This window comes from Hordeum vulgare, chromosome 7H, assembly GCF_904849725.1.
Source record: "Hordeum vulgare subsp. vulgare chromosome 7H, MorexV3_pseudomolecules_assembly, whole genome shotgun sequence".
Classification (NCBI taxonomy): domain Eukaryota; kingdom Viridiplantae; phylum Streptophyta; class Magnoliopsida; order Poales; family Poaceae; genus Hordeum; species Hordeum vulgare.
This window is the reverse complement of record NC_058524.1, coordinates 397,181,863-397,253,951: the sequence shown is the minus strand read 5'-3', so window position 1 is coordinate 397,253,951 and position 72,089 is coordinate 397,181,863.

Here is a 72,089-nt window from a genome sequence, read left to right as displayed (position 1 = left end):
GATCACTTAGTTCTCTAGACCTTGCAGTTTTGCGCGAAGGCCTTTATAACGATAAGACTTATAGCTTGGGCGCTATAGTCGCTCAACCATTGAACCTGAACCATTCCAAGGGTGTTGTCTATGGAGTTATCTATGCTACCCGTCTTGCCAGACACTTTGAGATACCGATTAGACTCGGAGAGGAAGGAGAGATGCTTCTCCCTGAGAGATATCTGGATTATGACAGCATGGTTCGCCATGATTTTCTGGATAGAGATGCTAGTAGATGGATGATTTATATCCTGGTGCTTAGTTAGGGTACTCGAGAGACTATTACTTTGCCTGCTCCTTCTTTGTTTGATCTTCATGCAGGCAGGTACACTATTATGCCCACGGACATCTACGCATATTGGGGCTTGGCCCAACCACAGGCGCCCGTGCCCGAGCCGCCAGTCGAGTACCAGACGCCAGTTTATCAGTGGGAGCCGGAGGAGCTCACACAACAGTGGCATCCACAGTCTGCTCCGGAGTACCCTGGAGCTGGTTATTTCCCACCTTGGGAGCAGACCAAGCTAGGCCAAAAGCCTAAGCTTGGGGGAGTACGTGTTCTCACCGACTTTACATTCATGCTTATGCTTTCACTTTGTTAGCCGGTGTTTACACTTTGCCACTGTATTATCCATGCTAGTTTCTTTTCGTTTTCTTGTTTTCTTGTTTTGTGTCCTTTTGAGTAAACCCAAAAATATTTTTCTTTCTTCTTTTGCTTGTTGGGAGCTTTCCCGTGTAAATAGTTTTCTTTTTCTTTGGGTCAAGGTAGAAGATATTGGTTACAATGTTTAGTGGTTCTTGCATGCTTACCTGTTTAGCTTTCAAAGAGCCATATTATTTTGTCTTCTCCTTTGTCTTTGCCTACATATTCAGCTTAGTCCAATGCGCTTATTATCATTTTCATCGTTCGATCGTGCAAATGAAAGGCAACAATGATGATATATGATGAAGTGACTGAGACTGAAAAGCTGGTATGAACTCTATCTATTTTGTTTTTGTAAACATGACTAGCTTGTCGACCCAGATTTAGCTTTGTTGTGAGAGAACCATGTTTACAATGACAACTTAGAGATCATAGTTTCTGATGCCATGCTTATTTAGCTGAGAGCTTATAATGGTTTGTCTTGATTGCCAACATAGATTTTGAGATGACTATGATGTAGTATGATAGGATGGTATTCTCCTTTGAATGTTTCAAGTGGCTTGACTTGGCGCATGTTCATGCATGTAGTTGAAACAAAATCAACATAGCCTCTATGATGTTCGTGTTCATGGTGATTTATATCCTGTTCATGCTTGCATTTAATGTTAGTCAAACTCATTGCATCTTGATGACTGCTGTCGCTCTCTAGTTGGTCTCTTCCCAGTCTTTTGCTAGCCTTCACTTGTACTAAGCGGGAATGCTGCTTGTGCATCCACTTCCATAAACCCAAAAGTTTTTCCATGAGATTCCACCATACCTACCTATTTGCGGTATCTACCTGCCGTTCCAAGTAAATTTGCATGTGCCATTCTCTAAACCTTCAAGAAATAATCTGTTTTGCATGCCCGAACCGCTCATGTGGTGACAGGGGGCTATTGGTATCTTCCATGCTAGGAGTGTTATCCTCGACACGTGTTTATTCACAGTCATTCACGAGAAAGGGGCTGGTATTTGGAAAGCCCAGTTCCACGCTTAAATCGAAAACATAACTGTAAAACAAGACTCCCCCCAGATTGATGTTAGTATGGACGGTACTCGAGGATTCCGCTAGTCGTGGAGTGTGATTTATTGGTGGTGGGGGAGTTAAAACTTTACTTTTCTGTTTGGGAACCGCCTATAGCATGTGTAGCGTGGAAGATGGTGAGAACTCTTAGTCATTGCGTTGACAATGAAAGCATGCCACTCAAAATTATTATCTCTTTTTTAAAAGCTTGAGCTCTGGCACCTCTGCAAATCAATGCTTCCCTCTGCGAAGGGCATGTCTATTTATGTTCCTGTTGAGTCATCCTCCTCTTATAAAAGCACAAATTAGAGAGCACCTCTGTCATTTTTATGCTTTGCTTTTAACTGTGATTGAGTATGACTGTGACTAGATCTTCTTGGCCATGAATTACAATGTTTAGTCAGCCCTTGGTCTTTCAAGGTGCTCTGCATTTATGTTTGGCGGTCTTAGAAAGAGCTAGCGAGATACTGAGTAGCATGGAATATATTGAGAACTCTTGGTCATTGCGTTGACAATGAAAGCATGCCACCCAAAATTATTATCTCTGTTTTCAAAGCTTGAGCTCTGATACCTCTGCAAATCAATGCTTCCCTCTGCGAAGGGCCTGTCTATTTATTTTCCTGTCGAGTCATCTCCTCTTATATAAGCACCAATTAGAGAGCACCTCTGTCATTTTTATGCTTTGCTTTTGATTGATATTGAGTATGACTATGACTGGATCTTCGTTGCTATGAATTACAATGTTTAGTCAGCCCTTGATCTTTGAAAGTGCTCTGCATTTATGTTTTGCGGTCTCAGAAAGAGCTAGCGAGATACCACCTATTCATATTGCTTCATGCTTGCTTTGGTCGAAGTGTTGGTATTTGAAACTCATTATTATTTGCTCGTTAGCTGATTATGCCATTGATATTAGTTTACCGTGAGACCTTTGTGTCATTTGCTTTTGTAGTTAACTTGTGATCTTGCTGAAATTCTGGTTATGAGTTAGACATAGTTGCAACAACAAGATCAAAGAGAGTTTGTCAAAGTTTTTCTTTCTCTCTCAGTTTGTCAACTGAGTTGCTTGAGGACAAGCAAGGTTTTAAGCTTGGGGGAGTTGATACGTCTCCAACGTATCTACTTTTCCAAACTCTTTTGCCCTTGTTTTGGACTATAATTTACATGATTTGAATGGAACTAACCTGGACTGACGCTGTTTTCAGCAGAATTGCCTTGGTGTTATTTTTTGTGCAGAAATCAAAGTTCTCCAAACGTCCTAAAAATTTACGGGGAGCAGTTTTGGAAAATATCAAAAATATCTACGCCAAGTTCCACCTCAGGGGGTGGGCCAGTGGGCCACAAGCCCCTGCTCCGCCACTACCCCCTGATGGCGGTGGGCAGGCTTGTGGGGCCCACAGGCACCTGCCGCCCCCAACTCCGGCTCTATAAGTTGTCTTTCATCCGAGAAAAAATAAAAAGAGAAGTTTTCGTCGCGTTTTCGATACGGAGGCGCCGCCACCACCTGTTCTTCATCTGGAGGGCAGATCTGGAGTCCGTCTTGAGCTCCGGAGAGGGGAAATCATCGCCATCGTCATCATCAACCTTTTTCCCTCTCCAATTCCATGAAGCTCTTCGTCGTTCGTGAGTAATCTATTCGTAGGCTCGCTGGGCGGTGATGAGTAGCATGAGATCTATCATGTAATCGAGTTAGTTTTGATGGGGATTGATCCCTAGTATCCACTATGTTATGAGATTTGATGTTGCTACTACTTTGCCATGCTTAATGCTTGTCACTAGGGCCCGAGTGCCATGATTTCAGATCTGTAATTATTATGTTGTCACCGATATATGTGTGTTTTAGATCCGATCTTGCAAGTTGTAGTTACGTACTATGTGTTATGATCCGGCAACCCCGGAGTGACAATAACCAGAACCACTCCCAGTGATGATCATAGTTTGAGGAGTTCATGTGTTCACCAAGTGCTAATGCGTTGGTCCGGTTCTTTATTAAAAGGAGAACCTTAATATCCCGTAGTTTCCTTTTGGACCCCGCTGTCACGGGAGGGATGGACAATAGATGTCATGCAAGTTCTTTTCCCTAAGCACGTATGACGACACACGGAATGCACGCCTACATCACATTGACGAACAGGAGCTAGCCACATATCTCTCCGTGTTATGGCTGTTGCATGATGAATATCATCCAAACAAATCACCGATCCATTGCCTACGAGTTTGTCCTACTACTGCTATTACTTGTCTTGCTCTGCTGCTACTACTGTTGCTACTGCTGTTACTTGTCTTGCTCTGCTACTACTACTGTTGCTACTGTTGTCACTTGTTTTTCTCTGCTGCTGCTGCTACTACTGTTGCTACTACTGCCGCTTGCTACTGTTGCTACTTGCTACTGCTGTCACTACTGTTGTTCCTTGCCGCTGCTATTGCTCGTTACACTGCCGTTACTCGTTACTTTGCTGTTACTACTGTGCCCGCAGATACTAATCTTTCAGGTGTGGTTGAATCTGACAAATTCAGCTGCTAATACTTGAGAGTATACTCTCACCTCCCATCGTGCAAACCAACAAATTGGGTCGAATACTCTACCCTCGAAAACTGCTGCGAACCCATGCGCTGGTGGGCCATCAACAACATTCTTCGAGTTTCATTGCCGAGGAGTGCTATCAGCATTCTTCTGGTGACGTTGCAGGAGAAGGTTAGTTGTTATAAGCATTCGTCTAGCTAACACTAGAGATTGCATGATCAACCCTTTTCTGGAGCCATTGCCAGGGAAGCACAACTGATGTCAGGAGCCCAGAGACCGCACGAGGCGGTGCTAAGTCAAGAGGGCGCGCCTAGGGGGTAAGCGCCCCCTTGCCTTGGGACCACCCCGCGGCTCCGTTTGACCTTATTCCGTCTCTATAAATTCTCTAAAATCGGGAAACCAATTAAGAGCCACCCCAAATACTCCCCCCCCGCCGCAAGTCTGTGTTCCGTCGTGTGCCCATCTAGAGCCCTATTCCAGTGCCCAGTCGAAGGGGGAATCGATTATGGAAGTCCTCTACATCAATCTTGCTGCTCCCATGATGATGTGTGAGTAGTTCACGACAGAGCTATGGGTCCATAGCTAGTATCTAGACAACTTTCTCTCTCTCTCTTTGATCTTCAATACAAAGTTCACCATGATTTCCGTGGTGATCTATTCGATGTAATCTTCTTTGTGGTGTGTTTGTTGGGATTCGATGAATTGTGGGTTTATCATCAGATTATTCATGAATATTAATTGGGCCATATCTCAACACTTTTATGCATGATTTTTATTGCTTCGTATTTCTCTCTATTCTATCGGTTTGATTAGGCCAACTAGATTAATTTATCTTCAGTGGGAGTGCTTCGTTGTGATTGGTTCAATCTTGTGGTGTTCAATCCTAGTGACACAAGGGGACATGACATGTGTTGTATTGCTGCCATTAAGGATAAAACATTGGGATTTATTTGTATTAGTTGAGTTTACTTTGTCTACATCATGTCATGTTGCTCAAAGCATTACTTTGTTTCATACTTAATACTCTAGATGAATGAAGTAATAGCAGTAGATGCAGGCAGGAGTTGGTCTACTTGCTTATGGACGTGATGCTTATATACATCATCATCGTCATGAATAAATATTTCATAACTATGTGCTTTTCTATCAATTGCCCAATAGTAATTTGTCTACCCATCGTGTGCTATCTTCGAGAGAGAAGCCTCTAGCGAAAACTATGGCCCCCGGGTCTACACAAATATTATTACTAAAACCCTAAAAATATTGTTGTTTATCATTGTTGTCATTTTATTTTCTATTGATATCTATCTATCGGTATTTAATCCTTGGAAGTAATGAGTTCAAGGGGCTTGACAACGCTCTTGCCCACATTAGATGCAAGTGTTTGATTCTGCGTGTAGGTGCTCACGACGGGAACTTGTGTGATTCCCCTATTGGTTTGATAACCTTGGTTCTCATAGAGAGAAATACTTATATCTACTATGTTACATCTCCTCTCTCTTCGGGGAAAACCCAACATAGTTTACAAATAGCAATAACCATGAAAATGCGCTAAACGGTAAATGGACACAGGTCCTTGCGGCCGAAGAAGAGCTCGAAACTTGGGGTACAACAACCAAATTATACCCACGTCGGAAGCTGCTGCCGACTTCGACGACGTGGTGGCAGATAACGAGACCCTCGCGTATGACCATGCAGGCCATGCTGGTCATCCCCTTAGAGGACGAGATCGGACAACAAGGCCATATAAGGAGCCCTGTGTGGAAAATCGCCCTCGCGAAAAGAGCCCAGTCGATTAGCACGAGCCCTTTGATCTGTGCACTAAGATAAACGTAGATAGAGCCCCTCCCCGATCCATCTGCAGCGCAAGGGAGCATGCCCCTGCTAGCCTAGAAGGGTATGACGCCTGGTTAGACAACAAGGGCGAGCTCGTGAAGAACAACGAGCACGAGCGATCTCCTACACCCGCCAAGATATGCCTCACCATAGAGCTCCGGCACATCTGATCTGTTTCACAACCGAAGTCATGGAACATTAGTTCTTGAAAGGATTTAAACCCATGAACATAGATCAATATGACGGAACAACCGATGCTGCCATTTGGATAGAAGATTTCCTTCAACACATACACATGGCCCGACGTGATGACCTCCACGCCATAAAGTACGTGCCGCTCAAACTTAAGGGACCGACAAGGCATTGGCTCCACATCCTCCCTAGAAATTCTATGGGTGTGTTTGGTCGCATTCCCAAGCTAGCATGTTTTTTCTCCTCTGATACAAGCTGAGTGTAGATATGCTGAGTAAATGCATTTGATGTTGTTTGGTAGCGATGTATGTGCTAAGACATGCTAAGTTGAGACTCTTTTTGGTAACTTGCATCTGTTTAGATATGTGAGTCGGTGCTGTAGCAAGCAGTATTTTGAAATAAGTGCATAAAATATTTCAAAAATGTGAACAATTTTTGAAACATGAAATAATAGCAATTTTTGAAAAAATAAACATTTTTTGAAATTCTGAAGTTTTTTTTGAAAATTTAAACATTTTTTTGAAAAATCAAAATTTTAGAAAAATGCAAACATATTTAGAATAAATAAATAAATTTGAATTTATGTACATTTTTGGAAAAAATATTATATTTTGAAAATTTGAACAAATTTTGAAAATATGTTTTTTGGTATTTTGAACGTTTTCTGAAAATTAAATTATTTTTAGAAATCATGAACATTATTTGAAACACATTGTCGCTCGCTTCGCTCATGCATGCTAACTAGTGAACGACTGTTGGGGTATTCTCTCTTCGTGTATGCTAAGAGGGTATTTGGGATAAGGTCATGCATGCTAAGGAGGCCCCGTGCAGACTACCAAACACACAAAAGCGGGTCGAGGAGGAAACTTTTGAGCTCAAGACAATTTTCTAGGGTACCTATGTTCCCCCGGATGCCGATGACCTCAGCGACATCGTCCAGAAATAAGGTGAGTCTGGAACCCGTTCTTTACTAAAAAGAACTAGATCATCGACTATCCGGACACCGAGGCAAGTGCGGCTTCTAAGCATAGCATCCGGGATGAATGGCAGTCCGATAGCTCGGGCAGCATAAGCCCAGGACCATGTCAACCCTCACCTGACTAATGACCCGCTTTTGCGTGGGCGGTGATAGTTGGCTAGCTCGAAGTTCTCACAAAAGTGGTCCCGGCACCTCGGAAGCACGAGACAGGAATGGCCAACCGAGGCACAAAATAAACAAGCATCGGAATAGGAACAATGGCAGTGATGCCAAGGACCCCACAATCAATGTAGGGTTCAATAGTTCACGGGCCGGACCAAAGAAGAGACCCTTTAAGGGGAGAAGGGACAACTCAAGTGCTCTGTGCAAGATATTGGACAAGCTCTGCCAGATCCAAGGGATCCCGCATAAGACTCCCACCCACACCAATTGAAATTTTTGGGTGTTCAAGTAGACCGGAAAGGTGCTAGTCGAGGAGTCAAGCAAGGGCCAGTCCCGGAGTGACGACGATGACTATGAACCTCGATGGTCGAACAATGGCGGCCAAAAATAGTTTCCCTCCAAAGTAAAGGAAGTGAAGATGATTTACGTCACACACATCCCTAATAAGGAGAGGAAGTGTGCACTTCGGGGCCTTAGAGCCTGTAACCCGAGGCGTATGCCATGGATGGCCCGCCCGATCACTTTTGGTAAAAAGACGACCGACTAGCATTCGCCATGGCAGGTCAGTGGCACTGGCCCTAGATCCCATTGTCGATGGGTTTCACCTAACCCACGTTCTTATGGATGGCAAAAGTAGTCTGAACTTGCTATACAGTGACACAGTGAGAAAATGGGCATTGATTCTTCATGAATTAGACCCAACACCACCACCTTTTAAGGGATCATACTTGGTGTAGTGGCCAATTGCACGGGCACCATTACACTTCAAGTTCTTTTCGGTTCTCCCGACAACTTCTGATGTGAGAACTTGATATTTTATATAGTTCCCTTCTGAAGTGGTTACAACGCGCTCCTCGGTCACACAACGTTCACCCGCTTTCATGCGGTTCCGCACTATGCCTATTTAAAACTTAAGATGCCAGGCCCCAATGGTGGCATCACCATTAGTGGCAATACGAAGCACTCCCTCTGTATGGAGGAGGAAACAATGGAATTTGCACCTGATTGCTAGATGGTCGAGGAAGCGGCTAATACATCTGCATCGTATCTATATATTTTTTATTGTTTCATGCCAATACTCTACAACTTCCGTATACTTTTGGCAACATTATATAATTTTTTCGGACTAACTTACTAATCCAGTGCCCAGTGACAGTTCTTATTTTTTTTGCATGCTTTGTAGAAAATCCAATGGAGTCAAAGCGCGATAAACATTTACGAAGATTTTTCCTGGAATATATCTGAATTTTGGGAAGAAGAATCAACACCACATGGTACCCGAGGTGCTCCCAAGCCAATAGTGCGCAACTAGGGCGGGTGGCCACACCCTGAGGGCTTGGGACCACCCTGTAAGTCGGTGATGCCCTTCTTTCATGGAAAAAAGATATTTTCCCGAGAAAAATCCCCTCAAAATTTTGGCCCACTCGGAGTTACAGATCTCCGGATATTTAAGAAATAGTGAATGGGTCAGAAAATAGTCACGAAAACAGGAGAGAAAGTACATGAGGGATATTGGAAATATGCCCTAGAAGCAATAATAAATTGGTTATTTCCTTGTTGATGATAATCGTTTATTACCCATGCTAGAATTGTATTGACTGGAAACTCAGATACATAAGTGGATACGTAAATAACGCCGCGTCCCTAGTGAGCCTCTACTAGACTAGCTCGTTGATCAAAGATGGTTAATGTTTCCTAACCATAGACAATAGTTGTCATTTGATAATGAGATCACATCATTAGGATAATGATGTGATGGACAGGACCCAACCATAAGCATAACATAAGATTGTATCACATAGTATATTGCTATTGCTTTATTTATGTCAAGTATCTGTTTCTAGGACCATGCGATCATGCAACTCCCTGACACCGGAGGAATACCTTGTGTGTACCAAACGTCACTTCATAACAGGGTGATCATAAAGGTGCTCTACATGTATCTCCGAAGGTGTCTGTTGGGTTGGCAGGGATTGAGACTCGGATTTGTCACTCTGTTTGACATAGAGGTATCTCTCGTCGCTCTCAATAATACAACATCACAAGAAGCTTGCAAGCAGTGTGACTAAGGAGTTAGTCACGTGATTTTGTATTACAGAACGAGTAAAGAGAATTGTCGGTAACGAGATTGAACTAGGTATGGAGATACCTACGATTGAATCTTGGGCAAGTAACATACCGATTGACAAAGGGAATTGCATACGTGAATGATTGAATCCTTGACATCGTGGTTCGGCCAATAAAGATCTTCATGGAATATGTAGGAACCAATATGGGCATCCGGGTCCCGCTATCGATTATTGTTTGAAGAGTTATCTCAATCATGTCTACATGATTATTGAACCCGTAGGGTCCGCACGCTTAACATTCGATGACGATATAATATTATTGGGTCATGTATGTTGGTGACTCTCGGTGTCAAAACCGGCAGATCTCGGGTAGGGGTCCCGAACTATAGAGCTTAGATCGCAGGAAAGAGAGGGAGACGATGTTTACCCAGGTCCGGGCCCTCTTGAGGAGGTAAAACCCTATGTCCTGCTTGATTATATTGATGGGGAAAAATGGTTACAGAGTTGATCTACCACGAGATCGTACGAGCTAAACCCTAGATGAGATAACCTGCTTCTACACATAAGAACCTCTGGTTTATATGGACACCAAGGCCCATAGGGTTACATGTTACCGACTTAGATTGGGGGTTGATGGGCCAAACTGGTCCTCCTGCCTTGGAGTGCACGCCTAGTCTCCGGAGCCTTCCATGTTGATTACGCAGTTGTCAGATAATTCGGTCTTCAATGATGCAACCCATATGATCGGCCCATCATGGACAGGCCGACTACTCGAGGACCCCTTAATCCGGAACTCCTTCAGCATCCCCTAAACTGGCCTTCAACACTGATGTGTATGGTCTTCGGCTGCCGAGCATATAGACAAATCGGCTTGCACATCGAGTTCCCCTCATATGCGGCTGATATCGGTTTAATCGCTCCAATGACGTAGTACTCTCGAAAATGGGAGCCATTAAATTTAAATGCTTTTAAAGTCTCGAAGGTGAATAGTAACACATCTGACAACTCTTCTCACGAAAAGTCACGATAACAAATAAGTAGAAAAACTCGAGTCGCGGCTCGAGGCCACTTTCCCCGGGGCCTGTTCTATCAACAACATAGATCGTGTCCCGTGTTTAAGGGGATTCGAATTAATGACCCGACCAACCTACGCAGCTTCCAACCGTGCACTTGTTTCGGGAAGTGGCGGAGCTGGTAGCGCAGTAAGCGGAAACCCTTGGTGTCGTGACCTACCTTTAAAAGGGGAAGAAAGATTCAAAGCCCACCACATGCATTCCAAACCCTTGCTCCTTCTCCATCCAAGCTCAAGCGCCCAGATCCATTCCATCTCCCACCCCTTCCAGTCGCCCTCCATCTCAAGCTCTGCAATGGCTGGCTCAGGCTCTCAGGGCAAATGGGAGGTCTCCTGTGTCTCTGAAGGATACATCCAGGAGATGAAGCGCTACAGCTACATTGCAACCAACATCGCCCACCGAGCACCGGAAAAGGGGAGCGGGTGGTGTTCGTCCCCCACTTCCTCCAGGGATTGGGCTTCCCTCTTCACCCTTTCGTCACGGGTATGATGTTTTACTATGGGTTAGATTTCCTTGACCTCCCCCCAAATTCCATTATGCACATCTCCATCTTCATCACCGTCTGCGAGGCTTTCTTGCAGGTTCATCCGCATTTGGTCTTTGGCTGAAGGTCTTCAATGTCAAGCCAAAGTTGGTCAGCAGCCAGCATGCCGACTGCAGTGGGGCCGTGATAAGCAAGATCTGCCGCATGCCATGGCCGGAGGGCACACTGATCGACACGAGCAAGAACTTGCAGAAGGAGTGGTTCTATATCACAGAACCTCCAGAAGCAGACTGGGTGATGCCCGCCGAGTTCACATGTGGTCCCCTAGTGAGGCTGACCTAATGGGTCAGGAAAGATTTGGACTGGGGCTCGACTTAGGACGTGAAGCAGCTACAAAAACACATCAAGCAAATGGTGGCTTCCAACAACGGCTGGAAAATGTAGTCTAGGTCACACTTCATCGCCACATCCTCTCTAGTCAGCATCAGGACAACCCGATGTGGTCTCACAAGGCCGACGAGCCCTGCATGGTTCTCGAGTTCTACCACACCACTCATGAAGACCTGTGGCGGATACTGCTCAAACTGCAGCAGGAGTTGTCGGCCGAGGACGAAGACACCGGCTTGGACGACAATACTCCCCGTGTGGAGGTACGTCCGAGCTCTTATACTTACTCGTAGTCTTCATTTTATCAAAGGTCTTACTATCCCTACTTCTTTGTAGGATTGGTTGGAACTCGACAAGAACATAGACGACCCAGCTCCCGTGCCAGAGGAGCCCCAGACTCCTCTGCTCGAGTTGATGCTAGTAGAGGCGCCGTACGTGGCACTGGACAATAAGAATATGGAAGAGTCCATCGGATACAAAGTCCGAGGACACTCATGCCTCCTCTACCCACGAGGGGGGGGGGAGTTAGACGAGGAGGAACATAAATATTCTCTTCAGGCAAGGAAGAGGGAGGCACCGAAGGGGGCCGAGGAGGGACTACCTCTCCGGGCTCCGAAGAAACCTTGCAAGAGCAAGGTCGCCCTTCTCGATTCTAGACCAGACTCTGATGACGAGGTCGGAGCCTTAGGGTCAAGCCCTCGTCCTGAAGGTACGGAATTCATTCCTTAATTTAATAGAGTTATACCAATTTATTATAAATAATGAGGACTGAGTTGTTTCTTATCACAGGCCGGTCCGAGATCTTTCGACGGATCAGGTGTCAGAGGAGGGTTCGCTGCCCGTCGAGCTGGAGGAGAGTGGGAACGCGTCCCACAACACCCCTCCGTGGTCCTCGGATGAGCTGGCCGAGGTGATGTCCCATCAGGCCCCGACGACCACTATCGAGGTGGTGCTGGTCGAGGCGGATACTACGAACACAAAGGATCGGGAGGTCCCAGCTGAAGTCGATATACCAGCCTCTGAGGACCGAGAGGTTCCGGCTGGTGTTGATACCCCGATTGCCGAAGACCAGGAGATTTTGGCTGAGGTCCTTACCTCGGTCATTAGGATCCAGGGGGCTGGTTCCTTCTCCACAAGTGGAGAAAAGAACCAAATTTCCTCTGGACATTGCCCGAAGAGAGCTTCCAGGGGACCTGATGCTCCTGTGTCTTCACTGCCGCCCCCAACACCGCCCACAACCGAACAAGCTATGGCTTCCTTGGTGGCACACCATAATGAAGGATGCCTTGGCCAACTCCTCTATTCCCGAAGAACATCACACCCTTATGGGTGTGGTCTTAAAAAGTATTTAGTCCGTTAATAGCGGACTGAACGAACCCTTCAACGGCTTGTTGACGGGTTTTAAGGTAAGCCATGCAATCTTTTAGATTTTATTTGCAAAGTTATATATGCCTTTATGGGTATAACAGCCCCCGAGCCAGGGGTAAGTTTGACAAGCTTACCCATGGCTGTGAATAATTCCTAGGCAGGAAGAGTAATGCTGATATTTTCTAATTATAACAGCGTTCAGAAGTAGTTCCAGCCAAATGCCTTGTATGCCAATAACTCATAGTTATTGAAATTCATAATTCTACCGTGCAGGCTTCATGCTCCACTGCGAATGCCAACGCGGTGGAGATAGCTGAGCTAAACCGGACACTAAAGGCTTCCGATGATGAGCTTAGCCACGTGAATGTTCGGCTTGATGAAAAGCAGGGTAAGTTGCAAGTACTGCTGTAAATAGTGTTGCTCCCTTTAAACACAGAAGGCCTCTCCTAATTTTTAATGTTTGACCTCGTTATGCCAATTTGGTCAGCAACAGAGGACGAAGAGTTCGAGAAACTCAAGGCTGAACTAGAGCAGGCCAAGAAGGAGGCCGCTGCTCACAAGGTGGCGGCCGAACAAGCAGGGTTGCCGAGCTGAGCTCCATTAAGGTGGAAAGTGGCAAGCATGAGGCCAGGGTGGCTGAGGTTCAACAGGAGCTGCAAGAAGTCAACTCTAAATGTGAGGCTTTAGAGCAAAAGTCTCAGGAGCAGGTGACCGAGCTCTCCAAGTTGTCCGCCGAGCTTAAATCAGAGCGGGTGGAACCGAGGTTCTATGAAGAAGAAGCGCTCCATGCAAAGCAGATGACAACTGGTAAGAAATACATATTGCAATGTTCCTTTGGTGGAAAAATGAGTGCATTTCTTACGCGGATATGGCGTTCCTCAGGCGCCTACACGGACCTCCCAAGGAGTGTGGTGGAAGCAAACAAGAACTACTCGACCCATGACCGGGATGCTGAGCGGAGGCTCTTTTGGGCTCAGTTTTAGACTCGTGAGCTCAACCCCAGTCTGAGTTATCAGATGAAACAACTCATGGAGCTACATAGGATGGCGGAGCCGGTCATGAACGATCTCTGCATCCAGCTATGGCCTACCGAGCCGTTGCCGAGCAGTTACTTCGACTTAGTGCAGAGGTTGGTCGATGCCATGCCCCGGATTGAGGTCCTGAAGCGTTCCGTCTGCATAGGAGGTCAGATGGCCTTTGCGAGGACATTGGTGCTCTATCCGGGGATGAAGCCCCTGACGATGGCGACCACACCTCCACCAGCCGGGAAGGAGCACAGACGCCCCGAGCTGTATTTTCCCTCCTCGACGGAGGGTGCTCGACTTACAGAGACCCAGTGCTTGAAAGATGTAATCTTCGAGTAATTGTATTGTCGTGTGCCTCCAAAACAACTTATATTTATAATGTTTAGTATTTGTGTTTTGTGTATTATTCTGACTCCTAACAGTTGGTCAGTTTAATCTGAAAGTTACCAGTCGTCGGCTTCAGCCCCCAGGTAGATACTACTCGGGGTGTTTCATCGTCCATACTATTACCCTTAGCCGATGAGTCGATGCCCGAAGGTGGTAGTGTGCGGAGGAAACGAGGAAATCAGACATGTGGTTTTATTGCTTTCACTTAGCTTTAGGAGTTGAAATTAGCGGGCTGATCGGAAGCCCCCATGTTTTTTGATGGTAGTCGGGTAAGCCGTATTTAGAAATGGATACCATAGGGTCTGTAAAGGCGTAAACCCTGTGTGTAACATGGAATAGACTCCAACGGCCTTTTGTTGTTGAGCCTGGGTTGCAGAACAATTCTCGCTTATTATGACAGTCAGTTTTTGGCTTTCTCCATTGAGGTATTTTTAGCCAGACTAGCCGACAATACAATCGCAGTGGTTCTCCCTTTACCCCTTAGCTGAACTAGCAAGACGTAAGGAGGTAAGCATGGGAGCAGGGCAACCCAACTGTAGACCCAAGACATAATTTAGAACCGATGCATAATACACAAGACCTGAGATACCGGACACTTAAGGAGTAGCGACAGCATAGTAATCGGGGTGGTTTTACCATCCAAGCCCATGGTCTATGATCGATAGCACTTTAGTGTGTGTAAAAAGTAATTTTGGCATGTCAGCACCGATAAGCATAAAATGTGTGTATTCAAAAGTACTTGGAATAATGTGTGTGATGAATTTTTATAACTCGTAGCACCAAGGCAGCTATTACAGGGAACAATTCATACAAGTTTTTGAAGCAACTTTTCCAGCGACCTTACATGGGCAATTTGACATTCGCCCTGTTTTTGGCCCCACTATATCTATTACCCCCGCTAGGGGTGGAAGTACTATCCTTTGCAGGAAGTTGCCGTCAGCAGGAGGACCTTGAGTGGAGGGTCTTGAGAAGCTGCTGATGAAATGGAGTAGCTTGACGCTTGGGGTTCTTCATGATACCCTGTCGTTGGTCCATAGGAGTGTGTTGGACCATAACTCGGTTGACCCGATCACATAATCCCTGGTGGGTTGCTCCCACGGCTGCCCATGGAATTTTAAGGATGAAATTGTGTTTACGAGGGACATACCTTGACGGTGCTCGAGCTGTGTCGTGGGAGTCGCATCCCTATGTACTCTGAACCAAAGAAGTATCCGGCTGGTCGGATTGAGCTCGGACTCGTTTGTCTTCTCTCCACGCCTTTGTTGCCAGCCTGTGGCTTGAAGTGTCGCTGTCGTGTTGGCACTCAGCCGTCAGTGCGGACGTGTGATCCTCGGTCCAGAGAGAATGCTCTGTATTTCCATTAACCGTGATGACTCCCTTGGGTCCGGGCATTTTGAGCTTCATGTAGGCGTAGTGGGGTACGACGTTAAAGCGGGCAAAAGCTGTGCTACCGAGGAGGGCATGGTATCCGCTGCGAAGGGGACGATATCGAAGATCAAGTCCTCACCACGTAATTTTTCGGGAGAACCAAACACAACTTCCAGTGTTATCGTGCCCGAGCAGCGGGCTTCGACGCCTGGAATCACTTCTTTAAAGGTAGCGCGACTTGGTTTGATTCGTAATGGGTCTATGCCCATCTTTTTCATTGTATCCGAATAAATCAGATTAAGGCTACTTCCTCCGTCCATGAGGACTCGAGTGAGGTGGAAACCATCGATGATGGGGTCAAGGACCAGGGCGGCCGACCCTCCATGACAGATATTGGTTGAATGATCCCTATGGTCGAAAGTGATTGGGCAAGCTGACCATGGATTGTATTTCGGTGCTAAGGGCTCTACGCCATATACCTCCCAAAATGCCCGTTTCCTTTCCCTAAAAAAATCAGGAGATCCACGAAAATACTTTTCCGCCGCCGCAAGCTTCTGTCTCCGCAAGATCCCATCTGGGGCACGTTCTGGTGCCCTGCCAGAGGGGAGATTCGGATACGAAGGGCTTCTTCATCAACACCATGACCTCTACGATGATGCGTGAGTAGTTCAACATAGACCTATGGGTCCATAGCTAGTAGCTAGATTGCTTCTTCTCTCTCTTGGATCTTCAATACAAATTTCTCCATGATCTTCATGGAGATCTATCCGATGTAATCTTCTTTGCGGTGTGTTTGTCGAGATCCGATGAATTGTGGATTTATGATCAGATTATCTATGAATCTTATTTGAGTTTCTTCTGATCTCTCTTATGCATGATTTCATATCCTTGTAATTCTCTTTGAGTTGTGGGTTTTGTTTGGCCAACTTGATCTATGATTCTTGCAATGGGAGAAGTGCTTGGTTTTGGGTTCATACCGTGCGGTGACCTCACCCAACGACAGAAGGGGTAGCGAGGCACGCATCATGTTGTTTCCATCAAGGGTAAAAAGATGGGATTTTCATCATTGGTTTGAGTTTATCCCTCTACATCATGCCATCTTGCTTAAGGCGTTACTCTGTTCGTCATGAACTGAATACACTAGATGCATGCTGGATAGCGGTCGATGTGTGGAGTAATAGTAGTAGATGCAGAAAGTATCGATCTACTTGTCTCGGACGTGATGCCTATATGTATGATCATTGCCTTAGATATCATCATGACTTTGCGCGGTTCTATCAATTGCTCGACAGTAATTTGTTCATCCACCGTAATATTTGCTATTTTGAGAGAAGCCTCTAGTGAACACTATGGCCCCCGGGTCTACTTCACACCATATTTTCAGCCTTACTCTTTTACTTCGTTGCACTTTCCGCCTTCAGATCTCACTTTGCAATCAATCTTGAAGGGATTGACAACCCCTTTATAGCGTTGGGTGCAATCTCTTTTGTGTTTGCGCACGTACTCTGGACTTGACGAGATTCTCCTACTGGATTGATACCTTGGTTCTAAAACTGAGGGAAATACTTACTGCTCCTGTCCTGCATCACCCTTTCCTCTTCAAGGGAAAAACCAACGCAAGCCAAGTCTCAGTCAACGTGCCAACTTCTGGCGCTGTTGTTTGAGAAGTAGCAGAAGGATTTCTGGTGCTGTTGCCGGGGAGGATCAAGTCAATAACTCATCCAAGTAAGTGTCGCAAACTCATCTCTTGCATTTACTTTATTTGCCTCTCGTTTTCCTCTCCCCCACTTCTGAAAAACAAAAATTTACATTTTTTTGCCTTTTCCGTTTGCCCTTTTCTCTCGCTTGCTTTCTGTTCGCTTGTGTGCTTGCTTGCTTGCTGAAGTCACCATGACTGAAAACACCAAACTTTGCGACTTCTCGAATACTAATAATAATGACTTTATTAGTACTCCGATTGCTCCCGCCACTAGTGCGGAATCATACGAAATCAATGCTGCTTCGCTGAATCTTGTTATGAAAGAGCAATTCTCCGGCCTTCCTAGTGAAGATGCGCATCCCATCTTAATACCTTCATTGAGCTTTGCGATATGAAAAAGAAGAAAGATGTGGATAAAGATGTGATTAAATTGAAGCTTTTTCCTTTCTCGTTGCGAGATCGAGCAAAAATTTGGTTTTCGTCTTTGCCCAAAAATAGTATTGATTCTTGGAACAAGTGCAAATATGCTTACATATCCAAGTATTTTCCACCGGCTAAGATTATCTCTCTCCGTAATGATATTATGAATTTTAAGCAACTTGATCATGAACATGTTGCACAATATTGGGAGAGAATGAAATTGATGATTAGAAATTGTCCCGCTCGTGTCTTGAGTCTTTGGATGATTATAGAAATCTTTTACGCTGGCTTGAATTTTGCTTCTAGAAATATCTTGGACTCCGCCTCAGGTGGAACGTTCATGGAAATCACGTTAGGAGAAGCTACAAAACTCCTAGACAATATCATGACGAACTACTCTCAGTGGCACACTGAAAGGTCACCTACTAGTAAGAAGGTACATGCTATAGAAGAAATTAACTCGTTAAGTGCTAAGATGGATGAGTTAATGAATTTGATTGCTAGTAGAAGTGCTCCTTTAGGTCCTACTGATATGCCCTTGTCTTCCTTGATTGAGAGTAGCAACGCTAGCTTGGACGTTAATTTTGTTGGTAGGAATAATTTTGGCAACAACAATGCTTTTAGAGGAAACTATGTTCCTAGGCCTTTTCCTAGTAACCCCTCTAATAACTTTGGCAACTCCTACAACAATACTCATGGAAATTACAATAGATTACCCTCTGATCTAGAGAGTAATATCAAAGAGTTTATCAACTCACAAAAGATTTTCAATGCGTCCATAGAGGAAAAACTACTCAAAATTGACGATTTGGCTAGGAGCATCAATAGAATGTCTAGTGACATTGATGCTTTGAAAGTTAGATGTGCTCCTCCCAAGATCAATATGGATGAAACTTTGAAAGCTATGCATGTTTCCATGAGTGAGAGCAAAGGAAGAACCACCCAAATTCGTGCTACACATGAATGGCTTAAAAGGGCGTGTTCTCGTGATAAGAATCACGAAGATCTTAAAGTGCTTGGTGTGACTCCCATTGAATCTTTGTTTTCTTGTGTCAAACCTAATGATGATGGGGCTGGATACGAATCCACTTTGGTTGAAAAACGCCCCAATGATTCGGAGTCCATCTATCTTGATGCTAAAAGCATTGAAAGTGGAGTAGAAGATATTAAAACTTTGAGTAGTAATGACATTACTACTTCGGATTTCAAGGAATTCAATTATGATAGTTTCTCCTTGATTGAATGCATTTCCTTGATGCAATCCATGCTAAACTCTCCACACGCTTATAGCCAAAACAAGGCCTTTACCGATCATATCGTCGAAGCTATGATAAAATCTCTTTATGAGAAATTTGAGTTGGAAGTTTCTATCCCTAGAAAGCTTCATGATGAGTGGGAACCTACTATCAAAATCAAAATCAAAAACTATGAATGAAATGCTTTGTGTGATTTGGGTGCTAGTGTTTTCGCGATTCCAAAGTTTTTATGTGATGTTCTGGGTTTTAATGAGATTGATGAGTGTTCTCTTAATTTGCATCTTGCGGATTCTACTTTCAAGAAACCCATGGGAAGGATCAATGATGTTCTTATTATTGCAAATAGGAACTATGTACCTATGGATTTAATTGTGCTTGAGATTGATTGCAATCCTACATGCCCTATCATTCTTGGTAGACCTTTCCTAAGGACTATCGGTGCTATAATCGATATGAAAGAAGGGAATATTAGATTTCAGTTTCCTTTAAAGAAGGGCATGGAGAATTTTTCTAGAATAAGATTGCCTTATGAATCCATGATGAGGGCTACTTATGGTTTGAGCACCAAAGACGACGATACGTGATTCTATCGCTTTATGCCTAGCTAAGGGCGTTAAACAATAGCGCTTGTCGGGAGGCAACCCAATAAATTTATCTTTTTCTTTCTGTTACATCCACACTATCATAATTCTGTTATGATTGTGTCTTTTGTGTTCCTTTTTGTGTTTGAGCCTAGCAAAACCTTTATGACTAGTCTTGGTGTTGGTTGTTTGATCCTGCTGGAAAAAGACAGAAACATTTTGCTCACGAGATTATTTTTCATTTTTATTCAGAAAGAGCTTTTGAGTTGATTCGTTTTGCTGCTGGTTGATATACCTTTTGCCAAGGCAGTCGTAATTTTTCAGAATTTGTGAGGTACCATAAGCATATGAAGTATACAGATTGCTACAGACTGGTCTGTTTTTGACAGATTCTGTTTTTGTTGAGTTGGTTGCGTGTTTTGATGAAACTATGGATAGTATCGGGGGGGGGGGGGGTACTAGCCATGGAAAAGTGAGAATACATTAATCTAACACCAGTATAAATAGAAATCAAGATTGCTATAGTACCTAAAGAGGTGGTAGTTTGTTTTCTTGTGCTAATGATATCACGAGTTTCTGTTTAAGATTTGTGTTGTGAAGTTTTCAAGTTTTGGGTGGTGTTCTCATGGACAAAGGGATAAAGAGTGGAAAGAGCTCAAGCTTGGGGATGGCCAAGGCACCCCAAGCCAAATTCAAGGACACCAAAAAGCCTAAGCTTGGGGATGCCCCGGGAAGACATCCCCTCTTTCGTCTTCAACCCATCTGGGGCACGTTCTGGTGCCCTGCCGGAGGGGAGATTCGGATACAGAGGGCTTCTTCATCAACACCATGACCTCTCCGATGATGCGTGAGTAGTTCACCATATACCTACGGGTCCATATCTAGTATCTAGATGGCTTCTTCTCTCTCTTGGATCTTCAATACAAAGTTCTCCATGATCTTCATGGAGATCTATCCGATGTAATCTTCTTTGCGTTGTGTTTGGATCCGATGAATTGTGGATTTATATTCAGATTATCTATGAATCTTATTTGAGTTTCTTCTGATCTCTCTTATGCATGATTTCATATCCTTGTAATTCTCTTCGAGTTGTGGGTTTTGTTTGGCCAACTTGATATATGATTCTTGCAATGGGAGAAGTGCTTGGTTTTGGGTTCATACCGTGCGGTGACCTCACCCAGTGACAGAAGGGGTAGCGAGGCACGCATCATGTTGTTGCCATCAAGGGTAAAAAGATGGGGTTTTCATCATTGGTTTGAGTTTATCCCTCTACATCATGTCATCTTGCTTAAGGCGTTACTCTGTTCGTCATGAACTCAATACACTAGATGCATGTTGGATAGCGGTCGATGTGTGGAGTAATAGTAGTAGATGCAGAAAGTATCGGTCTACTTGTCTCGGATGTGATGCCTATATGTATGATCATTGCCTTAGATATCATCATGACTTTGCGCGGTTCTATCAATTGCTCGACAGTAATTTGTTCACCCGCCGTAATATTTTCTATTTTGAGAGAAGCCTCTAGTGAACACTATGGCCCCCGGGTACACTACACACCATATTTCCAGCCTTACTCTTTTACTTCGTTGCACTTTCCGCCTTTAGATCTCACTTTGCAATCAATCTTGAAGGGATTGACAACCCCTTTATAGCGTTGGGTGCAAGCTCTTTTGTGTTTGCACAGGTACTCTGGACTTGAAGAGATTCTCCTACTGGATTGATACCTTGGTTCTCAAACTGAGGGAAATACTTACTGCTCCTGTGCTGCATCACCCTTTCCTCTTCAAGGGAAAACCAACGCAAGCCAAGTCTTCATCAACGTGCCAATTTCTGGCGTTGTTGTTTGAGAAGTAGCAGCGGCGATTCCTCCCGAAAGCCTCCTCTCGATTTTTTCTAGAACGAAACCCTCCTTATAGCAAAAGAGGGGGGCAGAGGGCCAACTGGGAACCCACAAGCCCCCTAGGCGCGACCAGGGGGGTAGGCCGCGCCTAGCAGGCTTGTGGCCTCGTGGTGGCTCCCCTCTTGTACTTCTTCCTCCCAGTTTTTTTATAAATTCCAAAATAAATCCTCGTTGATTTTCACGGCTTTTGGAGTTGCGCATAATAGGTATCTCAAAGTTGCTCCTTTTTCAGGCAAGAATTCCAATTGCCGGCATTCTCCCTCTTCATGTAAACCTTGCAAAATAAGAGAGAAAAGGCATAAGTATTGTACCGTGAAGTGTAATAACAGCCCATAAAGCGAGAAATATCAACATAAAAGCATGATGCAAAATGGACGTATCATTCATCACGAAGCTCTAGCAGCTTACTCGCAGTGACTTTGGAGAACCATCACTATCTCATCTAGAAGATTAACTCCCACTTGGTTCAAGCGATTGTTGTACTCAGACAATTTGAGAACATGCTCAATGATTTGAGCTTTTCTCCTTTACTTTGTAGGCAAAGAATCTTGTCGGAGGTCTTATACCTCTCAACAAGGGCACGAGCATGAAATCTCAATTTCATCTCTTAGAACATCTCTTATGTTCCGTGTCGTTTTCAAAAACGTCTTCGGCACCTTGCTTCTAAGCCATTAAGTATTACGCAGTGAACTATCACATAGTCATCAAAAAACGTGTATGTCAGATGTTCGCAACATCCACAGACGACGCTCGAGGTGCAACACACCGAGTGGTGCATTAAGGACATAAGCCTTCTGCGCAACAATGAGGACAATCCTCAGTTTTACGGACTCAGTCCGCAAAGTTGCTACTATCAACTTTCAACTAAATTTTCTCTAGGAACATATAAAAACTGTAGAGCTATAGCGCAAGCTACATCGTAATTCGCAAAGACCATTAGACTATGTTCATGATAATTAGTTCAATTAATCATATTACTTAAGAACTCCCACTCAAAAAGTACATCTCTCTAGTCATTTGAGTGGTACATGATCCAAATCCAATAACTCAAGTCCGATCATCATGTGAGCTGAGAATAGTTTCAGTGGTAAGCATCTCTATGCTAATCATATCAACTATACGATTCATGCTCGACCTTTCAGTCTCATGTGTTCCGAGGCCATGTCTGCACATGCTAGGCTCATCAAGCTTAACCCGAGTGTTCCGCGTGTGCAACTGTTTTGCACTCGTTGTATGTGAATGCTGAGTCTATCACACCCGATCATCACGTGGTGTCTCGAAACGACAAACTGTCGCAACGGTGCACAGTCGGGGAGAACACAATTTCGTCTTGAAATTTTAGTGAGAGATCACCTCATAATGCTACCGTCGTTGTAAGCAAAATAAGGTGCATAAAAGGATTAACATCACATGCAATTCATAAGTGACATGATATGGTTATCATCATGTGCTTCTTGGTCTCCATCAAAGCATCGACACGATCTTCTTTTCACCAGCGCCACACCATGATCTCCATCAGTGTGTCGCCATCGGGGTTGTCGTGCTACTTATGCTATTACTACTAAAGCTATGTCCTAGCAATATAGTAAACGCATCTGCAAACACAAACGTTAGTTTAAAGACAACCCTATGTCTCTTGCCAGTTGCCGTACCATCGACGTGCAAGTCGATATTAACTATTACAACATGATCATCTCATACATCCAATATATCACATCATGTCATTGGCCATATCATATCACAAGCATACCCTGCAAAAACAAGTTAGACGTCCTCTAATTTGTTGTTGCATGTTTTACGTGGTTGCTATGGGTATCTAGTATGATCGCATCTTACTCACGCAAAAACCACAATGGAGATGTGCAAATTGCTATTTAACCTCTCCAAGGACCGCCTCGGTCAAAACCAATTCAACTAAAGTTGAAGAAACTTACACCCGCCCGTCATCTTTATGCAATGAGGTTGCATGTCAATCGATGAAACCAGTCTTTCGTAAGGGTACGGATAATGTCGGTCCGAGACGCTTTAATCCAACAATACCGGTGAATCGAGAAAAGACTAAGGAGGGCAGCAAATCGAACATCACCGTACACAAAACCCTTTGTGTTCTACTCGAGATAACATTTACGCATGAACCTAGCTCATGATGCCACTATTGGGGAACGTTGCATGGGAAACAAAAAAATTCCTACGCACACGAAGACCTATCATGGTGATGTCCATCTATGAGAGAAGATTTGGATCTACGTAACATTGTAGATCGCACAGTAGGAAGCGTTAAGAAACACGGTTGATGTAGTGGAACGTCTTCACGTCCCTCGATCAGCCCCACGAACCGTCCCACGATCCATCCCACGATCCGTTTCGATCTAGTGCCGAACGGACGACACCTCCGCGTTCAGCACACGTACAACTCAACGATGATCTCGGCCTTCTTGATCCAGCAAGCAAGACGGAGAAGTAGATGAGTTCTCCGGCAGGGTGACGACGCTCCGGTGGTGGTGACGATCTACTCATGCAGGGCTCCGCCCGAGCTCCGCAGAAATACGATCTAGAGGTAAAACTATGGTGTCTAGATCTGAGTTGCATGTGCCAAAAGTTGTCTCAAATCAGTCCTAAATCACCACTGTATATAGGAGGGAGGGGGAGGAGGCTTTCCTTGAGGGCCAAGCCCTCAAGGGTCCACTGGCCAAGGGAGAGGAGGAGTCCTACTCCAATCCTACTGCAATTAGGATTGGAAAATGGAGTCCTTCTCTTCCTTCCCACCTCTCTTTTTTTTTCTTTGGTTTTCTCCTTATGGCACCAAGGCCCTCTTGGGATGTCCCACCAGCCCATTAAGGGCTGGTGCGCAACACCTAGGGCCATTGGGCTTCCCCCGGGTGGGTTGTCCCCCTCCCTGTGAACTTCCGGAACCCATTCATCACTCCCGCTACTTTCCTGGTAATGCCCGAAAACCTTCCGGTAACCAAATGAAGCCATCCTATATATCAATCTTCGTTTTCGGATCATTCTAGAAACCCTCGTGACGTCCGTGATCTCATCCGGGACTCCGAACAACATTCGGTAACCACACATATAACTCAACTATACTAAAACATCGCCGAACCTTAAGTGTGCAGACCCTGCGGGTTCGAGAACTATGTAGACATGCCCCGAGGCACTCCTCGGTAAATATCCAATAGCGGGACCTCGATGCCCATATTGGATCCTACATATTCTCGGAAGATCTTATCGGTTGAACCTCAGCGTCAAGGATTCATATAATCTCGTATGTCATTCCCTTTGTCCTTCAGTATGTTACTTGCCCGAGATTTGGTCGTCGGTATCCGCATACCTATTTCAATCTCGTTACCGGCAAGTCTCTTTACTCGTTTCGTAATACAAGATCCCATGACTTACACTTAGTCACATCGCTTGCAAGGCTTGTGTGTGATGTTGTATTACCGAGTGGGCCCCGAGATACCTATCCGTCACACGCAGTGACAAATCCCAGTCTTGATCCATACTAACTCAATGGACACCTTCGGAGATACCTATAGAGTACCTTTATAGTCACCCAGTTACGTTGTGACGTTTGATACACACAAGGTATTCCTCCGGTGCCAGTGAGTCATATGATCTCATGGTCATAGGAATAAATACTTGACACGCAAAAAACAATAGCAATAAGATGACACGATCAATATGCTACGTATATAATTTGGGTCTTGTCCATCACATGATTCTCCTAATGATGTGATCAAGTTATCAAGTGACAACACTTGCCTATGGACACGAAACCTTGATCATGTTCGATCAACGAACTAGTCAACTAGAGGCTTACTAAGGACGGTGTGTTGTCTATGTATCCACACATGTATTTGAGTTTCCAATCAATACAATTCTAGCATGGATAATAAACGATTATTATGAACAAGGTAATATAAAAATAACTAATTTATTATTTCCTCTAGGGCATATTTCCAAGACATGTCTCCATCATCTTCCTCCGCCCATCGCTAGGGGCATGCGCCGCCTATCTCCGCGCTGCCGCATAGGACCAGCTCCAGCGCCGCCGTCCAGGAATTGCTCCGGCATAGACGTCCACAAATTTCTCCGCCGCCATCATCCAGGAACTGATATGCTGCCGCCACCGTGCAGGAACTGATCTGCCACGAACCAGTACGCACGTTGCCGGAACTTCCCACTACGATACAACGGATCTTGTCCTCCTCGAGCTCCCATGCACGTGTGGTTCTCGATCATCTGGACAAGGAACGCTCGACCTTTTCACCTGCCACCCATGCCCATGCTGCTGCTCTGTCGCGTGTTGCCGGTGGGCCTCTTCCTGTGCTACTGCTGCTCCTTTGCCCATGCGTGTGCTGCTGCTCTTGCTTTGCCTGTGGTGGTGGTGCTGCTGCTCCTCTGCTCGTCTAGGAACTAGCTCCTTGTGCAGTTGTGCTGCCATCGGATCTCCTCTACAGTCTGAAAAAGGCACTATTATGCACTTATGCTATTAACTGAATCTTGTACTACCAAATTTACACTAGATGATTTTGAGAATTTGCCAAATTTGCTTGACTGAATTTTTGGAACAGAAGTTCTTAATTCAAAAGAACAGTCCTACTGCTGTGACTCCACTTTTACTATTCATGAACTGTGTGAATCCAGTTTTGTATTTTAAGAAACTATAAATAGTCTAATTTCAGTGAACTCGTGGAAGCATGCATTTTCCAATCAATTAACAGTGACAACTGATTCCTTTGGTTTGTCCTTAAAATTTGTCAGATGCACTGTTTAGAATCGAGTTTTATAATTTGGGGAACTATAAATATTCTGATTATCAACTTGATATTCTGAACTCCATCGCTGGATCTAAAATGAAAAGATTAAAAAATTTCTACTCCTAGTGTCTGAAGAAATACTCAATGTTATCTTACTGTTATAAGTATTCTCTCAAATTGTAATCAGGTAAAATGGGCTAACAAGATTTAATTTACAGTTAAGCATCATGATACAAAAATTCAGCCAAAAATTGAACATCGCATCATCATTTGGCAGTACCACCACTTTATATGGCAGTAGTACCACAACAGCAACACTACTTCATATATCAGTAGTACAGTAAATTTTGAATGTAACAGCTTGATGCAGCAGGAGCATTCAACATTCAGATTTGACCAAAATAGGGATGGAGCATGGGTGGAGTAACTTCAGGTTGGAGCAGGGTTGGAGCAGCGTCCTCCATGGAGGGCATGGAGCAGAGTAGGGGTGGATGGGCATCCTCCATGGCGTTGGCGTCTGGGCATGCGAATGAGCTGCGTGATGGATCTGGGAGGGAGAGAGGATGGGGTGAGGAAGAGTGGAGGGACTTATCAGAGCCTCGCCGGAGCTAGAGTACGTCGTAGAAGCCCGCCCAGGAGGAAGATTGGACTTTTAGGATGAAAAGGGGGTTGCGGGAGCTAGGGAAGCTTCATGAGCCGGGGGGAGCTGGGGCGGCGGCTGAGGAGACAGCTGCGGCGTTGGCGGAGGACGCACGGGAGAGCTCAGGTGGCAACTAGAGACGACGCGAGAGAGCTGCGCGGTGGAGCTGAACAGGGGGAGCTCGGGCGAAGCTGCACGGCTGTGTGTGGAGATGGCTGGAGACGAGGAGGAGCACGGGTTATGTCGGGAATTTGGGGAGTGCTTTTTTGCAAAAGCGTCACGATGATAACCTTTTTCGGACGAAGGGAGTAGTATTTAACACATTTGTTCCATTTTGTTGTTGCAGTAGTGACAAGCACTGGCCAAAACTCATGGAGTTCCTTCGCAGCGGCATATATTTTGCTAGCATTGATATAATTAATGACAAGATCAAGATGAGGCACACTTGGGGTATTGAGATACCAGTTGAATGCCACATTGATCTTCAGGGCAGGTTCCGGCTTGAGCATGACAAGACTTCAATGGCTCGTATGGTAGACGCCCTGATCGACGAGGAGTACGCTGATATGAAGACAAAATTCCCCATGTCAGGGCACAAACTTTGGGAGAAGATCCCGCTTGACCCTATCAACATTGATAATGCAGCAATAGATGGGTATGTTGCATATGAGTTGTACCGCAGGATTCGAATCTGCAATTATGGGCAGCGTCACCTCGTACAGCTAATATCTCCTACTTGGGGGTATTCTGATACAGATGACGAGTAGTGTTTGCAATTGCGAACACTTTTATCTCTATTATGTAGTGCTTGGAGGTCTCTTGATTCGGATGAGTAGGTTTGCAATCCGGAAGAGTAGGATTGGTATTTTCAATTATGCAGTACTTTATGTAGTGGATACCTGAACTATTATTTCTATTATGTCCCTGTTTAAGTATGATTTGTGTGTAAGAATATTTAGTATGATGTGAGCAAGCTTTCTGAAGCGTTGTGATGTATGTGATGAATATTGTCCGTGGTTACGAAGCAATAAGCAAGGGAGACACACGACGAAAAAGTGAAGACTTTCTCTCCACAACTATTGTGATGACGGCTTTGATCTACAATACCACTCGAGTTAAATATAATATTAACTAAAATTATCAAAGTATTTATTTGTTAAAAAGAATGAATTAAAAAGAATCAACTAAAATGTTAACTACAAATAATGAACTAAAAAGAATCAACTAAAATATTAACTAAAAAGAATCAAAATAATATTAACTAAAATTATGAAACTATTTATTTGTTAAAAATAATGAACCAAAAAGAATCAACTAAAACATTAACTAAAAAGAATGAACTAAAAAGAATCAAAATAATATTAACTGAAATTATCAAAGTATTTATTTGTTAAAAAGAATGAACTAAAATAACAAATAAAATATTAACTAAAATCACCCACATAGCATGACTTCATTAGTACACGAAGTGCATCGAGTTTTTGCCGTAACCCTCTCAACTTTTTCGCACATGCTATGTGGGTGAAATGATGATACCATGCCAACTTTCACCCTTTTGAGAGCTCATTTGTAGTGCTTTTCAATTTTAGGGTCATTTAGCTCAAAAAATCAGTTAATGCATGAAAAATACCTAATGAAGTCAAAAAGGGTTGAAAATTGATGATGTGGCTTTGAATGGTGAATGTTGAACGCATAATTTTTTTGGAGTTGAAATTAGTTAAAAAACGAAATCCCTTTGTAACAGATGAGTTTTCGTGCGAAACCTTGATACTTCGAAACAGATTGTCCATTTTGTACACGAAGTGCATCCAGTTTTTGCCTTAACCCTCTCAACTTTCTAACACATGCTATGTGGGTGAAATGATGATACCATGCCATCTTTCAATGTTTTCAAAGTTCATTTGTAGTGCTTTTCAATTTCAGGGTCATTTAGCGCAAAAAATGAGTAAATGCACGAAAAATACCAAATGAAGTAAAAAAGGGTTGAAAATTGACGATGTGGCTTTGAATGGTGAATGTTGAATGCACAAAAAGTCTGGAGTTGGAATTAGTTAAAAAAATGAAATCCTTTTGTAAGAGATAAGTTTTCGTGCGAACCCGTGATACTTCGAAAGATATTGTCCATTTTGTACATGAAGTGCATCAAGTTTTTGCCGTAACCCTCTCAACTTTTTAACACATGCTATGTGGGTGAAATGATGATACCATGCCAACTTTCAACCTTTTCGGAGTTCATTTGTAGTACTTTTCAATTTAAGGGTCATATAGCTCAAAAAATGAGTAAATGCACGAAAAATACCAAATGAAGTCAAAAAGGGTTGAAAATTGATGATGTCTCTTTGAATGGTGTATGTTCAACACACAAAAAGTCTGGAGTTGAAATTAGTTCAAAAAAATGAAAGCCCATTGTAACACATGAGTTTTCGTCCGAAACCCTTATACTCCGAAAGAGATTGTCAATTTTGTACACGAAGTGCATCCAGTTTTTGTCATAACCCTCTCAACTTTTTAACACATGCTATGTGGGTGAAATTATGATACCATGCCAACTTTCAACCTGTTCAGAGTTCATTTGTAGTGCTTTTCAATTTCACGGTCATTTAGCTGAAAGAATAAACTAATATAAAAAAGAATGAACTAAAAATAATCAAAATAATATTAATTAAACTTATCAAAGTATTGATTTGTTAAAAGGAATGAACTAAAAAGAACCAAAAAAGTATTAAACTAAAATTATCAAAGTATCTAGTTGTTAAAAAGAATGAACTAAAAAGTATTAATGTAAAAAAATGCCGCCTAGTGGGCCACCACGGCCTGCATACGACTAGAAACCCTACACGCTAGTTGGGCCAGGATGTAGGCCCGCAGAAGACCTAGTAGGCCCACAGGCAGAGAGAGTGCGCTTAGGCCCATACGCGTGCATTAGAGAGAAGCTCGAGAGGGTTGGCGCAACCGCGCTTATAAACCACTCTCATTGCCTCTCAACTAGCGAGGTGGGACTAAACATTCACCCGCCCGACGCCGTGCCAGCCGCAGGACTTTAGTCCCGGTTGGTGTCCTAAACTGGGACTAAACGCCCACTTATAGTCCCGGTTGAGGCCACCAAACGGGACTAAAGGCCTCTGCTTCCCGCCCTCTGGGCTGCTGAAAATGACCGTTGATCCCGGTTGGTGGCTGCAACCGGGACTAAAGGTCATTTTCAGCAGCCCAAAGAGCAGTAAGCAAAGGCCTTTAGTCCCGTTTGGGGGACTCAACCGGGACTAAGGGGGGGGGCTTTATAAGCGGGACTTTGCAAAGTTTTCAAATCCCCCATCGCCAGTTTCTTCTCCTCCTCTCGCGTGACGGCGCTGACGACCCCCTCGACGCAGCCAGGCTGCCCGACAACACCGTCGCCCCTCGCCGACGCCCTGCCGTCCCCAAGCCCGTTGACCCTCACCGACGCTGGACCTCCTCGCACGCCCTCCTCCCCATCACCGCGTGTCCTCGAGCCCCCCTCCTCGTCGTTGCCGGCCTCCACACCTGTTGGGGAACGTTGCGTGGGAAACAAAAAATTTCCTACGCACACGAAGACCTATCATGGTGATGTCCATATACGAGAGGAGATTAGATCTAAGTACCCTTATAGATCGCTCAGTGGGAAGCATTAAAAAACACGGTTGATGTAGTGGTGCATCTTCGTGATTCAAATCACCATTGTCCCATGGTCGGTCCCACGAACGGTTGCGATGTAGCACCTAATGGACGACACCTCCGCGTTCAGCACACGTACATCTAGATGATGATCTCGGCCTTCTTGATCCAGGAAGCAAGACTGAGAAGTAGATGAGTTCTCCGGCAGCGTGATGGCGCTCCGGTGGTGATGATGATCAACTCCTGCAGGGCTCCGCCCGAGCTCCGCAGAAATCCGATCTAGAGGTAAAACTATGTGGAATAGGCTTGAGTTGCACGTGGCAAAGTTGTGTCTCAAAAAGCCCTAAACCGCGAATATATATAGGAGGAGGGGAGGGGCTAGCCTTGGGGCACAAGGCCCCAAGGGTGCGCCAGCCGCCAGGGAGGAGGAGGACTCCTCCTCCAATTCGATTTGGGAAGGAGGAGGCCTCCTCTTCCTTCCCACCTCCTCTTCCTTTTTTTCTTCTTTTCCTTTGGTATTCTTACATGTGGCGCCATATCCCTCTTGGGCTGACTCCACCAGCCCACTAAGAACTTGGTGCGCCACCCTAGGGCCTTGGGCTCACTCCCGGGTGGGTGGTCCCCTCCCGGTAAACACACGGAACCCATTCGTCACTCCCGGTACACTGCCGGAATTGCCCAAAACTTTCCGGTGACCAAATGAAACCATCCTATATATCAATCTTCATTTCCAGACCATTCCAGAAACCCTCGTGACGTCCGTGATCTCATCCGGGACTCCGAACAACATTCGGTAACCACACATATAACTCAAACATCATCGAACCTTAAGTGTCAAACCCTGCGGGTTCGAGAACTATGTAGACATGACCCGACAGACTCCTCTGTCAATATCCAATAGCGGGACCGGGATGCCCATATTGGAACAGACCCTGCGGGTTCGAGAACTATGTAGACATGACCCGACAGACTCCTCGGTCAATATCCAATAGCGGGACCGGGATGCCCATATTGGATCCTACATATTCTCCGAAGATCTTATCGGTTGAACCTCAGTGCCAAGGATTCATATAATCCCGTATGTCATTCCCTTTGTCCTTCGGTATGTTACTTGCCCGAGATTCAATCGTCGGTATCCGCATACCTATTTCAATCTCGTTACCGGCAAGTCCCTTTACTCGTTTCGTAATACAAGATCCCGTGACTTACACATAGTCACATTGCTTGCAAGGATTGTGTGTGATGTTGTATTAACGAGTCGGCCCCGAGATACCTCTCCGTCACACGGAGTGACAAATCCCAGTCTCGATCCATACTAACTCAACGGACATGTTTGGAGATACCTGTAGAGCACCTTTATAGTCACCCAGTTACGTTGTGACGTTTGATACACACAAGGTATTCCTCCGGTGCCAGTGAGTTATATGATCTCATGGTCATAGGAATAAATACTTGACACGTAGAAAACAATAGCAATAAAATGACACGATCAATATGCTACGTTCATAGTTTGGGTCTAGTCCATCACATGATTCTCCTAATGATGTGATCAAGTTATCAAGTGACAACACTTGTACATAGTCAGAAAACCTTGACTATCCTTGATCAACTGGCTAGCCAACTAGAGGCTTGCTAGGGACATTGTTTTTGTCTATGTATCCACACATGTATCTATGTTTATATTCAATACAATTATAGCATGGATAATCAACGATTATCTTGTAACAGGAAATATAATAATAACTATTTATCATTGCCTCTAGGGCATATTTCCAACAGTCTCCCACTTGCACTAGAGTCAATAATCTATTCCTCACATCGCCATGCGATTTACATTGTAATAAATCTAACACCCATACAGCTGTGGTGTTGATCATGTTTTGCCCCTGGAAGAGGTTTAGTCAACGGGTCTGCTACATTCAGATCTGTGTGCACTTTGGAAATATTCACGTCCTGTCCTTCGACGTAGTCGCAGATGAGGTTGAAGCGTCGTTTGATGTGCCTGGTCTTCTTGTGAAACCTTGGTTCCTTTGCTAAAGCAATGGCACCAGTGTTGTCACAGAACATATTTATTGGATTTAGTGCGCTCGGCACAACTCCAAGATCCGTCATAAACCGCTTCATCCAGACACCCTCCTTTGCTGCTTGTGAGGCAGACATGTACTCCGCTTCACATGTAGAATCTGCTACGACGCTTTTCTTGGAACTGCACCAACTTACCGCACCCCCATTAAGAATATATACGTATCTGGTTTGCGACTTAGAGTCATCCGGATCGGTGTCAAAGCTTGCGTCGATGTAACCCTTTACGACGAGCTCTTCGTCACCTCCATAAACGAGAAACATCTCCTTAGTCCTTTTCAGGTACTTCAGAATATTCTTGACCGCCGTCCAGTGATCCACTCCTGGATTACTTTGAAACATGCCTACCGTACTTATGGCTAGGCCGACGTCTGGTCTAGTGCATAACATTGCATACATCATAGAACCTATGGCTGAAGCATAGGGGACGGAACTCATTTGTTCTCTATCTTTCGCAGTTGATGGGCAATGAGTCTTACTCAATTTAATACCTTGTAGCACTGGAAAGAACCCCTTCTTGCCGTGTTCCATTTTGAACTTCTTAAAAACTTTATCAAGGTATGTGCTTTGTGAAAGTCCTATCAGGCATCTCGATCTATCCCTATAGATCTGAATGCCTAGAATGTAAGGAGCTTCTCCTAGGTCCTTCATAGAGAAACTTTTGTTCAAGTAATCCTTTACGCTCTCCAAAAACTCCACGTTGTTTCCAATCAGCAATATGTCATCCACATATAATATTAGAAACGCCACGAAGCTCCCACTCACTTTCTTGTAAATACAAGATTCTCCAACCACTTGTATAAACCCAAATGCTTTGATCACCTCATCAAATCTCTTATTCCAACTCCGAGATGCTTGCACCAGTTCATAAATGGATCGCTGGAGCTTGCACACTTTTTTAGCATTCTTTGGATCGATAAAACCTTTGGGTTGCATCATATACAAATCCTCCGTAAGAAAACCGTTAAGGAACGCCGTTTTGACATCCATCTGCTAGATTTCATAATCGAAAAATGCAGCTATTGCTAACGTGATTCGGACGGACTTAAGCATGGCTACCGGTGAGAACGTCTCATCGTAGTCAACTCCTTGAACTTGTGAAAAACCCTTTGCCACAAGTCGAGCTTTATAAATGGTCACATTACCGCCTGAGTCCGTCTTCTTCTTAAAGATCCATTTGTTCTGAATAGCCTTGCGGCCTTCAGGTAATACTTCGAAAGTCCACACTTTGTTTTCATACATAGATCCTATCTCGGACTTCATGGCGTCCACCCATTTGTTGGAGTCCGGGCCCACCATTGCTTCTTTATAATTCGCAGATTCATTGTTGTCTAACAACATGATTGATAATACAGGATTACCGTACCACTCAGGAGTAGTACGTGATCTTGTCGACCTGTGAGGTCCGATAGGAACTTGATCCGAAGTTTCATAATCATCATCATGAACTTGCTCCTCAATCAGCGTCGCTTCGACAGGGGTTTCCCCTTGCCCTGCGCCACCATCTAGAGGGACTAGAGGTTCGACAACCTCATCAAGTTCTATGTTCCTCCCACTCAATTATTTCGAGAGAAACTCCTTCTCAAGAAAAGCTCCATTTTTAGCAACAAACACTTTGCCCTCAGATTTGAGATAGAAGGTGTACCCAACTGTCTCCTTTGGGTAACCTATGAAGACACACTTTTCCGCTTTGGGTTCCATCTTTTCAGGCCGAAGCTTTTTGACATAAGAATCACATCCCCAAACTTTAAGAAACGACAACTTCGGTCTTTTGCCATACCACAATTCGTATGGTGTCGTCTCAACGGATTTTTATGGTGCCCTATTTAAAGTGAATGCAGATGTCTCTAATGGATAACCACAAAACAATAATGGCAAAACGGTAAGAGACATCATAGATCGCACCATTCCTAACAAAGTACGATTACGACATTCGGACACACCATTACACTTTGGTGTTCCAGGCGGTGTCAACTATGAAACAATTCCACATTGTCTTAAGTGAGCGCCAAACTCGAAACTCAAATATTCACCCCCACGATCAGAACGTAGGAACTTGATCTTCTTGTTACGATGATTTTCAACTTCACTCTGAAATTGCTTGAACTTCTCAAACGTCTCAGACTTGTGCTTCATCAAGTAGATATATCCATACCTACTCAAATCTTCAGTGAAGGTGAGAAAATAACGATATCCTCCGCATGCCTCCACACACATCGGACCGCACACATCGGTATGTATGATTTCCAACAAGTCACTTGCACGCTCCATTGTTCCGGAGAACGGAGTCTTAGTCATCTTGCCCATGAGGCATGGTTCACACGTGTCAAGTGATTCAAAGTCAAGTGACTACAAAAGTCCATCTGAACGGAGTTTTTTCATACACTTTACACCAATATGACCTAAGCGGCAGTGCCACAAAAACATGGCGCTATCATTGTTAACTGTATATCTTTTGGTCTCAATGTTATGTATATGTGTATCATCGCTATCAAGATTCAATATGAACAATCCTCTCACATGGGGTGCATGACCATAAAAGATATTACTCATAGAAATAGAACAACCATTATTCTCTGACTTAAACGAGTAACCGTCTTGCAATAAACAAGATCCAGATATAACGTTCATGCTTAACGCACGCACTAAATAACAATTATTTAAGTTCATAACTAATCCTGATGGTCAATGAAGTGAAATTGTGCCGACGGCGATTGCATCAACCTTGGAACCATTTCCCACGCGCATCGTCACTACATCCTTCGCCAGCCTTCGTTTATTCCACAGTTCCTGATTCGAGTTGCAAATATGAGCAACAGAACCGGTATCAAATACCCAGGCACTACTACGAGAGTTGGTTAAGTACACATCAATAACATGTATATCAAATATACCTGATTTTTCCTTGGCCGCCTTCTTATCAGCCAAATACTTGGGGCAGTTGCGCTTCCAGTGACCCAGTCCCTTGCAATAATAACACTCTGTTTCAGGCTTAGGTCCAGCCTTGGGTTTCTTCGTCGGATTGGCAACAGGCTTGCCGCTCTTCTTGGAGTTACCCTTCTTGCCTTTGTCGTTTCTTTTGAAACTAGTGGTCTTATTGACCATCAACACTTGATGCTCTTTCCGGAGTTCTGACTCTGCGACTTTCAGCATCGGGAATAACTCGTGTGGTGACTTGTTCATCCCTTGCATCTTATAGTTCAACACAAAGCTCTTATAGCTTGGTGGCAGTGATTGAAGAATTCTGTCAGTGATAGCTTCTTGCGGGAGTTCAATCCCTAGCTCAGCTAGATGGTTTGAGTACCCAGACATTTTGAGCACATGTTCACTGATAGACGAATTCTCCTCCATCTTGCAAGCATAGAATTTATCGGAGGTCTCATACCTCTCGATCCGGGCGTTCTTCTGAAAGATAAACTTCAACTCCTGGAACATCTCATATGCTCCATGACGCTCAAAGAGACTTTGAAGTCCCGGCTCTAAGCCATACAAGACTGCACATTGAACTAATGACTAGTCCTCCTTACGTGTTAACCAGGCATTCTTAACCTCTTGGTCAGACATAGCGGGTGGTTCATCTCCTAGTGCATCATTAAGGACATAATCCTTCTTACCAGCTTGCTGGAGCAACTTAAGATTACGAGCCCAGTCTACGAAGTTGCTTCCATCATCTTTCAACTTAGCTTTCTCTAGGAACGTATTAAAATTCAGGGTGACAGTTGCGTGAGCCATTGATCTACAACACAAATATTGCAAAGTCGACTTAGACTATGTTTAAGATAATTAGAGTTTAATTAATCAAATTACTAATAAACTACCACTCAAAAAGTACATCTCTCTAGTCATTTGAGTGGTACATGATCCAAATTCACTAACTCAAGTCTGGTCATCACGTGAGTTGAGAATAGTTTCAGTGGTAAGCATCTCTATGCTAATCATATCAACTATACGATTCAGGCTTGACCTTTCGGTCTCATGTGTTCCGAGGCCATGTCTGCACATGCTAGGCTCATCAAGTTTAACCCGAGTGTTCTGCGTGTGCAACTGTTTTGCACCCGTTGTATCTGAACGTTGTGTTGGAAATATGCCCTATAGGCAATAATAAATTAGTTATTATTATATTTCTTTGTTCACAATAATGTTTTATTATCCATGCTATAATTGTTTTGGTTGGAAACATAGATCATGTGTGGATACATAGACAAAACACTGTCCCTAGTAAGCCTCTAGTTGACTAGCTTGTTGATCAAAGATGATCAAGGTTTCTTGACCATAGACAAGTGTTGTCGCTTGATAACGGGATCACATCATTAGGAGAATCATGTGATGGACTAGACCCAAATTATGTACGTACCATATTGATCGTGTCATTTTGTTGCTATTGTTTTCTGACTGTCAAGTATTTATTCCTATGACCATGAGATCATATAACTCACTGGCACCGGAGGAATACCTTGTGTGTATCAAACGTCACAACGTAACTGGGTGACTATAAAGGTACTCTATAGGTATCTCCGAAGGTGTGTGTTGACTTAGTATGGATCAAGACTAGGATTTGTCACTGCGTGTGACGGATAGGTATCTCGGGGCCCACTCGGTAATACAACATCACACACAAGCCTTGCAAGCAATGTGACTAAGTGTAAGTCATGGGATCTTGTATTATAGAACGAGTAAAGAGAGTTTCCGGTAACGAGATTGAAATAGGTATGCGGATACCGACGATCGAATGTCGGGCAAGTAACATACCGAAGGACAAAGGGAATAACATACGGGATTATATGAATCCTTGACACTAAGGTTCAACCGATAAGATCTTCGGAGAATATGTAGGATCTAAGATGGGCATCGAGGTCCCGCTATTGGATATTGACCAAGGAGTGTCTCGGGTCATGTCTATATAGTTCTCGAACCCGCAGGGTCTGCACACTTAAGGTTCGATGATGTTTTAGTATAGTTGAGTTATATGTATGGTTACCGAATGTTGTTCGGGGTCCTGGATGAGATCACAGACGTCACGAGGGTTTTCAGAATGGTCCGGAAACGAATATTGATATATAGGATGGTTTCATTTGGTCACCGGAAAGTTTCGGGCATTACCGACAGTGTACTGGGAGTGATGAATGGGTTCCGCGTGTTTACCGGGAGGGGCCCAACCACCCGGGAGTGAGCCCAACGCCCTAGGGTGGCGCACCCAGTCCTTAGTGGGCTGGTGGAGTCATCCCATGAAGGCTATGGCGCCCCAAGCAAAAAATACCAAAGGAAAGAAGAAGAAAAAAGAAAGGGAGGTGGGAAGGAAGGAGTGGACTCCTTCCCCACCAAACCGAATAGGGGTTGGAGTCCAACTCCTCCCCCTTGGACGGCGCACTCTTGAGGGCCTTGAGCCTGAAGGCTAGCCCCTCCCCTCCTCCTATATATATTGGTGGTTTAGGGCTTTTTGAGACACAACTTTGCCACATGCAACTCTAGCCTATTCCACATAGTTTTACCTCTAGATCAGTTTTCTACGGAGCTCGGGCGGAGCCCTGCAGGAGTAGATCATCACCACCATCGGAGAGCCGTCACGCTGCCGGAGAACTCATCTACTTCTCCATCTTGCTTGCTGGATCAAGAAGGCCAAGATCATATTCGACTTGTACGTGTGCTGAACGCGGAGGTGCCGTCCGTTCGACACTAGATCGGGACGGATCGTGGGACGGATCATGTGACGGCTCGAGGGACGGATCGTGAAGACGTTCCACCACAACAACCACGTTTCTTAATGCTTCCCGCTGAGCGATCTACAAGGGTACGTATATCTAATCTCCTCTCGTAGATGGACATCACCATGATAGGTCTTCGTGTGCGTAGGAATTTTTTTGTTTCCCATGCAACGTTCACCAACACCTTGAGTCTATCACACTCGATCATCACGTGGTGTCTCAAAACGATGAACTGTTGCAACGGTGCACATTCGGGGAGAACACAATTTCATCTTGAAATTTTAGTGAGAGATCACCTTATAATGCTACCGTCGTTCTAAGAAAATAAGGTACATAAAAGGATTAACATCACATGCAATTCATAAGTGACATGATATGGCCATCATCATGTGCTTCTTGATCTCCATCACTCAAGTACCGGCATGATCTTCTTGTCACTGGCGCCACACCATGATCTCCATCAACGTGTCGCCATCGAGGTTGTCATGCTATCTATGCTATTACTACTAAAGCTATGACCTAGCAATATAGTAAACGCATCTGCAAACACAAACGTTAGTTTAAAGACAACCCTATGGCTCCTGCCGGTTGCCGTAGCATCAACGTGCAAGTTGATATTAACTATTACAACATGATCATCTCATACATCCAATATATCACATCACGTAATTGGCCATATCATATCACAAGCATACCCTGCAAAAACAAGTTAGACGTCCTCTAATTTGTTGTTGCATGTTTTACGTGGCTGCTATGGGTATCTAGTATGATCGCATCTTACTTACGCAAAAACGACAACAGAGATGTGCAAATTGCTATTTAACCTCTCTCCAAGGACCGTCTCGGTCAAAACCAATTCAACTAAAGTTGAAGAAACCGACAACCGCCAGTCATCTTTATTCAACGAGGTTGTATGTCAGTCGATGAAACCAATCTCTTGTAAGCGTACAAGTTATGTCGGTCCGGGCCGCTTCAATCCAACAATACCGCTGAATCGAGAAAAGACTAAGGAGGGCAGCAAATCGAACATCACCGTCCACAAAACCTTTTCTGTTCTACTCGAGATAACATCTACGCATGAACCTAGCTCATGATGCCACTGTTGGGGAACATTGCATGGGAAACAAAAAATTTCCTACGCACACGAAGACCTAACATGGTGATGTCCATGTACGAGAGGAGATTAGATCTATGTACCCTTCTAGATCTCTCAGCGGGAAGCGTTAAGAAATGCGGTTGATGTAGTGGTACAGCTTCGTGATTCAAATCACCGTCGTCCCATGAACGGTTCCGATATAGCGCCGAACGGACGGCACCTCCACGTTCAGCACACGTACAACTCGACGATGATCTCAGCCTTCTTGATCCAGCAAGCAAGACGGAGAAATAGATGATTTATCCGACAGCGTGACGGTGCTCCGGTGGTGGTGATGATCTACTCCTGCAGGGCCCCGCCCGAGCTCCGCAGAAATCCGATCTAGAGGTAAAACTATGTGGAATAGGCTTGAGTTGCACGTGGCAAAGCTGTGTCTCAAAAAGCCCTAAACCACGAATATATATAGGAGGAGGGGAGGGGCTATCCTTGGGGCACAAGGGCCCCAAGGGTGCGCCGGCCGCCAGGGAGGAGAGGTGTGACGCCCTCGGTTCAATCGTACACTAATCATACACGCAAATGCGTACGATCAAACCCAAGGACTCACGGGAAGATATCACAACACAACTCTAGACACAAATAAAATAACATCAGCTTCATATTACAAGCCAGGTGCCTCGAGGGCTAGAATACGAAAGCTCGATAAACACACGCGTCAGCGGAAGCAACAAATATCTGAGTACAGACATAAAAGATGGGGTGCCTTAGAGAAGGCTAGCACAAAAGATACAACGATCGAACGAGGTGAGGCCTCCTGCCTGGGAACCTCCTAACTACTCCTGATCATCAGCGGCCTGCAGGGGTGCACCACATGTCCCGTCACGCTCGATAACACTCTGGCCGGACATACTTTTCTGGGTCCTGCCCGGCCTCGGAATATCGACACGTCGCAGCCCCACCTAAGTCTAATCAGAGAGGCCAACCCGCCGGTCTAACTCCTAAGCACAAAGGGTTCGTGGGCCCAATTCCCCTTCGTGCTCCTGCACGTGGCGTGGGCGGCCGATGTCAGTCCTAGCATCCCTTAATCACAAGAGCGATGCATCTCGGGACCACTCGGGCGCGCGCCGCTACATTGCTGGCATCTGAAAAGCTTCGGCTGATACCGCGACGCCGAGTACCCATAATTCTTTCCGCGTAGCCGGTTAGTGCGAAAAGGTCTCCGACCAACCCAGATCAAATACCCAAATCCATTAACATTTTAATTAGGCCAACAACACAGTCTCACGGGAATCCACCCGTCTTACAACTAATCACCAAAGATCCCAGTAACATGGTCGAGTAACTGTGTGGTTGTAACATCGACGGGAATCCGAGGTATCACCCTCGTTGGATTCCGAACGATGTACCCGTCAAGGTGGGCTTAGAGGAATCACCCTCGGGGGTCCCACACTTGAGGGGTTGCACGACAGAGGCGTCTTCGGGAATGGTGAAAGAGGAATCACCCTCGATAACCACGACCGACTAGCTATACTACAGAGATATCATCAGGAGTACTTAGCGAGGTGTCACCCTCGGTAACCGATAGTATCTCTGTAGCGTCGTACAACGAAGGGGATGTATGTGCTGTGTCGGGTCTGGCTCGTCGATCAGAGATCGAGATTTGAAAACAAGCGGGGCAACTGGACTACGGGGTCAGAGAGGATGACTGCTCCACCTATACTAAGCAGATTTAAAGTACAGGACTGAAAGTAGCAGTTCATCAAAAATAGGCTATGCATCAGATATAGGAGCTAACTACAACAGTAGCAAAATACTAATGCAAGCAGTAGGAAGAAAGACATAGGCGATATAGGAATGATCAAGGGGGGTTTGCTTGCCTTGCTGCTCTGCGGCAAAGGACTGATCGGCAGGGTCGTAGATGTACCCGGCAGCAACGTCAGTCTTGGGGTCTACCGGTAAGAAGAGGGGGAAGAAACAATAAGTAATAGCAACGGTGCAACACAAAGCATGACATGGCAAGATGCAGGCTAGACATGAGCTAACGCAGCAACATCCGTCATAGACGGGTCGGAGGAATATCTGACGATATTTTCCGAGTCTCGGGCTACTACCGGTCATACTGGAAACGATGGAAATGTTCCATGTTTGCTATGCTGGGGACACATGACAAACGAATGGACCGTGTATCTGGGTTCGTCTCGTTCTGCTGATCAACTTTCATGTTGAAAATATTTTGATCTGACTTACAGATTATTTTATATTAATTTTCAAAGTTTTATTAATTATTTATGAATTAAAAACAGATTTAATTATTTTAATAAAATTCTATTATGACATCAGCATGATGTCATGCTGACATCAACAATTGACTGGTCAAGTGACCAGCGGGCCCCGAACGTCATAGGCACAAGTTTTAATTAAGATTAAATATTAATTAATCAGATTAATTTAGTGGGGGGACCCACGTGTCATATTCTAATTATTCTAATTATCCAATTAACTGATATATCTATTTATTTATTTAATAAAAACATTATTTTTATATTTTATATTTTAATTTTTACTTTTCTTTAAAAGGGGTGTGGGGCCTCCCTGTCATAGACAGCGGGGTGCGTTGGCCCCACCGGTAAGTGGCTTTAGGCCAAATACGTATTTTTACTCACAGATACATAACCATACAAATATCGTATTCCTCCACATACCTATATACGCAAATACATACATAAATACGGGCATCAAATACATACATACATACATACATACATACATACGGAATACATCATTTGTTTTTATTTCTTTCTAACTCTCATCTCTCTGTGTTAACAAAAGAGACAACACAGAGTTCTGTGTGCTAACTCAACATAGAAGAACAAAATCTTCAATCCTTCCTACTGGTCTCTACCGTCGACGGATCGAAGCCCCGTTTGCCGGAACGGAACCGGGACGGCGAGGAGAACAAGATGGTGGGAGGAGCCCGAGGAGGGGCTCACCGACGTTGACGAGACGGCCCGGTGAAGCCGGAGTTCTCGTGAGGCGGAGTAGACAAAGAGGAGGAAGACGATGCGGTGACGGTGATGACGGTGGTGACGTGCCGGCGAGGTCGTGTCGAGAGGGGCCCCGGGATGGAGCCTGACGGGGAGCTCCGGCCGGCGAGATGGGGCCCGGCCTCAACCGGTTGGTGAGGCAGGGGAGGCCGACGGGAGGGGCTTGGTCGACGGGGGTGGCTCGGTTGTGGTGGAGGCCGACGTGGGCAGGGGAGTGCCGGGTCGCCGGAGGGAGGATGTGGAGCCGACGGGGCCTTGCTGCCGGCGGTGGTAGGAGGGGGCGATGGGGGAAAGGGGCTCGGTCCCCGAGAGGAGTTGGGGCCGACCTCCAGGGAGGACGAGGGGGCTGAGGGGAGGGGCGGTCGCCGGAGATGGGGGGTGGGCCGCCGGGAGGAGGTAGACAGGATGGGTGCCGGATCTGGGGCCGACGGGAGGGCCGAAGGGGGAGGGAGATCGAGGGGACTCGGGCTGATTGGATCGAGGGGAGGGAGCCCTTGGTCTGGGACGAGGGAGAGAGGAGGCTTCGGTCGGGGTAGGTGGTGAAGGGAGTACCGAGAAAAGGCTCGGTCGTGGGGGGGGGGGTCGTGGGGGTTTCGGTCTGGGGCAGCGGTGAGAGGCAGAGAGGGAGGTGTCGGTGGGGAGTGGGGTCGTGTGGGAGAGAGAACCGAGGGCAGGCAGTGGCTCTCGAGGGGGAGCCTCTCGCGGCGGCGACCGAAGGGAAACGGGGGGAACCGGGGTTGGCGCTAGGGTTTCGGCGGTGGGGGCGGTTGGGGCCTCGCCAGTTGGGCCTCTTGGCCGAGCTCGGCCAGGGGTGGGGGGTTGTTTTGCTTTTCTTTTTATTTTTTATTTTTTTGTTTCTCTTTCTTTATTTGTATTTCATTTTCAGTTTTATTTTACCCTTTTTCTTATTTCTTTATATATATATATATATATTTTTTTGCATTCTAGTTTAGAAAATATATTAACCAATATTATCTACTACAACTCAAACATTTTTATTTTTCTTACATCTGAAAATTTAATTCATTTGTCTTTAAATTAAAAATGATAACTGTTTTGATTTTTATTAAGTGACAACCTAGCTCAGTTAAATATGATGACCTAGCATCCTTAGGGTGCGGTTACTGTAGCTTAATTACCGGGGTGTCACAAGAGGACTCCTCCTCCAATTCGCTTTGGGAAGGAGGAGTCCTCCTCTTCCTTCCCACCTCCCTCTTTCCTTTTTTTCTTCTTTTCCTTTGGTATTTTCACATGTGGCACCATAGCCCTCTTGGGCTGACTCCACCAGCCCACTAAGGACTTGGTGCGCCACCCTAGGGCCTTGGGCTCACTCCCGGGTGGGTGGGACCCTCCCGGTAAACACCCGGAACCCATTCGTGACTCCCGGTACACTCCCGGAATTGCCCAAAACTTTCCGGTGACCAAATGAAACCATCCTATATATCAATCTTCGTTTCCGGACCATTCCGAAAACACTCTTGACATCCGTGATCTCATCCGGGACTACGAACAACATTCGGTAACCACACATATAACTCAACTATACTAAAAAATCATCGAACCTTAAGTGTGCAGACCCTGCGGGTTCGAGAACTATGTAAACATGACTGAGACACTCCTCGGTCAATATTGAATAGTGGGACCTGGATGCCCATATTGGATCCTACATATTATCCGAAGATCTTATCGGTTGGACCTCAGTGCCAAGGATTCATATAATCCCGTATGTCATTCCCTTTGTCCTTCGGTATGTTACTTGCCCGAGATTCGATCGTCGGTATCCGCATACCTATTTCAATCTCGTTACTGGTAAGTCTCTTTACTCGTTCTGTAATACAAGATCCCGTGACTTACACATAGGCACATTGCTTGCAAGGCTTGTGTGTGATGTTGTATTACCAAGTGGGCTCCGAGATACCTCTCCGTCACACGGAGTGACAAATCCCAGTCTCGATCCATACTAACTCAACGGACACCTTCAGAGATACCTGTAGAGCACCTTTATGGTCACCCAGTTACGTTTTGACATTTGATACACACAAGGTATTCCTCCGGTGCCAGTGAGTTATATGATCTCATGGTCATAGGAATAAATACTTGACATGCAGAAAACAATAGCAATAAAATGACACGATCAATATGCTACGTTCATAGTGTGGGTCTAGTCCGTCACATGATTCTCCTAATGATGTGATACAGTTATCAAGTGACAACACTTGAACATAGTCAGAAAACCTTGACTATCCTTGATCAACTAGCGAGCCAATTAGAGGCTTGCTAGGGACATTATTTTTGTCTATGTATCCACACATGTATCTATGTTTTCATTCAATACAAGTATAGCATGGATAATAAACGATTATCTTGTAACAGGAAATATAATAATAACTATTTATCATTGCCTCTAAGGCATATTTCCAACAACACCTCCATCCCCGCGCCCTGAGTGAGCTCCCCCCTTTCCCAAGCCCCCCTGTTGCCACTACTCCGGCCATGCTCGATCCTACTGCGAGAACTCCAGCCATAACTTTTTAGATGTGCTCTTGTTTTTTAGATAGAGAAACAAATGTTAAATTTTGCATATGCATGATGAGTTTTGAAATGAATATGTGAAGATTCCATTTTGAGAGATGAGATGTTTAGTGGAAATGTGCTCTGTTGTTGAAATGAAAATATGAATGTAGTATTTTTGTTAAATGAAAATGTGAAGCAAGTCTTTTTTTGAAATGAAAATGTGAAGCTATGTTTGAAAAATTCTTGGGCTTATTATTAGGGACCATGAGGGGTAAGCCCTGCAAGGTCTGCGAAAATTCATGGCTGGACAGTCTTGAAACAACAGTGCAGTTCGGGGTATTTTTAAGGAAGGGATTTCAAAAATCAGTGGTAACGGTCTTTAACTTGAATTTGTATTGAATTCTAATCATTTTTTTAACTATTTTACTGACTTCATTGTGGACTATTAACTGCTACATAGTGTGTTCCATGCCACATAAGGGAGGACTTCAACAATTCATATGGAAACGTGTTGTACTTTGTGGATGATGAGGAGCGCGAATTCGAATTGGATATGCACAAAGGAAAGAATAAAACCATCATATATGGTGATGGATGGGAGCAGTACATTGTAGTGAACACATTTAAAGGAGCAGATCTCGTAGCTTTTTCCTTAATAGGAGAGGTGAATAGGTTAAGGACATTATATGTCCAAAGCGATGATGATGACGATGACCAAGATGACATCGTCAGCTAAGATGACCAAGATGACATCGATAGCCAAGATGAAGATGAGGACACCCAAGATGAAAATGTGGACAACCAAGATGAAGAGAAGGACATCAAAGATGAAGATGATGGTCCTATCCTTTCTGCATTTTTTCTCAAAGGATGAAGAAGCTTACTTGGGATGATAACGCTAGTGTGAAAGAAATGTTACCATCCTCTTCGGCGTTCTTGGGGAAGCCCTTTGTGCACCGTCTAACAAAAACAAACATGGTGGAAAAAGTTATGGTGAGATGTTTTATATGCTTTCATCTCTTTTTGGTCATAACCAAGTAGGGTGACATGACTAACATTCCGTGCTCTCTATTTTCTCATGGGGTCTTCAGAAGTTACCTTTGAAGATGTTTTTCGGAGTGGACATCCCCGCCGTCGGCACTGCTGGAGTAATCCACAGACCAAGAGGACTTGTCACGAATGTCCAATACAAGATAGATGATTACGGGCGCATATCATTCCACAAGGCCGGCTGGCAGGAGTTCATCAAGGAAAAGAGAGAATTAAGGGTGGACACCCTTGTGGTAATCACTATAAGGAAGAGCAACCACATGGTCTATCAGATGATGGTTGTTGTTGACCATGTTTAGAACTATCCGTTGGAGAACTGTTAGTTAATTAGTTAGTATGTTAAGATGAATGTGATACATTAATGTTATTTGTTTCGTAAGTTGAACAACTTTCAAGTGCTATTGATGGCTCTTATTATATATTGATCATGACGCTGTTGTGTAATTGTTCTTTCATTGCTATATGTATAGTAGCTAGCGTCGAGTTGAATTAAAAACATAAAATAAAATGGTTAACATAGAAATAAAAGGGGGAAACACAATATGAAAGCCCCCAGAACCTGGCAGCTGCTCAAGTGTGGCTGCCTTTTAGACCCGGTTGGTGTTACAAACCAGGACTAAAGGTCCTCCTGCCAAGCCTCCCACAGCGGCCACGTGGAGATCCTTCAGTCCCGGTTCGTAAGCAAACCAGGACTAAAATTATTGGGCATTAGTCCCGATAGTTTTGTCCCATTTGCAGAACTGGGACTAAATGCCCTCTGAAACCGGTACTGATGCCTTGTTTTTCACTAGTGAGAGATGACTGACAAATTCATCATCGAGAAGATCCTTATAGCCTTGGATGGAAAATATGACACCATGTGCACATTGATCCAAATGATGTCAAAGCACAAAGATCTCAAGCCCACAGAAGTCAATGGAAGGATTGTTACTCATGAGATGTCACTCAAAGACAAAGAAGAGCTTCACAACAATTCAAGCGGTGCATACAAAGCCACAAGTTATTCTCCCGCTACCTCAAGTGACAACCTTGATACTAATGAAGCGATAAGCCTCATGGTTAAGAAATTCAACAAGTAATACAAGATTAGAGGCAAAGAGAGAAGATCCAACTCAAGATATGAAGAGAAGCGTTCATCTAGTCGTGACCGAAACTATTACAATTTTGGAAGACCCAGACACTTCTCCAACGAGTGCTCGGGCTCGTCCAAGAGAAGAGAAGAGTCACCTAGAAAAACAAGCTCAAGAGATGAGTCACCTCGAAGAGAGAGGAGGAGTAGAGAAGATTGTTATAAATGAAGGCCCTCCTAGAGAAGCAAGGACTAGGAGAAGAAGGTAAAATACACCAAGAGCTACTCAAGAAGAAGACATCAAGATCATGTTTGTGAATGGGTATCCGACTATGAATCCGACAACCAATCCAAGAGAAGATACCACCCCGACTCCTATAATTTGTTTGATTCACCAATCGAAGGAGCTGGAAGTTGCTTCATGGCTAAAGGCCCCAAGGTATCACACCCCGGATACATTGGCTTCAATAGTGATTAGGATGACCTATTAGAAGATGATGAATTGCTCTTTGAGAAAAATAGTGATGTTAGTCAAAATGAACTTGATAATAATCATGCTATTCAAGATAAGTCGTGTGATGATGATAAGAAGGAGAAGTGCGTCTAACTAAAGAACTAAACACTCTTAAGCTGGCCGATGAATCTACTCAAGAAGATCATAGAGAGCTTCTAAGAACTCATGAGAAGTTACACTTCAAGAAGCTAAGTTTAGAGCAAGAAAAGGAGTTTCTTAAACCTATCAACGACGATCTTCAAAAGAAGAGCTCTTCTTATCTAGCCAAACAATTACTCTTGTTTACTTTTGTTCCGCAAGTTAAAACTAAGCAAACTAGTAACAAAGACAAGAATGGTTCTTCATCTAGTAGCAACAATAAAAATGCTAAATAAAATAATGTTTCTTCTAGTACTGTTGCTGGTTCCACTAATGATTCTCTTATCCAAGTTACACTTGAGCAAGAAAATGATTTATTGAAAGGAATTATAAAAAAAGGTGTCTACAAGAGTCTTGCCAGAAGTAAGCACTTTGAGGACATTGTGCGCAAGCAAGGATGGTACCGGAAGAACCAATGCATTGGCTACTTCAACGCCAATGCACTTGAATAGGAAGAAGGTTAATACCCCAAGACGAAGTTTGTTCCCCAAAAGCAGAAGTATGATCCTACTCTCTCCAAGGAAAAAAAATCTCAAGAAGACCTTCCACCACAAGACCACAAGCTCAAGGGCAAAGACAAGCTTAAAGAGGAGATTGAATCATTCTAATAAGAATATCAAGCCATGGTCAAGTGGGTTCACAAGGCCACCACTAGCTCTACTTCACCAAGTGTTACTTCAACTCCAAGGATCCCCATCAAGTTGATGTGGTTCCCAAAGAAGAATAACTAGAGAAGTTCTTGAGGGGTGACTCCACCAACAAATTTCACTCACACTTATTTTTGGTAACAACTATTTGCAATCAACTCCAACCTTATGCAATAGTTCAAGGAGTCACACATTCCCTTATAGGTAAGCAAGGGACAATGAATTAATGTATCAATAAAAATCATCATATATGTTTTTCTCTCCATGTCCATAGATATCCTTGTATTTGTTCAATGTGTGGGACTAACCCATGTAGGTGATAAGAGTATAAAACAACAAGGATAACTCCCAACTCAAGATGATCTTCATCAACTATGAGCATCCACCACTACAACACCTACATGAAGTCTTCAACGACAAACCCAAGGTTAGTTTATCCCTCTAAAAGGGGAATATCGCATCAATGGGGAGATTTACTAGAAGACTTGAGTCAAAGCATCTAAAAAGGTGTGAACACATCAAAAGCTTTATGTAAAAGTGGCAACCCCACTTGTGTTTAAACAATGAGTATGACCTATGATAAAGTATTCTTGCTTGGTTCCTTGGGTCAATATACTCATATACATACATACATATATATTTTCATACATACATATATATATATATAGGGATTGACTATATATTTTCATACATATACATATATATAAATGTAACTATTTGTCTTTCAAGTGTAATTTGTTTATGAAACGATCGTAAGATTACCTCGGGTGAAGAATAACTTATTGTGCATCCTAGGTGATGAATAAACTTTATATATATATATATATATATATATATATATATATATATATATATGTAACATATATTTGTCTCCGAGGGTGCAAAATAAGTTATTCTTCACTCAGGTAATCTTACGACCATTTCATAAATAAATTACATTTGGAATAACAATAGTTACATTAATATTGATTCATTACTAAAATTTCATGTAAAAAATTAAAAATATAGGTCATTAGACTAGAAAAATCGCATTTCATGTATATTTTACAATATGTTTTTATGTTTGTAATTTTACGTGACATAAAATATTTTGTATGGTGACTGTATTTTTTTATGATCTGTTTTTATGTATGAAATAAGAAAAAAAAATTGAAAAATAAAATTATGATGCATTGATGTGAAAAAAGAGGGGGATGAAGAATAACTATTCTTCACCCAGGATGACGAATAGTCAATCCCTATATATATATGTATATATATGTGACCATGTCATCGCCAAAGTGCTTGGTAGATACTAGAGTGGTTGTTTGACATATTCTATTTGAGCATGTTGGTATGCATATTTTTACTCATTCGAGGACATCCAATTGTTGTTATTTTGGATTTCAATTTTTTGGCCAATTGGATGTACAAGATTGCCTAGGCAACCCCTCTACCTATCTATGCTTTCTCATCTCAAAATCTATTCATATTTCACCACAAAATTTGAGCAAGCACTTATCGGACCCTTTGTGAGAGGAGCACTCGGTGTTCTATTTCAACACGGACTGACTTCCAAAACCTCCCATGTGCCACTCGGTGTAACCATCTCTTAAATCTCGGTTCCACCAAAGCACTAGGATTTATCTAGGTTTTTAATCTCGGTACCACTGATTGCAAAATCTCGACGTCACCAAGATGCATTGTCAACAGACACTTATGCATCTCGACGGAACCAATTTTTTTGGATCGGTGTCACTGTTAGAACGCGGGTATATATTTTCTGCGGGTACGAACTTTGCAATCTATCTACAAACGACCACCCCACACCCCACTGTTGTTATTGCTCAAGTCTACGGATGCTCTTCTTCGGCTCCCATGCGCTCTCGCCGCAGGAGACCACCGCCATCAATGGAATTCCTCCTCATTGTTTCCACCGTAGTGAGGTCTTCACAAAATTAGGGTAAGACTTCGACCCCTATTGCACTCCAATTGCTGATTCTTGCGCATTAGGAAGAGTTCCTCTTCTTGCCATGGATTGCATCAATCTCATCCTCCAAAAAAGATTGTAGAGTTAGGCGAACGAGAAGATTTAGGTTTAGGTTTCCTTCGTACGCGTCTTGGAGTCACAGAGTGGAAACAAATCGGTGTCACCGATCTGGATTTTAGGGTTTCTAAGAGCAGTCTCGGTGAGACCGAGTCACTTTTCAGTGAAAACGAAAACAGCAACCAAGTCTGTGTAATAGAGATTGTCTTTCTTGGAAGCTCCAAAAATTGAAACTCGGTGGAACCAAAACCCATATAGTGGAAATCTGAAACTAAGTTTTTGAGTTCAAATTTTGCAAAATCATCTGAATTTTGTGATTCTCATCTTTGCCACTCCTCTATATCTATTCACAGGGACAACTTGACAGAGCAACATGTGTGGTTCACAGTAGAATGATAACAACTTGAGAGAGCAGAGCATTGATCTTCATACATGCTCTAACCCTAAAGTTAGTCCTTCTGACCCTGGATCCCCAAGTTCACATGATTGCCTAAGGCAACCACCAAGGCAAGGAAGAAATCTAATGATGAGGATGCTAAGTTCATTCCCGAGGAGAACCCTCCAAAAGGAATCCTGTCAGAAAGGAGTATGCCAGCTCAGATGCTATAAGAGCTCCAGAAACTGCTAAAGGGGAAATGTCACTTGAAACTCCTAACACCTCCAAGCAAGCAAAGAAGGTGGCTAAGAAGCAAGCCAGGAAAAGGGAAAGGAGGAGAACTATCCATGTGGCTGGAAGGCCAACCTCCATAATGAGAACTCTTGAGCAGAGTGAGGAAGAGGAGGAATCGACTAACCCTTCTCATGCAAAGCGAAGGAAGCTAATGAAGAATGTTATGGCTAGCAAGCGTGCACCAAAGGCTAAAGCCATAGATCTTAAAACTTCTATTCCAAAGCAAAAGCCAGTTGCTTCCAAGCCCAAGAGGACAACTTGAGACATTCCTGTTGCTGCTAAGAACAAGGGTTCTACATCCAGAGATGCAGTTGTTTATGAGGCAGTTACAACTTTTAGGAAGCTAAGCGCTCACCTACCAGAGCACAACAATGATCATCCTATTGTAGACAACATGAAGGAGAGGAAGGATCAAGGGCTCCGAAAGTGGAGATCTGTTGATCCATATACTATCAAGAGAAGGACTACTCTGCTTGTTTTCACACTAAGGAGCAACATGATTTCTATGAGACTGTCTTGCTAGACAAGAGTCCAGCTGTCAGTGACATGAGGTATGTCGATTGGAAGTTAATCAAGGAGAATGAAGATTACTTCCCTCATGTGCTAGAGAATTACAAGGCCATAGACATTGATGGATTTGTTTGGAGAGAGATGATAGCTTGGAACGATGAAATAATTATGCAATTTTATTCCACGACTCATTTCTATCCAGATGGGAAGATTGTTTGGATGACTAAGGGCACTAGGTACCAGTATTCAGTTGATGAGTGGGCTACCATCTTAGGAGCCCCAAAGGTAGAAGATGGAGATCTTGATGTGTATGTTACATCATGTAGACACCCACACCAGGATTATGGTGATGGACTTGATTGTAGAAACAATCAAAAGGACTATTGCTGATCACAAAAGATCATGTGGATATGCTCCTTATATCCAGATGATTATAAACTCCAAGATTGGGAAGAGCATCTATCTTCTTGATCGACCACACCTGCCACTCCAGTCAGATTTTGAGGACAATGTCGTGGTGATGGATCCTACTCATCCCACTTCATGTACAACACATGTTGAGATAGAGGCTGAGGCCCAAACAGAGGCAACTAGAGTTGTTAGTGCTCTGGTGCTTAAGACGAAGAGTGATGAGATGGCATATATCATCAGCACCATCCAAGGGATGGAGAAGAACATTAATGAAATTATGTTGAATCAGAAGAGCCTAGAGCAGATCGTGGAGATGAAGATCCACAACCTTGATATCAAGGTGACTCGATTTACCACCACGGTCAATGAGTTGAAGCACGAGGTAGATGGTGTGCCTATGCTCAGCTCAAACAAGGATTACGAGAGACCTACACTGCTTGTGTGGACCCAGTTTAGCACTTAGGCTAGATCTAAAGTCATGCATGTTCAGGACCCGAGACCTTCAGTGTCTACTCCAATTGCCACTACTTTGGTGCCTCCTTCAACACCTTCGGTATTGACTCCACCAGCCCAGAATACCTATGTCGAGGCGTTTGCTGATGCTCTCCTATAGACTGCTTCCACTACTATTGGCGCAGCTTCATCGCGCATCAAGGAGACCTTGCCCATATTGACGTTTACCTATGCCTTCGAGCTTTTTGGTAACTTGTTTCCAAAGGGTGAGAAGTGTTACAGATCATAGGGCTGAGAGAGAGAGAGAGAGAGAGAGAGAGAGAGAGAGAGAGAGTTGTTTTTTGGCTGTTTCTCTCGTTTGAAAACATTTGGTTTATCATGTGCTTTGTCTTAAACTTAATTGTGTTTGCTCATACGCTTTACGTTTGATACTATTGTGTCCTATATTTGTGATGTCTATGTGATGATCCTTCACTCATGCTTGGTATTATGTGCATTGTAATCCATTCATATCATTTATGAGCACCACCAAGTTATATGTGACATGGAAGAGTGACCCATGATCCTAATCGATTGTGCATTTGCATTCAAATGCAAATTAAAAAAATGCACAAATTTAGGGGGAACTCTTGCTTATCACATACTTCTCAAAGCAATGATGCTATTCATTGATTATATTTTATGTCTAAGCTTTGATCTATATGTTGTCATCAATTACTAAAAAGGGGGAGATTGAAAGCACAACTTCTCCTTATGTGGTTTTGGTAATTAACAAAAACATATATCTCATTGAACTAATGATTATACCTAGTAATTTTCAAGAAAAGTTCAATGAATGGATTGGAAAAGGATTGCTAGGAGATTCCCTAGATGCAAGGAACTTATATTGGCAACAAGATTCAAGACTCTACATTTTACATTTTGTGAGAAATCACATTTGAGTGCATAGGAAAGCCAATACTATTAAAAGGGGATGAGGTATCCATAATGATCTGGTTTCTCAAGTGCTTAGAGTTAGCCACCAAAAGCACTCACCATTTCTGCCACAAAATATTATGTCTAAAACCCAACACTCAAATTCGGTGCCACCAACTTATATACATCGACCCTACCGAGTTTCATCCTAGACAGATCCAGTGCCAAACCCTAGTGTCTCGGTGACACCCAATTCCATTTTGGTACGACCGAAATCAGTGACCAACTTTCTATTATCCTATTTTTAAGAATCAAAATTTCTGAGCTTTAGGAATTGGTGCCACCGGAACTGACTAGGCCAACTGAAATCGTCCTCACCAAGATTTATATATCGGTCCCACTGAAAAGATAAAAGTTGCCAAATTTTGCACTTGTCAGTGCAACCGGGTTTTTTGCTTCGGTTTCATCAAGATGGGTAATAATGTTGTAACGGTTGGATTATTGGACATGCCTATATATACACATCCACCTCCCTCTCATTTCGTGACAGAGTACTCAGAACAAGCCAACACTTGCCCCATCCATTTTCTGAGAATGAACCACCTACTCATGTGTTGAGATCAAGATCTTCCACTCCAATCATATGAATCTTGATTTATAGCCTCCCCAAAGTTGCTTTCCACCAATTCAATCTCTTCTACCAAGCCAAATCTATGAGAGAATGATTGTGTGTTGAGGAGACTATCTTTTGAAGCACAAGAGAAAGTAGTTCATTATTCTTACTACATCTATTAGCTTTTGGAGAGTAGTGTCTCCTAGGTTGGTTAGGTGTCGCTTGGGAGCCTCCGACTACGTGTGCAGTTGAACCAAGAAGTTTCTAAGTGCAAGGAGATTCCCTACTTCCTCACGATTTACCTTGAGGTTGGCTAGTCCTTTGTGGATGTAAGTCATGATGGAATATACAAGGTTGCTTGTTTGTGGACCCCTTGTGAGTGGAGCCCTCCGTGGACTCGCACAACCGTTACCCTCTGAGGGTTGACATCTCCATCAGCGTGGACGTACGATATCACCACCTATCTGAACCATGGGCAAAATCTTCGTGTCCCCAATTGTGTTTGATCTTCCTACCCTTCCCTCTACTTATGTGTGCATATCTTTACTTTCCACTGCTATACTATTAGACTTGCATGTTTAGGCTATGCTTGACTTGCGATAATTGCTAAAACTTGCCAACAACTAAAATAGGGAAAGGCTAGAATTTTTATTTGGTTGATAGCACCACCTATCGGAAGCACGGGAAAAATCAGTGTGTCCACAATTGCGTTTGTTCTTCCTACCCTCCCCTCTACTTACATGTGCATGTATTTACTTTCCACTTCTATACTCTTATACTTGCATCTGTAGGGTGTGCTTGACTTGCCATAATTGCTAAAACTTGCCAAAAACTAAAATTGGGAAAAGGCTAGAATTTTTATTTGGTCAAGTAGTCTAATCACCCCCTCTAGACATACTTTGGATCCTACACCCCTTGAACCAATGATCTCTTGGTAACAAGTACTTCGTTCATGCATTTATTTAAATTAGAGTCAACATTGTGTAAGTTGCATCAGAGGATGCCTAGTACTTGTCAAGTTTATTTTGTAAATGCTTAAACCTCCTTATTGCATCTATGGGCCATTTGAGAAGAACCATATCATGGTGATCTATAAAACCATGCTCATGGTTCACTTATCCCAAATATGAAAATTAAGCAATTTATTGCATGCCAATTCCTCAAAATGCTCTTATGTGCAATATTAGTAAATTTGCAAAAACACTCAATTTGGTTGTGGTATTTTCTCTCATGCTTAGTAATTCATTTTTATGAAAATGAGATCAATTTACGCCATTTGGCTTGTGCCATGTGTCATGTGACAAAGCTCTTATGTTAAAGATCAAGTTTGTATAATGATGGATTCATTCAAGCATATCAAGCTCTTATCTTGTGTATATTTTTGTGTGAGCAAGTTTCTTTGGGGATGCTCATCTTGGTGATTATTTCCCACCTAATAAACTTATACACATGAGAGAGTGCATATTCCACTTTGATATCTTTTCATTTACTATCGGTCCTTGGGATTGTCTTTTTTTATTCTTTGATAGATAATGTAAGAGGATGAGAAATGAGTGCCTGCATGTATTTCTTATATCTCCATACTCGTGTTTTATATATATTTTGGACCCATTCTTAGCATGATTATCTTATTGGATACTTCCATTATATCTTGTCCAAAATATGTACTTTGGGTCTATTGAATGATTGATTCTCATGTTTTATCTTCTTGTTGCATTCTATGGATCCCCAATATAGTTTGAAATCCTACATTTATTCCTAAAAGGGTATGTGCATTGATTCCACTCACATATGAGAAATGCACAAATTACGGAGGAACACATACTATATTGGTCGTCCAGATTTTTCTTCCATTTTGGTACTTCTTGCCAATGGGGGAGAAGTTGAGAGAGTTTAGGAGAATTGAGTTGGTTCTTGTCATTCATGCATATCTACATTTGTTGTGTTTGCTTGCTGCATGGATGTGTATATACAGAAAAATCCACCAACTTCTTTCACGTGTATATGTTGTGGGGGAGTTTGCTCTACATAGTGTTGTTCTACTAGCATCACATTCTTGTGTAGTATTTCGATGCTAGTACAACCGGTTTTGATAACATCAACTATCTTTGTGATATTTGAGGCTATCAAAACATCCTCAAGTATAAAATTTATTCTCGGATAGATTGCATACTTGTTTTAAGTTCATTACCCTCTTGTTGAGATTCTCATAAATTACTGAAATGGGGGAGATTGAAAGGCATGTTATCCCTAACTATGGTTTTGGTAATCAGTCATAATTTCTATGGACTAATGTTTTCAGTGAGATATATTTGAATGTTTTGTCCATAGATGTTGCCTCAAGGATATTGTATGGAATCAAGGATGAAGTCAATATATGTGAATATATATTTGCTTTATGTTGTGGAATTCTTATGCAGCATCAAGTGCATTGAATCTTATATGAATACATGCTCCATAACGATGCTTGAAGTGCAATGGATCGGTTTCTAAAGAATGCCATCAAAACATCCAAAGAAGTCATCATGGTATCCTTCTCTCGATACCCCGCGCACTAGGTTTTGTATCATGTTGTGATAGCATGGCATATTAGGGATGATAGACTACTCATATCAATAAGGAAATCCTTCTTTTCAAGAAGCCCATTCAGAAAGAACTCCCAAGTTAAGTGTGCTTAGCTTAGAGTAATTTTAGGATGGGTGACCGATTGGGAAATTGGTCTTGGGTGCCGATAAGTGAGGACAAAGTGTGCAGGAAAGACTAGTGTTGATCTGTGGGACCAGTCTTGTAACACCCTGTTACGCCTGGCGGGATATAGACTCGACCCACAGACCAACACTAGTCTTTCTTGTGCACTTTGTACTCACTCATGCGCACCTAGGACAAACTTCCTCGTGGGTGACCGATGTCCTATCATTCCTATTAATAGAGGCTCTCACATACACCCCCACTCAAAGGAACCGATGTCCCCGTCGGCCCATCTGGTACGTTCCCTCTTGGCACATGTATGCATGTTCAGTCTAGCACATGTGCCATGCCGTGTGCCACATCAGGCCACACGCGCCATGCGTCACATGCTCATGCACCTGACCCACGCGTGCCCGTGTAACAGTAAGGGTCGGCTCTGATACCATGTTGTTACGTATGGTGGGATGTAGACTGGCCCCACAGACCAACACTAGTCTTTCCTGCGCACTTTGTCCTCACTCATGTGCACCCGGGACAAAATTACCGGTTGGTCAGCCATCCTAGAATTTCTCCAAGCCAAGGATGCTTAACTTTGGAATTTTTTTGGAGTGGGCTCCCACAAAATAAGGAATTCCTTGTTGGTATGAGTAGTCTATCATTCCTATCAAGCCAGGATCTCACAAGTCTATATCCCGACACATGTAATGTCCACTGATGGGTGTGACCGGGGCATTACCAATTGGTATCAGAGCCGACCCTTGCGGTTACATGAATGTTTGTGGCTGAGGTGCACGGTCATGTTGTTCACAATGTTTGTGATCCTTCATGGCACACAACATCGCAAATGTACTGGTCTTGGCGCATAGATGGATGTGCTAAGAGGGAACGTTCCTATGACCCAACGAGGACGTCAATTCCTCTGAGTGGGGGTGTATGTGATAGCCTGGCATATTAGGGATGATAGACTACTCATGTCAATAAGTAATTCCTCCTTTTATGGGAGCCCATTCAAAGTAATATCAAGATGGGCGACTGAACGGGAAGGAGTTATTTCATGATGGGTGACCGATCGGGAAGTTGTTTCCAGGAACGCACGAGTGAGGACAAAGTGCACAGGAAAAACTAGTGTTGAATTGTGGGGCCAGTCTGGATCTTGCTAGGAGTAACGACTAGTGGTGAATGTGCCCAAGGCGTTACACGTGCGCACAGGGTCAAGTGTCAACTCTCTGGGTACCCCATTCTCACGTGGCCTAGGTATTATCTCTCGAGATCACTTGTCCAGTGAGTTTCAAGTTGATTTTTTAGGATCACGAGCTTTAAAGAATAATAAAATAGAAGAATTCAAGTTATGGTTTCAAAACAAGGTCATGGTAGGCTCATGTGTTGGGTTATGTTGATCAAGTCTTTAAGGAAGCAACTAGAGTGAAGAATTCATTGTGCCTCTCAAGATATTACGATGGAGTTTTAGAAGAGCATGTGGTAATCAAGATGATATTCATAGTGGAACTTGATATGGTCATGAAAGAGTCTTCGGTGATATAATCTTGGAACAATGAAGGGAAACGAAGAGTTCATTGTGTCTTTGAAAAAACCAAGATGGGGCATGAAGTAAAGATGTTAGTTGACCAAGATGAAGCTTGAAGATTATATCTAGATGTACCGAGAGGGATCAAGTGATTCCATGGTATGGTAAGTGATACGTCTCCAACGTATCTATAATTTTTGATTGTTTCATGGTATTATCTTGTCAAACTTTGGATGTTTTGTATGCCTTTTATATCATTTTTGGTACTAACTTATTAACTCAGTGGCAAGTGCCAGTTCCTGTTTTTTCCGTGTTTTTGACCCTTTTCAGAGGAGGATTTTAAACAGAGTCCAAACGGAATAAAACTTCTGAAAATATTTTTTTCGGAATAGAAGATACGCAGGAAGCTTGGGAACCAAGGCAGGGAGTCCCGGGGGAGGCCACAAGCCCCCATGGCGTGGCCAGGGGGCCACGCCTCCCAGGCTTGTGGGCTCCCTGGGCCTCCCCTGCCCTAGATCCTTCGCCTAGAAATTCCATAAAATCCCTAAAAAAATAGAGAGATCCACGAAAATACTTTTCCGCTGCCGCAAGCTTCTGTCTCCGCAAGGTCCCATCTGAGGCACGTTCTGGTGCCCTGCTGGAGGGGAGATTCGTATACGGAGGGCTTCTTCATCAACACCATGAACTCTTCGATGATGCGTGAGTAGTTCACCATAGACCTACGGGTCCATAGCTAGTAGCTAGATGGCTTCTTCTCTCTCTTGGATCTTCAATACAAAGTTCTCCATGATCTTCATGGAGATCTATCTGATGTAATCTTCTTTTGCGGTGTGTTTGTCGAGATCCGATGAATTGTGGATTTATGATCAGATTATCGATGAATCTTATTTGAGTTTCTTCTGATCTCTCTTATGCATGATTTCATATCCTTGTAATTCTCTTCGAGTGGTGGGTTTTGTTTGGCCAACTTGATCTATGATTCTTGCAATGGGAGAAGTGCTTGGTTTTGGGTTCATACTGTGCGGTGACCTCACCCAGTGATAGAAGGGGTTGCGAGGCACGCATTGTGTTGTTGCCATCAAGGGTAAAAAGATGGGGTTTTCATCATTGGTTTGAGTTTATCCCTCTACATCATGTCATCTTGCTTAAGGTGTTACTCTGTTCGTCATGAACTCAATACACTAGATGCATGCTGGATAGCGGTCGATGTGTGGAGTAATAGTAGTAGATGCAGAAAGTATCGGTCTACTTGTCTCGGATGTGATGCCTATATGTATAATCATTGCCTTAGATATCGTCATGACTTTGCACGGTTCTATCAATTGCTCGACAGTAATTTGTTCACTCACCGTAATATTTGCTATTTTGAGAGAAGCCTCTAGTGAACACTATGGCCCCCAGGTCTACTTCACACCATATTTTCAGCCTTACTCTTTTACTTCGTTGCACTTTCCGCCTTCAGATCTCACTTTGCAATCAATCTTGAAGGGATTGACAACCCCTTTATAGCGTTGGGTGCAATCTCTTTTGTGTTTGCGCACGTACTCTGGACATGACGAGATTCTCCTACTGGATTGATACCTTGGTTCTAAAACTGAGGGAAATACTTACTACTCCTGTCCTGCATCACCCTTTCCTCTTCAATGGAAAAACCAACGCAAGCCAAGTCTCCGTCAAGGTGCCAATTTCTGGCGCTGTTGTTTGAGAAGTAGCAGAAGGATTTCTGGCGCCGTTGCCGGGGAGGATCAAGTCAAGAACTCATCCAAGTAAGTGTCGCAAACTCATCTCTTGCATTTACTTTTTTTTCCTCTCGTTTTCCTCTCCCGCCCTTCTAAAAAACAAAAATTTACAATTTTTTTTTGCCTTTTTTGTTTGCCTTTTTCTCTCGCTTGCTTTCTGTTCGCTTGTGTGCTTGCTTGCTTGCTGAAGTCACCATGACTGAAAACACCAAACTTTGCGACTTCTCGAATACTAATAATAATGACTTTATTAGTACTCCGATTGCTCCCGCCACTAGTGCGGAATCATACGAAATCAATGCTGCTTTGCTGAATCTTGTTATGAAAGAGCAATTCTCCGGCCTTCCTAGTGAAGATGCCGCATCCCATCTTAATACCTTCATTGTGCTTTGCGATATGCAAAAGAAGAAAGATGTGGATAATGATGTGATTAAATTGAAGCTTTTTTCCTTTCTCGTTGCGAGATCGAGCAAAAACTTGCTTTTCGTCTTTGCCCAAAAATAGTATTGATTCTTGGAACAAGTGCAAAGATGCTTACATATCCAAGTATTTTCCGCCGGCTAAGATTATCTCTCTCCGTAATGATATTATGAATTTTAAGCAACTTGATCATGAACATGTTGCACAATGTTGGGAGAGAATGAAATTTATGATTAGAAATTGTCCCACTCATGGCTTGAGTCTTTGGATGATTATACAAATCTTTTACGCTGGCTTGAATTTCGCTTCTAGAAATATCTTGGACTCCGCCTCAGGTGGAACATTCATGGAAATCACGTTAGGAGAAGCTACAAAACTCCTAGACAATATCATGACGAACTACTCTCAGTGGCACACTGAAAGGTCACCTACTAGTAAGAAGGTACACGCTAAAGAAGAAATTAACTCGTTTAGTGATAAGATGGATGAGTTAATGAATTTCGTTGCTAGTAGAAGTGCTCCTTTAGATCCTAATGATATGTCCTTGTCTTCCTTGATTGAGAGTAGCAACACTAGCTTGGACGTTAATTTTGTTGGTAGGAATAATTTTGACAACAACAATGCTTTTAGTGGAAACTATGTTCCTAGGCCTTTTCCTAGTAACCCCTCTAATAAGTTTGGCAACTCCTACAACAATACTCATGGAAATTACAATAGATTACCCTCTGATCAAAAGAGTAATATCAAAGAGTTTATCAACTCACAAAATATTTTCAATGCGTCCATAGAGGAAAAACTACTCAAAATTGATGATTTGGCTAGGAGCGTTGATAGAATGCCTAGTGATATTGATGCTTTGAAAGTTAGATGTGCTCCTCCCAAGATCAACTTGGATGAAACTTTGAAAGCTATGCGTGTTTCCATGAGTGAGAGCAAAGAAAGAACCGCCCAAATTCATGCTAGACATGAATGGCTTAAAAGGGTGTGTTCTCGTGATAAGAATCACGAAGATCTTAAAGTGCTTGGTGTGACTCCCATTGAATCTTTGTTTTATTGTGTCAAACCTAATGATGATGGGGCTGGATATGAATCCACTTTGTTTGAAAAATGCCCCAATGATTCGGAGTCTACCCATCTAGATGATAAAGGCGTGGAGAGTAGAGTAGAAGAAATCAAAATTTTGGGTAGCAATGAAACTCCCATTTTGGATTTCAAGGAATTCAATTAGGATAATTGCTCCTTGTTTGAATGCATTTCTTTGATGCAATCAATTGCAAACTCTCCACATGCTTATAGCCAAAGCAAAGCCTTTACCGCGCATATCGTAGATGCTATGATGAAATCTCTTGAAGAGAAGCTCAAATTAGAAGTCTCTATACCTAGAAAACTTCATGATGAGTGGGAACCTACTATCAAAATCAAGATCAAAAACTATGAGTGCAATGCTTTGTGTGATTTGGGTGCTAGTGTTTCCGCGATTCCAAAGTCTTTATGTGATATTCTTGGTTTTCATGAGATTGAAGAGTGTTCTCTTAATTTGCATCTTGCGGATTCTACTGTCAAGAAACCCATGGTAAGGATCGATGATGTTCTTATTGTTGCAAATAAGAACTATGTACCCGTGGGTTTCATTGTACTTGACATAGATTGCAATCCTTCATGTCCCATTATTCTTGGTAGACCTTTCCTAAGGACTATTGGTGCTATCATCGATATGAAGGAAGGGAATATTAGATTTCAATTTCGTTTTAAGAAGGGCATGGAGCACTTTCCTAGAAAGAAAATAAGATTGCCTTAGGAATCTATGATGAGGGCTACTTATGGTTTGAGCACCAAATATGACTATACGTGATCCCATCACCTTTTGCCTAGCTAAGGGCATTAAACAATAGCGCTTGTTGGGAGGCAACCCAACGAATCTATCCTTTTTCTTTCTGTTTTGTGTTTTCCACACTTTCATAGTTCTGTTATGATTGTGTTTTTTTGTGTTTCTTTTTGCGTTTGTGCCAAGCAAAACCGTTATGATTAGTCTTGGGGATGATCGTTTGGTCATGCTGGAAAAGACAAACTTTCTGCTCACGAAAAGATTTTTTTTTTCTGTAAGAGCATTTGAGTTGATTCGTTTTGCTGCTGATTTCTAAGAAAGTTATTCAGACTGTCCTAAGTTTTCAGAATTTTTGAAGTACCATAAGTATACGAAGTATACAGATTGCTACAGACTGGTCTGCTGTTAACAGATTCTGTTTTTGTTGAGTTGGTTGCTTATTTTGATGAAACTGTGGATAGTATCGGGGGGTATTATCCATAGAAGATTGAAAATACAGTAACCCAACATCAACATAAGTAGATTTAAGTTTTCTACAGTACCTATGGAAGTGGTGGTTTGCTTTCTTATACTAATGTTAGCACGAGTTTCTATTTAAGTTTCGTGTTGTGAAGTTTTCAAGTTTTGGGTGAAGTTCTTATGGACAAAGAGATAAAGAGTGGCAAGATCTCAAGCTTGGGGATGCCCAAGGCACCCTAAGAGATTCAAGGATGCCGTAAAAGCCTAAGCTTGGGGATTCCCCGGGAAGGCATCCCCTCTTTCGTCTTCAATCCATCGGTAATGTTACTTGGGGCTATATTTTTATTCACCACATGTTATGTGTTTTGTTTGGAGTGTCTTGTATTGTAGGAGTCCTTTATTTTTGTTGTGTCACAATCATCCTTGCTGCACACCTAGAGAGAGAGACATGCACTCACCGTGATTTTGTCGAGCTTCACTTATATCCTTTGGTAGACAATTCAGCTCACATGTGCTTCACTTATATCTTTTGAGCTAGTTGATTTTTCTCTATGTGCTTCACTTATATATTTTAGAGCACAACGGTGCGTGGCTTGGTAGTTGATCTATGCTTTGAAAGTAGTCTCAAAAGGGGTAGTTATCCAAAGGGATACGAAAACTTCCACCTTCATGTGCATTGAATAGTTAGAGAAGTTTGATTCATCTCAATTAGTTTTGAGTTGTGGTTGTGGTAATATTGAAGTAATGCTAGTAAGGTGTTGTGGATCTAGCAATACTTGTGTTGAAGTTAGTGATTCCCGTAGCATACACATATGGTGAACCGCTATGTGATGAAGTCTGAGCATGATTAGTCTATTGATTGTCATCCTTTGTGTGGCGGTCGGGATCGCGCGATGGTTTATACCTACCAACCCTTCCCCTAGGAGTATGCGTTGAATGATTTGTTTCGATTACTAATAGAACTTTTGCAACAAGTACATGAGTTCTTCATGACTAATGTTGAGTCCATGGTTTAGATGCACTTTCACCTTCCACCATCACTATCTTCTTAGTTCCTTGCAACTTTAGCCGGTGCACCAAACCCACCATTAGCCTCCCCCAAAACAGCCACCATACCTACCTATTATGGCTTTTTCAAAGTCATTCCGAGATATATTGCCATGCAACTACCACCATGACATGTGCCACCACTTCTACATTGCCATTGCATGATCGTAAGATAGCTAGCATGATGTTTCCATTAATGTCTATGCCATGCTAGATCATTTTCACGGTACACTACCGAAGGCATTCCATATAGAGTCATCGCTGCTCTAAGTTTTGAGTTGAAAGTGTGATGATCATCATTGATGGAGCATTGTCCCATGTGAGGAAATAAAATAGGCCAAAGATGCCCACCAAAATAAAAAATAAATAAAAAAAAGAGGCCAAAGAGCCCATTCAAAAAAATGAGAGAAAAAGAGAGAAGGGACAATGCTACCACCTTTCCACACTTGTGCATATTAAGCACCATGATCTTCATGATTGAGAGTCTCTCGTTTTGTCACCACCATATAGCTAGTGGGAAATTTTCATTATATAACTTGGCTTGTACATTCCAATGATAGGCATCCTCAAATTTTCCTTAGGTCTTCATGAGCAAGCAAGTTGGATGCACACCAACTATTTTTCTTTAAGAGCTTTCACATACTCTTAGCTCTAGTGCATCATTTGTATGGCAATCCCTACTCATTCACATTGATATCTATTGATGAGCATCTCCACAACTCATTGATATGCCTAGTTAATGTGACCATCTTCTCCTTGTTTGTCTTGCAACCTCCACCACACTCCACACCACATATAGTGCTAAAACCATGGCTCACGCTCATGTATTGCGTGAGAGCTGAAAAGGTTTGAGAAAGTAAAGGTGTGAAAACAATTACTTGGCCAATACCGGGGTTCTGCATGATTTAAATTCGTTGTGCAATGATGATAGAGCATAGCCAGACTATATGCTTTTTTAGGGATAACTTTGTTTTGGCCTTGTTATTTTGAAAGTTCATGATTACCTTGCTAGTTTGCTTGAAGTATTATTGTTTCCACGTCAATAGCAAACTACCGTTTTGAATCTAATGGATCTGAACATTCACGTCACATAAGAGGAGTTACAAAGGACATCTATGCTAGGTGGCATGAAAGCATCAAAAATTCATTCTTTATCACTTCCCTACTCGAGGACGAGCAAGAGTTAAGCTTGGGGATGCTTGATACGTCTCAAACGTATCTATAATTTTTGATGGTTTCATGCTGTTATCTTGTCATCTTTGGATGTTTTATGTACCTTTTATATCTTTTTTGGGACTAACTTATTAATTCAGTGCCAAGTGCCAGTTCCTGTTTTTTTGTGTGTTTTTGGCTCTTTTCAGATCTGATTTTGGAACGGAGTCCAAACGGAATAAAATCCCCGAAATAAAATTTTCCCGAACGGAAGAAGATGAGGGGGCTTGAGGACCAAGCCAGGAGAGCTACAGGGGGCCCACAAGCCTTGTAGCCACCACTAGGGGGGCGGCTAGCAGGCTTGTGGCCTCCCTGGCGCCCCCTGACCTAGCTCCTTCGCCTATATATTCCCTAAAATACAGCAAAAAAAATCAGGGAATCCACGAAAACACTTTTCCGCCGCCGCAAGCTTCCGTTTCCGTGAGATCTCATCTGGAGACCCTTCCCGGTGCCCTGCCGGAGGGGACTTTGGAGTTGGAGGGCTTCTACATCAACAGCATCGCCCCTCCAATGACTCGTGAGTAGTTCACTTCAGACCTATGGGTCCGTAGTTAGTAGCTAGATGGCTTCTTCTCTCTCTTGGATCTTCAATACAAAGTTCTCCATGATCTTCATGGAGATCTATCCGTTGTAATTCTCCTTGGCGGTGTGTTTGTCGAGATTCGATGAATTGTGGATTTGTGATCAGATTATCTATGATATATATTTGAGTCTTTGCTTATTTCTTATATGCATGATTTGATATCCTTGTAAGTCTCTCCGAGTCTTGGGTTTTGTTTGGCCAACTAGATCTATGATTCTTGCAATGGGAGAAGTGCTTGGTTTTGGGTTCATACCGTGTGGTGACCTTTCCCAGTGACAGTAGGGGCAACAAGGCACACATCGTGTAGTTGCCATCAAGGGTAACAAGATGGGCTTTGACGTAGATATGAGATTGTCCATCTACATCATGTCATCTTGCTTAAGGCGTTACTCTGTTCTTTTGGACTTAATACACCACATGCATGCTGGATAGCGGTCGACGTGTGGAGTAATAGTAGTAGATGCAGAAAGTATCGGTCTACTTGTTTTGGACGTGATGCCTATAGATATAATCATTGCCATAGATGACGTCACGACTTCGCACGGTTCTATCAATTGCTCGACAGTAATTTGTTCACCCACCGTCTACTTGCTTTCATGAGAGAAGCCACTAGTGAACACTACGGCCCCCGGGTCTATTCACACCTATCGTTTCCACTTCCGCTTTTACTTTGCTTTGTTACTCTGTTGCTTTCAGTTCTCACTTGGCAAACAATCTATAAGGGATTGACAACCCCTTCATAGCGTTGGGAGCAAGCTTTTTGTGTTTGTGCAAGTACTTGTGATACTCCTTCATTGGATCGATACCTTGGTTCTCAAAACTGAGGGAAATACTTATCACCGTTGCGCTACATCACCCTTTCCGCTTCAAGGGAACACCAACGCTAGGCTCCAAGGCCACGGGGAAATCTTTTGCATATTTGCCCAGGAAGTCCCTAAAGGCGTAGCCGTAGCAGAAGGATTCCTGGTGCCGTTGTTGAGGAGTATCAAGACAAGAACAGTCTCCCATCAGCACGTGTTTCTGGCGCCATTGGAAGGTCTTTTGTTGCAGTAGCATACCTCTCTCTGAGCGGTTGTTCTTCGTCGGACTTTTTGTGAAGACATTCTCTAGAGGTAGTACCTCCAGGGCTAGCGGTAGTACCGCGAGGGCTAGCGGTAGTACCACCAGGGGCTAGCGGTAGTACCGCCAGGGCTAGCGGTAGTACCGCTATGCTCGGGCTGTAAATGGGGGTAACGGTCTGATTTCTTACCCCACTATATAAAGGGGGTCTTCTCCCCCCTTGGATGAACTGATCCATTGAGCTCATGTTCTACCCCCATTGTTGACCTTCTTAGATCTTGCTTACTCTCAATCCCTCCAATGATTCTTGCTTGTTCTTCAGGGAAAAGAGAGAGGAGATCTAGATCCACATCTCCACCAATCACTTTCTCCTCTATGTGAGGGGAACCCCTTGGATCTAGATCTTGGAGTTCTTTGTGAGCTCCTTGTTCTTCCTCTCATATTTCTCCATAGCTTTTGTTGTTGTGGAGGGATGTGAGTGTGAGGAACTTGACCACTTTGTGTGTTCTTGCCATTGCACGAGTTGCATCGGTTTGAGTTCTCCACGGTGATACGTGGAAGCGAAGTTTGAGAAGCCATATTACCTTTTGGTACTTAGTACCCTAGAGATTGTTCTTCGTGGATGCTTTGGCGTCCTAGAAGCTTGGTGGTGTCTTGGAGCTCAATCATTGTTGTGTAAAGCTCCGGGCAAGCCTCGGGGTCTCCAATTAGGTTGTGGAAATTGCGCCGAGCAATTTGTACGGGTACCGGTAACCGCCCCCAAGGGTTGCCATTTGTACGGGATCGGTGACCGCCCTCAAGGGTCCCTTAGTGGAATCACGACATCTTGCATTGTGCGAGGGCATGAGGAGATTATGGTGGCCTTAGTGGCATCTTGGGGAGAATTGTGCCTCCACATCGCTCCAACAGAGATTAGCATCCGCAAGGGTGTGAACTTCGGGATACATCATCGTCTCCGCGTGCCTCAGTTATCTCTTACCCGAACCCTTTACTTATGCACTTTACTTTGTGATAGCCATATTGTTTATTGTCATATATCTTGCTATCACTTAGTTGTTTATCTTGCTTAGCATAAGTTTTTGATGCACATAGGTGAGCTTAGTTGTTGTAGGTTTTGTGCTTGACAAATTAAACGTTAGTTTTATTCCGCATTTGTTCAAGCCTAAACCGTAATTATTTTAAAGCGCCTATTCACCCCCCTCTAGGCGACATCCACGTCCTTTCAATTGGTATCAAAGTTAGGTCTCTCTTTATTAGGTTTAACCACCTAGAGAGTAAGGATGTTGACTAGGGGTTTAGGATTCTCTGACACTCTTAGTTTCGATGGCACAAATTTTGATGTTTGGGTAATTCGCATGCTTAATCACTTTAGGATCATGGAACCAAACTTGGAGCGAATTGTAGATATGGATATTTCTCCTCCAAAGGATTCTCAAAATATATATTTAGAGGATGAGAAAAACTCTCATCTCAATGCTCAAGCTTCTAATGTGCTTTTTGATGCTTTGAGCAATGTAGTTATATTTCAACTCATGCCATTCTGGGATGCTCATGAGTTGTGGACAAAGCTTCAAGATAAATATGGTATGTCCAAGATTTGTGGGAATGATTGTTCTCCCTCCACCTCCAGTCGTGTGGTCTTCTCAACTTCATCTACTTCACATACATGTGGATTGCCACAAGGTAGTGATATGGTGAGTAGTGGAGATCATTGCAATGATGATACTGGGCTTATTGTTGATGATCCTTCATCACTATATTATTGCAATGCTTCATCTTTGGGCATTAACACTTCGAGCACTCTAAATGTTTTACATGCTTGTGTTGATAGTCCTTGCATATCATGTAAAAACTGCTTGACTAAATTTCATGATGATATGCTTCCTATATCTTGTTGCCATGAAAAAAATGTATATATTTCCTCGAGTTGCGGTGCTAACAATGTAGAAGAAATTCATCACTCCATGGAACAAGATGTGGCCTTGAATGATGCTTCAAGGGATCCTACATCATCATCCATTGTTAGTCACTTTTGCCTTATGGCTAAGGCTTCAAAGGTATCTCCTACTTTGAATCCCAATGTATCTCATGATGATGATGTTGACGATAATGAGGATGAAAATAATGATGAAGATAGTGACATTATTGCATCCTTAAAAATTAATGGTGAAATGATTTTTAAATATCTTTATAAAAATAAACTTGCTTGTTCCAACTTCTTGGAAATCATGTCTATTGTCACTGAGGGCAAGAAATACATTGAGGAGTTGGAAGCTCATCTCGAGGAGCATGAGGCCACCATTGAGACAATGGAAGGTCATGAGCGTGATTACGCTAACAAGATCGCGGAGCTATCTCAAGCTCTTGAAAATGAACAGACCACCAAGGAATCTCTTGAGGAAACCTTTGCTATAGAATTATCTAGATTAAAGGAACCCCATGATAGAGCTCTCGAGGTGGCTATTGATTTTAGAACTAAAAACGATAAGCTTGAAGTTGCACATGCTAAACTCGTTGAGGACTATGAGCACCTCGAAAATGGCTCAAGGGCTATTAAGAGTTCGCTCATCGGACTCACCAAGTCTCATGCTCAACTTGAAGCTTCATATGCTAAAGATCTTGCCAAGTTTCCTTCTCCTCTTATTGTTAATAATGACGCTTGTGCTACTAACTCTACTTCTTGCGAAGCATCCATTTTAAAGGAGAATGTTGAGCTAAGGGCTCGACTTGAGTTGCTATCTAGCAATTATGGGAAATTGGAAGAAAGTCATGTAATGCTCACAAGCTCTCATGATGATCTTCTAGTATCCCATAATGTGCTAAAATTAGCTCATGAGGCTATTACTACCAAGTTAACATCGAGGGAGCCTCATGTGGACACTAGCACGACTTTTAGTCAAAATGCCATATTGCCATGTGCTAGTCCTCCTAATTCATCTACTCATAATGTTGCTACATATTGTGATGAATTACTTTCCATGCCTTGTTGCTCTAACAATGAAGCTTATACTTCCTCTAGTACTTGTGTTGATACTAACCATGTAGAGGAAATCAAATAGCTCAAGGCCCAAGTCACTTCCTTGAAGAAAGACTTGGAAAAGAGTCATGAAGGAATGTCCACACTCAACAATGTCTTGTGTGGACAAAAATCCCCAAATGACAAAGATTGAATTGTATTCAACTCCAACAAGAAGAATAAGTCCAAAAGCTTCAAGAAGAAGGGCCAAGAACAAGTCAAGAATTCGGCCAAGATTATTTGCTTCAAATGCAAAATTGAGGGGCATCATGTTAGATCTTGCCCACTAAAGAAGAAGCCCCAAAGTCACAAGCAACAAGGGAAACGACCACAAGCTCAATCACATACTCACCTACAAGTTGAAGAAAAGCCCCTTCCCAAGAAGACCCAAGCCAACACTCCTCATGTTGAGAAATCAATAGGAAAGAAATTAAAGGGTAGATGTTGCTACTTATGTCGTGAGAAGGGTCACTTCGCTTCTTCTTGCACGAGAGGTAATTTATCCAACTCAATCATTATTTATGATATCTATTCTCTTGGGAAGGATAAGGTTGGCAATGCGTTTGCCAAGTTTGTTGGTACTCACAGTGGTGTCAAGAAAAGTACCATTTGGGTTGCCAAGCCTATTGTGACTAACCTCTTAAGACCCAACGTGGTTGGGGACCAACAAGCTCAAAGTTGATCAATAGGTGAATGTGGAGGACATTGGAGACTTGGATACATAATGAATAATTAAGGGGTCTTCATCATTCATATTATCTCAAGCCAAGTCATTTGGATTATCGAGTTTCTATCTCATATCCAATGTGCTTCCTTACGGTAACTTGTACTTAAATTGTTTATATTGTTAGTTACTTGCCCCTTTGCATGTTGTGGTTTTGTACCTTGCATGTGTTTGTATATGTTGTACTTCCAACTTGCTTATCTTGAGTAATCTAGTATGTGTATGTCTGTTTGCATAATATGTACATGTGAGTCTTGTTTTGAGCCTTTTTGCATCTTGTTTGTATCTTTGTTGGCTCTTGTGATAGATTAATGGATTATCCCATTATGGGGGAGTGATGTGCTTTGCACACCTCACAATCCTATAAATGTGTATACATGGGTGATACGTCTCCATCGTATCTATAATTTTTGATTGTTTCATGCCAATATTCTACAACTTTCATATACTTTTGGCAACTTTTTTATACTATTTTTGGGACTAACATATTGATCCAGTGCCCAGTGCCAGTTCCTGTTTGTTGCATTTTTTTGTTTCGCAGAATATCCATACCAAACAAAGTCCAAACACAATAAAAATTTACGGGGATTTTTTTGGAATATTTATGATTTTTGGGAAGAAGAATCAACGCGAGACGGTGCACGGAGTGCCCACAAGCCCACCAGCCTCGGCCAGGGGGTGGGCCCGCGGCTGGCAGGCTTGTGGCCACTCCTTAAGGCGGTTGGTGCCCTTCTTTTGCGCAAGAAAGATAATATCCGGAAGAAAATCGTGTTAAAATTTCAGCCCAATCGGAGTTACAGATCTCCGGAAATTTAAGAAACGGTGAAACGCAAAATCTGGGAGCGCAGAAACAGAAGGACATAGAGAGAGAGATCCAATCTCGGAGGGCCTCTCGCCCCTCCGCCGCCATGGAGATCATGAACTAGAGGGGAAACCCTTCTCCCATCTAGGGAGGAGGTTAAGGAAGAAGAAGGAGGGGGGGGGCTCTCTCCCCCTCTCTCCCGGCGGCACCGGAACGCCGCCCGGGACATCATCGTGTGACGGCGATCTACACTAACACCTCCGTCATCTTCACCAACATCTCCATCATCTTCCCCCATCTATATTCAGCGGTTCACTCTCCCACAACCCGCTGTACCCTCTACTTGAACATGGTGCTTTATGCTACATATTATTATCCAATGATGTGTTGCTATCCTATGATGTCTGAGTAGATTATCGTTGTCCTATCGGTGATTGATGAATTGCTATGATTGGTTTAATTTGCTTGTGGTTATGTTGCTATCCTTTGGTGCCCATCATATGATCGCGCGCGTGGATCACACCATAGGGTTAGTTGTATGTTGATAGGACTATGTATTGGCAGGCTAGAGTGACAGAAGCTTCAAACGTAGCATAGAAATTGATGCATATGGGATTGAAGGGGGACCAATATATCTTATTGCTACGGTTGAGTTTTACCTTAATGAACATTAGTGGTTGCGGACGCTTGCTAATAGTTCCAATCATAAGTGAATAGAATTCCAAGTAAGGGATGACATGCTAGCAGAGGCCTCTCCCACATGATACTTGCTATCGATCTAGTAACGTAGTCAATTGCTTACGGACAATTCCGCAACTCCTACCACCACTTTTCCACACTCGTTAGACACTCGTAGTTTTTTCTTTATATAACCAGCCCCTAGTTTTATTTACGTGTTCTTTACTTTGTTGCAAGCCTATCCTATCACTCCTACAAAGTACTTCTAGTTTCATACTTGTTCTAGGTAAAGCGAACGTAAAGTGTGCGTAGAGTTGTATCGGCGGTCGATAGAACTTGAGGGAATATTTGTCCTACCTTTGGCTCCTCGTTGGGTTCGACACTCTTA